At 37.1% G+C, this 71,216-nt stretch overlaps 5 protein-coding genes and 1 long non-coding RNA gene across 9 annotated transcripts; 4 read left to right on the top strand and 2 right to left on the bottom strand.

Moving 5' to 3' along the window:
- The first annotated feature begins 23,224 nt into the window (after window positions 1-23,224).
- On the top strand, window positions 23,225-26,528 carry LOC103950127 (metal-nicotianamine transporter YSL1). 3 transcript variants are annotated; one of them, XM_048566638.1, is made up of 7 exons: window positions 23,225-23,475; window positions 23,603-24,000; window positions 24,091-24,263; window positions 24,547-24,641; window positions 24,836-24,970; window positions 25,056-25,360; window positions 25,452-26,528. In XM_048566638.1, the coding sequence occupies exons 2-7, from the start codon at window positions 23,634-23,636 to the stop codon at window positions 26,369-26,371; spliced, it is 1,995 nt and encodes a 664-aa protein (XP_048422595.1). In that variant the 5' UTR covers window positions 23,225-23,475; window positions 23,603-23,633; the 3' UTR covers window positions 26,372-26,528. The 3 variants fall into 3 exon arrangements, with proteins under 3 accessions (XP_048422595.1, XP_048422596.1, XP_048422594.1); XM_048566639.1 differs by having other exon boundaries at window positions 23,622-24,000; XM_048566637.1 differs by having other exon boundaries at window positions 23,412-23,553; window positions 23,622-24,000.
- A 62-nt stretch (window positions 26,529-26,590) lies between these two features.
- Window positions 26,591-31,402, bottom strand: LOC103950128 (protein HLB1). Its single transcript, XM_009361284.3, has 14 exons — window positions 31,234-31,402; window positions 30,634-30,759; window positions 30,346-30,415; window positions 29,736-29,849; window positions 29,416-29,499; window positions 28,897-28,947; window positions 28,678-28,707; window positions 28,465-28,527; window positions 28,262-28,327; window positions 27,968-28,096; window positions 27,756-27,791; window positions 27,368-27,487; window positions 27,033-27,203; window positions 26,591-26,858 (listed from the first exon to the last, which is right to left on the bottom strand). The coding sequence occupies exons 1-14, from the start codon at window positions 31,311-31,313 to the stop codon at window positions 26,748-26,750; spliced, it is 1,251 nt and encodes a 416-aa protein (XP_009359559.2). The 5' UTR covers window positions 31,314-31,402; the 3' UTR covers window positions 26,591-26,747.
- A 1,301-nt stretch (window positions 31,403-32,703) lies between these two features.
- Window positions 32,704-36,925, bottom strand: LOC103950125 (rab GTPase-activating protein 22). 2 transcript variants are annotated; one of them, XM_009361273.3, is made up of 5 exons: window positions 36,461-36,925; window positions 35,366-35,501; window positions 35,197-35,246; window positions 34,408-34,461; window positions 32,704-34,227 (listed from the first exon to the last, which is right to left on the bottom strand). In XM_009361273.3, exons 1-5 carry the CDS (start codon window positions 36,688-36,690, stop codon window positions 32,973-32,975), a joined length of 1,725 nt encoding a protein of 574 aa, XP_009359548.2. In that variant the 5' UTR covers window positions 36,691-36,925; the 3' UTR covers window positions 32,704-32,972. The 2 variants fall into 2 exon arrangements, with proteins under 2 accessions (XP_009359548.2, XP_009359547.2); XM_009361272.3 differs by having other exon boundaries at window positions 36,149-36,604.
- Window positions 36,926-45,671: 8,746 nt separating this feature from the next.
- LOC103950123 lies at window positions 45,672-47,659 on the top strand. Its single transcript, XR_667634.3, has 3 exons — window positions 45,672-45,828; window positions 46,361-46,527; window positions 47,349-47,659. It is a non-coding gene; the product is annotated as an uncharacterized LOC103950123 (long non-coding RNA).
- A 1,285-nt stretch (window positions 47,660-48,944) lies between these two features.
- Window positions 48,945-49,748, top strand: LOC103950122. Its single transcript, XM_009361271.3, has one exon. The coding sequence runs from the start codon at window positions 49,193-49,195 to the stop codon at window positions 49,661-49,663; it is 471 nt and encodes a 156-aa protein (XP_009359546.2). The 5' UTR covers window positions 48,945-49,192; the 3' UTR covers window positions 49,664-49,748.
- A 355-nt stretch (window positions 49,749-50,103) lies between these two features.
- Window positions 50,104-54,370, top strand: LOC103950147 (embryogenesis-associated protein EMB8-like). The gene is made up of 8 exons (XM_018648167.2): window positions 50,104-50,730; window positions 50,865-50,993; window positions 51,273-51,404; window positions 52,029-52,171; window positions 52,263-52,360; window positions 52,451-52,545; window positions 53,214-53,267; window positions 54,050-54,370. Exons 1-8 carry the CDS (start codon window positions 50,338-50,340, stop codon window positions 54,260-54,262), a joined length of 1,257 nt encoding a protein of 418 aa, XP_018503683.2. The 5' UTR covers window positions 50,104-50,337; the 3' UTR covers window positions 54,263-54,370.
- The last annotated feature ends 16,846 nt before the right edge of the window (window positions 54,371-71,216 follow it).

Genomic DNA, 71,216 nt, shown 5'->3' on the forward strand with positions numbered 1-71,216 from the left:
GCAGCTAAAAGAGTAAGCAAATGCAAAGTCAAATGGACCCAACTAATTTGATAACAGGTCGACCCCGACTCTTGTTTAGGGGTCGCTTCCGCCACTTGTTCTGCGTCACTTTCATGAACATGCGAATCATGATCTGGCGTAGAGTGTAAAAAGGTGTTGTTCATGACAACTTCTGGACCGACAGGCACAACTCTGAATTTAAGACAATCTTTGACAATATTCCAACATTCCCACCAGGTGAATGATTTTTTTTTGTTTTTGTTTTTGGCATTATACCAAGCTTGTACTTGAAGTGTCTACACAATGTGGGAGAAGAAATAATTATAATCAAAGTAGCTAATGTAAATTTGGGTATAGTACAAACAAATAAATAATACATTGTTACCTGATCCGCGAAATTTTCCCCACTTCGAATATTACTACTAGCTTGCGCCAAGGCGTCTCTCCAATGAGTAAACGATTGGCTGAGTGTTCTCCAACGACTAGACATCGATTCTTGGTTCTTTTCCCACCAATTTTCTCAAGAAAAAGGTATGAATAAGACTCCACATTTCTCGCAACTGCATCTCATTACCCGTGATCGGATCATGAGTAACTTCAACCCAGCTAGAACACAACGTAACATCTTCAATAAGTGTCCAATTTGTACTTGCATCATTAGTCATTTTGTTAGAAACCAATTGGATTGAAACTTTGAGAGAAAGATTGGAATGTGGTTGAAAGTATTTGAGAAAATATGAAATTGTGGTGTAAGGTAGAAGATAATGAGAATGTATTTATAGGAAAGTAAAATCAAATTTTTTAAAAAAAATTAGGATTTTTTATTAATTTTTAATAGTTTTTATTAACTTAATTAATTTCTTCCCTTGGATTAAAAAAATTTGAAATTCAACCCTCCAAATTGTGCCAAGTGGCACAACGGTAACATATCTGATTTTTTTCCTTTTTTTCTTTTTCTTTAATTTTTAAAGGCGAATAACGTGGACCGTTGATCTGAAATCCAACAGCTGATATTGTGTCACGTCATCTAAACGTTTGGGGGAGGTTTGAAATTTTTTTTACCGTTGGAAATCCAACGATCTAGAAAAAGTATCCGTTGAAATCCAATGGATGACAAGGTGACACATGCCCTAGGAAACGGTAACATTTCAAACCTTTGGACTACGGGCCCCACCAACTGAAAGTTGTCGGTGACGCGCCCCCACACGTACTTGTGCGACACGCGCCTGACGTAATTTTTTTTGTAACGTGGTTGACATCAACCTTGCATCATCCGGCCTCAGGTGCTCGAGCCTACGATTCAAGCCTACCCTCTCACTTGGGCCGCCCCCTCAGCCCAATCGCTCACATGGGCTGAAGCTAAGAAGCTAGGGCAATTGGATAGAAAAAGGAGTCGGTCCATCGGACTATCACATACGATGAACTTGCTCTTAAATCGGGCCATGCCTATTTACCTATTTCGCTCCCAAATTTCAACGTGGGTGCATTTTAATAGTTATTTTTTAAGAGAACAACACATAGTTCCAAGATTTTAAGAAAGAATTTCAACTCTTTAACCAACTTGTAGACCAAAATGCCCCTATACTCTATGCTTTGGTTGACCATGTATTTTGGATCTTTATTCCATCTAGAATATATGAATCTTTTCACGTGCAAAAAAGATTAGATTACAACAAACATCGATAAAAAAAAATAGTTCACGACAATCATTTTAAACATTTTTTTTATTTCTACAATCAACCTGCAGTCATATTCAAGAGTGACATAAATAGGATTGTTGCCCTAGAAAAGCCGGGAGCTTTCGGCTTTGTCACACGTTTTCTGAAAAGCCGGGAGCTTTCGACAAAGTTGCACACGTTTTCTGAAAAGCCGGGAGCTTTCGGCTTTGTTACCCACGCTTGTCGGCAAAAGTGTGCAGCTGCTTTCTCGGCCTCCATGCGTCTTCTGAAAAGCCGGGAGCTTTTGACAAAGTTACATGCTTTATCTGAAAAGCCGGGATTGCATCTAAAGAGCTGGCGATCTTTACGCCGGAAAATCCGGCTTTGAAGAGTGGTGTCTCTTCATTTCTGAATTGGTGATTGTGTCGCCTCTCCTTTAATAGAGGTGATCGATCACCTCTATCATGCACACTTTGAAGATTGCCCAAAAATCGTCTCCGGCCCGTCGAGATTTTACTCCATCCAACCCTTCTCTTTTAACTTCTTGAAAAATGGCTAGCTCATCTAACCCATCGAACATTTGCTTAGATTTGAGTCTAAGCAGTGATCCGGTCGTGCCGCGTCAGGGTAAGGTATGGTGCCCGTCTTTCTTATCTTCTCATGGCCCTCTTACAGGTGAGGACTCTGTGATGACGGATGCAACAACAGCTACGATAGTAGCTCGGAACCTCCTCACTCCCAAAGATAGTCAGCTGCTTTCAGGACGGTCCGATGAGTTGGCCGTTCAAGAATCCTTGGCTCTCAGTGTTTAGTGCGCTGGCTCTGTGTCCATGGGCCAACGCCTACTTGCTCGCTCCCGTCAGGTTGAATCATTGATGGCGGAGGTGGAGAGTCTTAAGCAAGAGATCAAATAGCTTAAGTACGAGAATCGAAGTTTGCACGTGCTTGCCAACAATTATTCGACAGGCATGAAGAGGAAGCTTGATGAGCTGCAAGAATCTGAAGGTCGAATTCAAAATGACCGTCAAAGGCTTGCGGCTTTCTTCCAGAGGCACCTCTTTCCTGCATCATCTAGCGTTCCACCAAGGATTGGGGCCTTGAATGATCTATCTTCGGTACCTCCCGCTCCTATGCCTCTCGCTCTGATGCCTCTCGCTCCGATGCCTCCCGCTTCTAGAGTGTTGCCACATAGTGGGGCTTCACGTACACAACCTTTGTGAAGGCTCCATCTTTCTCTTTCTTTGTTTTTTTTTTTTTTTTTTTTTGGTAATCTCTCGGAAATCAATGAACAAGCTTTGTTTTATTCACTGTATTGGGTTGCCTCCCAAGTAGCGCTTTCTTTTACGTCTTGCAGCCGGACGAGACCTTCTTAAACTCAATTGGAACCCATGGCATGGAATAGATCGGGTACCTGCACCAAAGAATCAAGAATATCAATAGAGAAACATGAGTGATTATCATTAGGAAATTTCATAGTTTCAGAAATATTGAAATCAATCACTTCCCCATCGAATTCCATCGTTAAAGTGCCTTTAAACACATCTATCTTTGTTCAGGCCGTCTTCATGAATGGCCTCCCAAGAAGATCGGCAAGGGTGGAGCATGGGTGGTTTCCTCCATTTCAAGGTCATAGAAATCTGCCGGGAAGATCAAATTATTCACCTGTACTAAGACATCTTCCAATACGACCTTTGGATAGGCATTAGATCTATCGGCCAACTGAATAATCACACCATCATTTTTCAATTCACCAAGGTTCATTGAAGCATAAATAGAGTATGGCATGACATTAATAGAAGCACCTAGATCTAACATGCATTGTTCAAACTTAGTATTACCAATAACGCACGAAATTGTAAAACTACCCGGATCTTTGCATTTAGGGGGTAATTTCCTTTGTAACACAGCAGAGACATTTTCACTTACTTGAACCACCTCTTTGTTAGAGATCCTTGTCCTTGTTGTACAAAGTTCTTTTAAAATCTTAGCATACCTCGGGACTTGCTTAATCGCATCAAGGAGCGGGATATTGACTTGAACTTTTCGAAAGGTCTCTAGAATGTCCTTCTCGGCTTCTTCCTTCTTTGATTGCCTAAACCTGCCAGGAAAGGGCACGTTTAGTGGAATAGAACTAGAAAAAGTCGAATTGGGACTTACCTTGGTGGTTTGGGATGGTTTAGGAGGACTAGATGAATTCGGCAAGGTTTGGTCATCCTTGGCCGTGGGCTTTGCTCCCTGTGCTTCTTCTTGCAACAACTTGTCCTCCTCGTCTTGACTTGATTTTGGTGGTTGTGAGGTGGTTCCAACTTCCTTGCCACTTCTTAAGGTGATTGCATTGGCGGTTTCAAAGCCACCCTTTGGATTGACAATTGTTGAGCTTGGAAGCTTGCCTTGATCTCGGAATTGTCCCACAAACTCCGCAATCTGCCTTATTTGCTTCTCTAATTGGTCCACCCTTTGGTCTTGGTTTTGCATCGCCTTGTTTTGATTTTCTTGTCCTGAGACAAACTAGTAAGTAACTTAAGAATTGTAGCATTATCTAAAGACGTACCTTGATGGTTTTGGCTGGATTGTGGTTGGTTTTGGTCTTGGCTGTGGGTTCTGGTGTAAAACCCCGGGGGTTGTTGTCTAAAGCCTCCTTGTTGTTGAGGTTGTTGGGGCTCCCTCCACTTGAAGTTTGGATGGTCTCTCCAACCCGGATTGTATGTGTTGGAATATGGATCATTCCTTGGTTGATTATGGCTTGGAAATCCAATGGCATTTGCACTCTCCCATCCCCCATTCTCAATCAATTGTGGGCACCTGTCTGTAGGGTGTCCTTGCATGGAACATACGCCACAAGAAGCTACGGTTTTGACTTTTGGACCTTCCACCACCTGAGAAAGCAACGTAGTAAGGTTAGCCATTTGATTTTGAAGTTCGGTTATGGCACTTACCTCATTGACTTGGTGTTGCTGTGGGGGGTCTCTTTGTCCAACACCTTCGTATTGTTGTGCATTATGTGCTCGGTTGGCAATTAGAACTTTTGCAGCCCCCGGAGTTTTATCCACCAACGCACCTCCCGCCGAGGCATCAAGCATTTGGCGTTCCATGGGAAGGAGTCCTTTGTAGAAGTATTGAATGAGCAGCTCCTCCTTCATTTGATGCTGTGGACAAGAAGCAACAAGTGATTTAAAACGTTCATAATAAGAAGGAAACGATTCACCTTGATTTTGTTGGATGCCACTAATCCGTTTCCTCAAGAGAATGATTCTTGAAGTTGGGAAAAACTTCTCCAAGAAAGCTCTTTTCATACTATCCCAAGATGTAACCATTCCGGGTGCTAATTCGAAAAGCCAATCCTTCGCTTTTTCCAAAAGTGAGAATGGAAAAGCCTTCATCATCAGAATGTTCCCGTCGACATTTATGGGTGTCATGCTCGAACAAACAACCTCGAACTCCTTGAGATGCTTGTTGGGATCTTCCATGGAAAGCCCATGGTATTTCGGAATGTGGTGCAACAAGCTTGACTTCAACTCGAATTCATCGGTCTTGCCTTGGGCAGCCGCGGGGTACTGAATGCATTATGGTGCGGCATTGGCCAATCCCGAAGCGGAAAGCTCCTTGATTGTTCGGTTGTCTGCTGCCATGTCTTCTTCACCCACTGTTGTCTTGGGTTCTTCTTCAGATTCAAAAACGGACTCGGAGCTTTCACTTGATTCGCTAGGTTCTGAGTTTTTTCTCGTTCATCTCAATTCTCGCTCGAAATCGGCGTTAAAGCTCGAGATATGTTCACGAATCGGATGAGAACTCCGAGTCATAAACTAGTACCTAAAACAAGAAACAAAGCAAGATTAAGAATCTGGAATAAAATAAAAACAAAAGAAAATAAAACAATCCAAGAGATTAGCAAAGTTGCTAATCCCCGACAACGGCGCCAAAATTTGATGCGAGAATTATACGCACACAAATTAAACCCTCTTTTTATCAATTGTAGTAAGTATGTAAGTAGGGATCGTTCTGGACCGGGGATTAGGAGGGATTGTTAATCACTTGGATTTCACTCAAAAACGTAAAAACACAATATAAAACACTATTTGATGCGAAGAATGCAAAACTAAAAATAAGAAAGATTAAGACTAAGACTTAAACAAAATATGGGGGGGGATTGAGGTTTGGACGAGATTAAACTAAAATGGATAGATTGCAAAGAAAACAAATTGTAAATACGAATTTGACGGAAATGAATGGATGAGAAGCTAGCTAAGGGGTTCATCTCCACACATGTTATACTTGCATACAAAACGATTTCTAATTGCTTTTCAATAAACCATGAATTCTCAACACCCCGGGTTAATTAGGTCCGCTTAAATTAACCGTCAAGTTTTCCTTAAGTTAATGAATTGGATGATTGCATACGACAACCCAAAGCATTCCCCACAAGTTCCCTACATGAATTGCATAATAGAGATACAAGCAAGAATCATTAAGTTCTTTGAAAACTATAAGTGTTGACGAGGCATTCGTTACTATGATTGCATGAAACTTATGCCAAGAATTTATTTAACGCGATTGTTTATAAGCAACCTCCACTACTTGTGAATATAAGTTCATAACTAATAGGTGAAACTCACTTATATTCTAGCGTCATATTCATGCATGAAAATTAAGCGTGCACTCTCAATAAACATACATAAATAGGTTATCAATCAAATAGTTAAACAAATTGAATTCACAACTTATGAAACGCAATTAGAAGTAATCAAATCATATTGCAAGCATAAACATGTATTTCGAATCCCCCCTAGCCAAGGGGGGTTTAGTTCCTCATACGTACAAGACAAAGAGAATTGAAATTAAACATTGGAATCGAGGAAAAGCAACACCTAAAAATTCCAACAACTCAAACTTGAATTGTATGAACGTTTAGGCACTCTTCTCCTCCTCTTCGTTGTAGCATAAGGTCTAAGGATAGTGTTTTGGAGGGATGGAAGTGTGGAATGGAGTGGGGAGTTATGGAAATGGAAGTGGAGGAGAGAATGATGCAGAAAATGGATGGGGAGCTCACGGCAACAAGGTTGCTTGTTGTGTTGTGGTGTGTTGTGGATGGAGGTGAGGAATGAATGACAAATGAATGAGAATGCAAGGGTTTTTATAGGAGGAATGGAGGTGTATATGGTTGTTTGTTTAGGATGCAAGTGGCTAGTTAATGATGGAAAAACAGCTAGGAAAGCATGTGAAAGCTGGAATTGCATGTGAAGGCACGGCAAGGGTGTTTGTTGTTGATTTTCTGGCTACATGATGAAAGGTTAATGAATAATGCATGTAGGTGGCTGCAATGATGAAAAGTGAGAGCTGGAAAGAGCATGAAATGCACGGCACAAGGGAGAATGGTGCTGGAATTGCATGTGAATGCATGCTGGAATTGGGAATGAAAGGCACGGCATTGAGTTGGGAAATGAATGATTAAATGTGCATGGCTGGAATGATGAAGAATAAAGGGTGCATGTGGGTTGGAAATGGCTGGAACAAAGGGGGAATAATGATGAAGAAAAGCTGGAAATGTTAGGGAATGTGCACGGCACAAGGTGAATGGGTGATGGGTTGAATGTGCATGTGGGTGAATGTGTGGCAAGGCTTGTGGAATTGTGTGAGGTGTGTGTGAAAGCATGTGAGTGGCTGATTTGTGGTGCAATGATGAAAAGTTGCATGTGGGTTGGAAATCTAAGGGGAAGGCACGGCAAAGAATAATGTTTGGTGCTTGAAATGCATGTGAATGCATGTGAGTGCATGTGTTGGTGGTTTTGCATGGCTTTGATGGATTGTTTGATTGGGCTAGAGGTTTTCCATGGCTCAAAGGATTTGTTTGATTGGGCTAGGCCCTTTGTTTTATGTCCCAAAGAGCATACAAGGCTTCAATTTCGTCCATCCTCTTTGCTCCATGATTAAGCTATCCAATCCATGCCCAAAAATGCTCCAAATAGCCTCAAAATGCACTTTCTTGCTCCCTAAGCCCTTAGAACCTGAAAACACACAAAAGAAGCATAAAGGACTAAAATAACTAGAGAAACATAACGTAAATGCACGAGAACAAGCCATTTAAGTCGCATGAATATGCTCCTATCAACAGAAATAAAAATATACTTTGACTTGTGCACATTGAATCTAATTGTTCCTTATTAGTTTCAAACATTATTTTTGGAAGAAAAAAAAAATAGAAAAGATTGGTTGCATCTAGGTTGGGAATTGACAGGTAGTGGTAATAAAACTGCAAGCGGGTGTTTGTTTGACCTTCTTAAGTCGGACTGGACTAGACTAGACATATTGCTAGTGTAGTCTGATGTTTGGTATGCAGAAGGATTAAATTTAATGGGATTAGATCCGACTCGCAAGAATTAAACCCCTGGCTAGTAGTTCTTAGCGAAGCACCCCAGAAACCCTCGGACTCGTAAGACCTGCGAAAGAGTGTCGTCGGCGCCCTGCTCCCTCATCGTCATCCTCCTCATCCTTATCTCCGAGTCCTGCTCGCCCGCATCGGCTCCTCTTGTCTGGTAAACTTCGAATCCGAAACTAATTCTTCGATTTGTTTTGCAGATCGTGATATTACGGGCCTTTATTTGATTTACGTGTTTTGGGTTTGAGAAATTTTCAATAATAGGCCTCTGCACTTGAACGAATTAGGGTTTTGATTTTTAGGGTCAAATTGAGATTAGAATTTGGGGTTTTCACATTTTATGCCATTTTCAGTACCAAAATGATGATAATCATCACGAAATTGCTGTTGTAAGGGCGGATGCAAAGTTAAATTTGCAATTTAGGTTTAGTTTCAACCGATTTTGGTATCAGGTTGGACTAGAGTTTTTGGATTTTGGTATCGGGTTTGAGAAATTTTCAATAATCCCCACTTCCTTTGCTTCTATGCCTGTATTAGGATTTAGGCTTAGCAACGAGCTTGTAAAAGTCATGTACAATGTGCTTAGTTGTACATATTCAGCGTGTTGTAATTATCGTTGCCTGCTCTATGCACTATAGGGAGTTAGGATTGAGCCATTGATACGCTGTAACAAGAAGCCATCGTGCTAAATTGTAATTAGTCATAGTGACATAGCTACAAACCAGTTTCTGCTGAAGCCACTTTCCTTTAAAGAATCTTACTTTCTGTGTATAATATGTAACTGTGAGTTGTATTTGGGTTTAGGGGTTGTGAGTAGCAAATCAATGCTGCATTGCATGAGTTGGGACGGAAACAGCTGTTTGGACTAGTGTCTGTTTTTCTCTTTGGGAGACATATTCTGTGCTCCTTATGTACATTTTACTGGACGTAGTTTTGTACTTCTCTTCGTAGATTTCATGTTGTCGATTTCTCAACAATGTATCATTTAGTCAGGTTGTCTGAAATGGTTGTTTAGACAAGTTGTATTGTTTCTCAACAACGTATTTTAGAAATTTGGCGTATAGTCATGTTTAGTGTATGAGAAGTTGCATTGTCCTTGAAGAAGGCGTTCACTGGAGGCGATTTGATTTGTCTTCCTGCCGACACTACTTTTTTAATGAACCCTTGAAGGATTGTGCTTTGCTCGAATTACTATCATATAAATTATATTCTTTGCTGTATCTTGATTCTGTTAGTATACAGTAATTCTGCATGTACTTTGTAGTCCTGCTGCTGTTTGAGCTCTGTCATTGTAATTTTTGTTTTAAGCTTCGTAGTTGGCTTTTCAATTTGAAGTATTGAAACTCTAGGTGCGATTCACAGTTGATGGAATAATTTCACAAGCGGAAAGCCGCATTTTGTTTCAGATTTAGTCTTTTGAGCTATGGCTTTTATCTTGAAGCTCTGTTTGTCAGTACGCAATAGTTGGGACCTTTCATGTCGGTTTTTCTGTTGCATAATAGTTCTTAGCTGCAACTGTTAAGACTAGAGGAATACAATGATCTTTGCATATGCTAGACTTTCAAGTTTTTTTTTTTTTTGGCTTATGAACTAATCTTTGCATATGCTTACTTTTTGATATCAGGTTGGACTAGAGTTTCCAGTGTTTTTTGTTCCTCTCTCCGAGAAGTGTATTTCCAGTGTGCAATGATCTTTGCATCCGCTTACGTTTCCTGTTTCAGTATTCTAGCCATTTGGGAAGCTTGAAACTCTGGTGGAAAAGTTGCCTGTGGTAAGAGAGATTTACGCTCACTCCTACGACAAGATAGAGTGCAACTGCTACCCCAAATGCAGGCCAGGTGAAATGAAATGCAGCTAAAAGAGTAAGCAAATGCAAAGCCAAATGGACCCAACTAATTTGATAACAAGTCGACCCCGACTCTTGTTTAGGGGTCGCTTCCGCCACTTGTTCTGCGTCACTTTCATGAACATGCGAGTCATGATCTGGCGTAGAGTGTAAAAAGGTGTTGTTCATGACAACTTCTGGACTGACAGGCACAACTCTGAATTTAAGACAATCTTTGACAATATTCCAACATTCCCACCAGGTGAATGATTTTTTTTTGTTTTTGTTTTTGGCATTATACCAAGCTTGTACTTGAAGTGTCTACACAATGTGGGAGAAGAAATAATTATAATCAAAGTAGCTAATGTAAATTTGGGTATAGTACAAACAAATAAATAATACATTGTTACCTGATCCGCGAAATTTTCCCCACTTCGAATATTACTACTAGCTTGCGCCAAGGCGTCTCTCCAATGAGTAAACGATTGGCTGAGTGTTCTCCAACGACTAGACATCAATTCTTGGTTCTTTTCCCACCAATTTTCTCAAGAAAAAGGTATGAATAAGACTCCACATTTCTCGCAACTGCATCTCATTACCCGTGATCGGATCATGAGTAACTTCAACCCAGCTAGAACACAACGTAACATCTTCAATAAGTGTCCAATTTGTACTTGCATCATTAGTCATTTTGTTAGAAACCAATTGGATTGAAACTTTGAGAGAAAGATTGGAATGTGGTTGAAAGTATTTGAGAAAATATGAAATTGTGGTGTAAGGTAGAAGATAATGAGAATGTATTTATAGGAAAGTAAAATCAATTTTATTTTTTAATTTATTTTTAAAAATTAGGATTTTTTATTAATTTTTAATAGTTTTTATTAACTTAATTAATTTCTTCCCTTGGATTAAAAAAATTTGAAATTCAACCCTCCAAATTGTGCCAAGTGGCACAACGGTAACATATCTGATTTTTTTTCCTTTTTTTCTTTTTCTTTAATTTTTAAAGGCGAATAACGTGGACCGTTGATCTGAAATCCAACAGCTGATATTGTGTCACATCATCTAAACGTTTGGGGGAGGTTTGAAATTTTTTTTACCGTTGGAAATCCAACGATCTAGAAAAAGTATCCGTTGAAATCCAACGGATGACAAGGTGACACATGCCCTAGGAAACGGTAACATTTCAAACCTCTGGACTACGGGCCCCACCAACTGAAAGTTGTCGGTGACGCGCCCCCACACGTACTTGTGCGACACGCGCCTGACGTAATTTTTTTTGTAACGTGGTTGACATCAACCTTGCATCATCCGGCCTCAGGTGCTCGAGCCTACGATTCAAGCCTACCCTCTCACTTGGGCCCCCCCTCAGCCCAATCGCTCACATGGGCTGAAGCTAAGAAGCTAGGGCAATTGGATAGAAAAAGGAGTCGGTCCATCGGACTATCACATACGATGAACTTGCTCTTAAATCGGGCCATGCCTATTTACCTATTTCGCTCCCAAATTTCAACGTGGGTGCATTTTAATAGTTATTTTTTAAGAGAACAACACATAGTTCCAAGATTTTAAGAAAGAATTTCAACTCTTTAACCAACTTGTAGACCAAAATGCCCCTCTACTCCATGCTTTGTTTGACCATGTATTTTGGATCTTTATTCCATCTAGAATATATGAATCTTTTCACGTGCAAAAAAGATTAGATTACAACAAACATCGATTAAAAAAAATAGTTCACGACAATCATTTTAAACATTTTTTTTATTTCTACAATCAACCTGCAGTCCATATTCAAGAGTGACATGAATAGGATTGTTGCCCTAGAAATCATGTGTTACGTGTATTGATCAATACCCAAATTCTTTTTCTAAAATATAGCAAACATATATATACACATGTCCCAAAGGATCACATGGTTGGTTAGACCATCTTCAAAGAACATGTCAAATTTTAAACATAAAAGTTAAATTTGGTATGTATGTGACAATTTGACATCTTTTAAAATTTCGTTTTTCATTTAAATGACAAATTAAATTATTATTCTATTTCGTTATAAAATAAATTATTAAATTAATAAATGATATTTAATTATTGAATCGGCACATTTCATCATTGATTGAATAAAGAAAGAGGTAGGAATTTCACCAGTCAATATCAATATTAATTATAATAAATGATTAAACCAATAGAAAATTAATAAATAATTATTTAATAATTAATTAAAAATATTTGTAGCTGCAACTCCTTTGTTGCCATTTCATGTCATCGCTACATAAGAATTGTCATTTGGTTGGAGAACATAATGACCATTAGTGTTGTCTACTTTTTATCCTTATAGATGATCTGAATATTTTGACATCTTCTTTAGAGATGTTCTTCAGCTTGAACCTAGCTACAAATATCCTTCAAATTTGCCCACCCAAATTCGATTATTTGAAAAAATAAATAAATAAAGGATTAGAACACCTTCAAAAGAGATGTCAAAACTGTTACATAGACATATAACAGTAAAAATAGCAGCAAAAGCTAGAAGTTAGGGTTTATTGGACAATGCATTTAAATGACTGTAAGTGTTTTTGGGTTCCAAAAGCACTTGAAGTGCTTCAAGTGCATTTTTAGGATTTAATGCATTTTTGTTAAGGATTGATTTTTCAAAAACACTCTCTTAAAAAAAATTCAATTATTTTAAAAACACACCCCAAAAATCAAGTTGACGGACAAATAATGACTTGATCTAGTGACCAGAGTCTTATTCATCAACTCACTGCGTTTTAAATTCGATTCATCCACACTCCTCTTAGTCTAGCTCAAAATAAGAATATTGTGATCCAGCCGGCAAGTATATTAGTAGTAATGAATGGGAAGGGATCATCTCCGGACCCCTTCCATCAAGTCCACCAAGGCCATAAATCCGGACCTGTAAAATTTGATTCAACGGCTACAAACAAAGGTCTACTTTAAAAGTTATAATAATTTTAACCGTTGGATCAAATTTCAAAGATCTAGATTTGTGACCTTGATGGACTTGATAGAATGGATCCAGAGAGGATCCCTTCCCGTAATGAATAAGCCAATATCAAGTCGATTTTATCCAAGCTTGTTATGGTCAAAAAAGAAAGAACATATAAGCTCATAATTGAAGCTTAATTAATTGAGTAAATGAGATTATATGACTGATGGGGTCTGAAGTTTCAATCAGTTAATTTCAGACAAGGATTGTCTACCTTCCCATTTCTGGTGTCTTTCCGTGTCACGGTTAAACCACGTTAATATTTTATATGGCTATTCATTTTTATCTTATTATTTCTATAAAAAAATAATATAAAATATTAACGTGACTTAATCTTGATCACACAAAACAGGAAGGCATCGAAAATGAAAGGGCAAACAATTCTTGCCCGTTAATTTCATCTGTCTGTTGTAAAATCGACGATGTGTGTACAGTGGAATAAATAAAACAAGACACAAAATTTACGAGGTTCCTCTACAGTCAGTGTGACTGGAGTACGTCCTCGGGCAGCAGTGATGCTTTTATTATAAGTAGGAGTACAAAGATAACTCTATGTATTCTCTCCTCTCCTCTTCCTCTCTTTCTTTTTTTCTGCTCTCTATTTGAAGCATACGGAGTGCTCTATTTATAGAGCAACTCCAAGCACACATCTTAGACAATATAATCTTTTCCCAAGTCAAGATTGATTTTATGGGCATTGAAAATCCACCCAATCTCTGCAGTTTCTATGTGAGCATTCAATACCCACTAGACTTTTCAACACTCCCTCTTGGATGCCCACATATCAACATGAGTTGCCTCGTTAAGATCTTGATCTATTTTTGGATGCTCCCCCTTGATGAGTATCTCTCCCTGATTTCAAATTATTTAAGCTGATCATTTATCCTGCTGCTTTAGTCTTTTAGAGGTGATAGTTGCCGAATGATGTGTTTCACTTGTTGTTAACTTTCCACAGACTTGTTCTTGAACTGGGTTGGAAGGCCTTTCTGCTAGACTTCCTCCAAAGGTCTGAATTTACCTATTTTATCTGGAGCTGAATTTGATTCAAGGGTGGTGGACACTTGATCTTGAATCGGACTTGTAATTTCTTCAAAGGCCGTCTAGGCTTGATCTTGAATGAAATTGGATCATGAGGAGCTTCATGTGACAAGTGATCTTAGGCTTTGTCGAGGATGAACTGACATGTGTTTGTTGTGGTTGTCTCCACATGCTTCAATGTATCATTTTCACTTGCCTTGCTTGCTCCTCTTGCAGAAGTGGTATTTTCCTTATGCAGGTTTGGCATCTTCTCTTGTAGTATTTGTCCTCTAATACAGGAGTGGAATGCAAACCTTGTATTTGAATGGACCATCACTTCTTGGTGGCAGCGAAAGTTTGAGTGGAGGTTCCGACATATTGCTTTCTCTGTCCTTGTCTTGGCAGGTAAGAACAAGGACAAAGGAAAGGACAGGGAGATTGCATGATATGAGATACTCTTGCTCTCGTCCCTGATGATATGAGATACTCTTGCTCTGGTGTGACTTGTTTGTAGAGGTATTCTCAGAGAGGAAGAAAACTGAGTATTTCGAGATACTTTGTGAAAGATGCATTCTCGGAGATGAGGAAGAGTTAGATATTTTTCAGTTCTACCTTGCCGTGGAGGACAAAGGTTGACATATATATTGATTTTCCAATAGCAGGTAGTAAAGATGTGCCTTTACTCTTGTCAGCAACTGTGGTGTAATTAGAACAGTAAGATTCACGCGTTTTCAACTTTATCAGAAATCTTTGACAAAGTTGCACGTGATATCCAAGAGCTGAGATTGCGTCTGAGAAATGTTGACAGACGTCATGCAGGGAAATCCAGCTTTTGAGATTCGAAAATCGGTGTCTCTTCGATTTTTGAATAAGTGGTCCTGTTGTCCCTCCTTTTATAGAGATATCAATTTTGTTCAGTAACACTCAGAAAATTGTTGCCTGCAGAAATTTCCCTTTCTTGTACTTCTGAGATTTTATCTGACTTCCTTCATCATTTCTGAAAATGGCTTGCCCATCTAACATTTGTTTAGATTTGAGTCTCAGGATTGATACAGACGAGCAGCGTCAGGATAACATATGGCGCCCGTCCTTTTCAACTTCTAATGGTCCTCTTACGGTTGGGGACTCTGTGATGAAGAATAACATAACTGCTACAGTGGTAGCCAGGAATCTTCTCACTCCAAAGGACAACAGAATCCTTTCAAACCGGTCTGATGAGGCGGCCGTTCAAGACTCATTGGCTCTCAGTGTTCAATGTGCGGGCTCTGTATCCAATATGGGCCAGCGTCTACTTGCTCGAACTCACCAAGTTGAATCATTAATGGCTGAGGTGGCAAGTCTTAAACAAGAGATTAGAGGGCTCAAGCATGAGAATAGAGTGTTACACATACTTAAAAATAATTACTCTACGAGCATGAAAAGAAAGCTCGACCAGCTACTAGAATCCGAAGATCGGACTCAAAATGACAATCGGGGGTTCGAGTCTTTATTCCAAAGACATCCATTGTCTTAGCTGTCTTGAGTTCCACCAAGTATTGAGACTCCAAATAATCAACTTCTGGTGTCTTCCCCTTCTGGGGTACTTCCGAGTACTGAGGCTTCACATGAGTAACCTTTGTGAAGGTTCCTTTCTGTTTGTTTGTTTTAACTCATGTGTATGTAATTTCTCGGAGATATTAATATATAAGCTTTATTTCATTTAGTGTATTGTGTTAAATACAATAAAGCATATATTTCACTAAGATGTTGTACTTATGGACCAAATATCAATTTATCTTTACCCTCGCGAAGATAAATGATCATTCTTAGTGTCTAAATCATTTGAGTATTCAACTCATAATCTTCAATCCATACGATTCTTTAATGTCATAAACATCGTGGATAAGATTCGTGTTGGCATATTGTTCGATTCTGCAGTTCGAGACAATATTTCTCTCAACACTTTATAATCTTTCTTGACTCTTCAGGAGTTCCAATTTAATATCATCAACTCTTGCAAGAGATTTTAGTATGTTGCAACAATACCATAATGAAAGTACTCACTAAGGCAATTTATATCATACATTGGTATTGAGTACATATTTCATGCTTTACCTTTCCGGGGCTTTCTTCAAGTAATTTGAATCCTTCAAGGATTTTCTACATTTCATGACACATTTTCCTTTAGAATTTATACAGAGCAATTTGCTTCCATGTATATTTGAGGGATTTACTTATGGAGATATGATGTGGGCGACTCATAACCCTTCGTATATAATTCTCCATTCATATGAACTCCTTTACAACCTTGTGTCATATCATGTGAATGTATTTCATGGTATTACAAATGCCCATATGTAACCTTCTAGGTTCAACATCTTTTGGCTATTTGTATTGTATCCAAGTATATAGGTCTATTTTTCCACGTTCTTACAAAATTGAAATGGAATTGCCTTTCTCCATTTTGGCCCATAATTTTGTTGATGGAAAAAGAACGGGACTCAATATCACCACAGCTCATTGATGAATTTAGTAGCTACTTGTAAGAACCAAAATTACCATTGGTTATCATCAATTTGTGATCCCATATTCTCATGTACATGCGCATGCATAAAAGCTTTTCATTTCTTTTGGGATATCCATTGCCTCTTCAAGGGCATTACACTATCTCTTCCAGGATAGTTATAATTTAGAGAATGCGGATCATAATCTCCTCTTGAGCGTTATAGAGTTTGGATTTTAATCTCCACTTCCGGGAGTTGAGTCATTGGAACCTATATATCTATCATGCTTCATGCATGAGACATCAATATTCCCATGTCCGCGGAGTGACCTTTTCGGGACAAGTATCCTTGCAACAACTGTTATGCGTCTGGCATGTAACAGTTATGCAATAGTTCAGTAGTGCCATATTCTTCTTCTTTCGAAGGACTGAACCTTTTGAGTCTGAGGATCTGCCACGCTTCAGGCGTGTAACAGATAAATCATTTGCTGCCATATTATTTTGTCCAATAGGGACATTAATTCTTGTAGGCACACTTGCAGCAAGTATATGTGATTTTATCATTTTCGTTGCATCATTAAATGCATCTGGCATTTGATTTTCATATCGTTGCATCATTCAATTATTCTCACTTTGCTTGTATATTGATTGCTTCATGAATCAAAATACGACAAATTCTCTTCGTTCTTCTGGAACGGTTTTTTCTCATCATTCTTCTGGAATGATATTTGCTCATCGTTCTTCTGAAACAAAGTTATTTTCTCCCCCTAACGGCAGGAAAACTGTCTTATCAAAATGACAGTCCGCAAACCACGCGGTAAATGTATCCCCAGTCAAGGGTTTTAAATATTGAATGATAGATGATGTTTAACATCAATGCCTAATCCGCAATGATGCTTCATTTCAATATGTTGTGGCAGTGCAATAGGCACATAGATAACACAATCAAAAACTCGTAAATATATAATGTTTGGCTGGTTCCCAAACACGAGTTGTACTGAGAAGTATTGATGGTTGTCAACAGGTCTCAACCAAATCAATAATGCATCATGTAAAATGACATGTACCCATGTAAAAATGGGCAATTTTATTTTCGTGAGCAAAGCGCGGGTAATCTATTTCATCCGCTTAATAAATGCTTCTGCTAAACCATTTTTGAGTATGGACATAAGGAACTTTTGGTCCTTATTTAATAGTTTTATAGACCAAGACTCTTATGGCTTTTATTGCAATTAAGTTGAGGCACTGCGGCACTTCAAACTTAAGATACTTATCAAAGAACTTCATGTTCTGATCTTGAGGATCAAGGGACTTCATGCCCGATCTTTTTTATTTGATGGAACTTCAAGTCCAATCATTTTTATATGATGAGGATCAAGAAACTGCAGGTTCTGATCTGATCAAAGATCTTCGGGTCCACTATGTACTCATCGTAACAAAAAGAAGTACAATAAATATGCGGTAATTCCAGCCATAATGAATAAATTGCATTTAAGTAAATAAAGCTTGTGACAGGGGCTTTAATTCAGCACCATTCACATAAATCAAAACTTAAAGCAGTAGACGGTAAAACCGTCCATGATAAATAAATTACTTTAAAGTAAATAGAACTTGTGAAAGGGTTTTAAACCAACACCAATTCACATAAATAACAAGAAGTATCATACCTCATTTTATTTATTGTTTTTCTTTCTTTTGTCAGCACTTATTCAAACTTTACTTTTCTTATTTCTGTAGCATGGTGCCATGCACCAAAAGAAACCATTTATATCATTTTGACTAAATGGTGTCATGCACTATTCAAATCATTTTATATATATATATTTTTCTTATGTTGTAGTCAACATCCCTTTTTTTCTTCTTCACATGTGCCTTGTCATTCTATCAATCCCCATTTTCTATCATTCCTTCTCTGTCTCTGCCAGTCTCGAAACGCAGGGCCAGCTGGGTAGTTATGGAGGTTGCCCAAATTCAATTCAATCCAAAAAAGACTACTAGAGACTGGCGTTGTTCTTGCATGACCCAGGGAACATGTCATCGTTAAGCAAGAACTTCCCTACAGAGACATAGATGACAATGGGGTTGACGGAGGCACAAGAGAGGGAGGCCTGTGTGGATTCATTCTTGCCATCACCATCTCAAACAACCAAGTATTCATGGGAGTTCTCAAGATTCGTTGAAAACAACGTGATTTGGGTTTCCAAGTCTGATGAGATTCTTCTGGATCTCTGGAAACCAGTTGTCAAGTACGAGTTTTCTCATCTCGTGACGACTTCAGGTCGTAAATTTCAATTCTCACCGGAATTCGGTGGGGCGCTTCTGGCGCAGTGGGAGAGACGAAAAATGGATATACCTTTTATTCTGTGAGATTTTAGATGATAGAGGTGAGAGGTGGATAGTGCTTCATCGGATTTATGGCGTTGTGCTTTCCACTGACATAAGAGCTTCTCGTGCTGATAACGTGTTGTAAAATCGACGATGTGTGTACAGTGGAATAAATAAAACAAGACACAAAATTTACGAGGTTCCTCTACAGTCAGTGTGACTGGAGTACGTCCTCGGGCAGCAGTGATGCTTTTATTATAAGTAGGAGTACAAAGATAACTCTATGTATTCTCTCCTCTCCTCTTCCTCTCTTTCTTTTTTTCTGCTCTCTATTTGAAGCATACGGAGTGCTCTATTTATAGGGCAACTCCAAGTACACATCTTTGACAATATAATCTTTTCCCAAGTCAAGATTGATTTTATGGGCATTGAAAATCCACCCAATTTCTGCAGTTTCTATGTGGGCATTCAATACCCACTAGACTTTTCAACACTGTCATTATTTTTGTTTCGTTCTTTCATTTTCTGGTGTGCACGCCACTTGCCGGCACATGCAATATTCCAAAAGCATAGTTGTGGACAGTGTACATGAGCAGCTTACGGCCATTGCTTTTTACATAAGAGGACAAAACCCTAAATTGTTGACTTTAGTGTCTTCATCTAGAAGGTTACACATTGAGTTGACAAGTAGCTTCAGGATTTGACCTAGGGAAATGAATTATGTATACTCATTTTATTCTTCAAGACACTCTAATTTGGATTTATTGAACCGTAAATTTCCTAAAACAGATATAAGTATGTTGAATAAGAAAAGATGTATACAGACTCTTTCCTTTGATGTTTAATGTAAGGTAATTTCACTTTCTTTTGATGTTTAATGTGATGTAATCTTATGAGTAATATTCATGAGAACATTATATAACCTTGTGGACGAAGATCAAATTGGGTGATTCACATGTATCATTGATTCATTGTTTCTGTCTTGATTGTGGCTCTGGCATTTCAATTTTGACTGTTGATCTGTTTCTATGCATCAAGAAAACGTATACGTACTTTGTTACAAAACCTTATAATTTATTCATGAGAACACTCTACAACCTCGTGGACAAAGTAAAAAATGGGTGATTCACATATATGTTTGTGTTTCTATGCAATCAACGAAACTTATATATACTTTGCTAAGAAACCTGCATTTTGTTTGGCAATGCTTTTAGAATGACTGGCATCGTTTTCAAATAAGAAGCACTTTTGATAAATTTTGGAAGAATAATTTAGAAGTATTTTTGGATTACAAAAGTACTCAAAAAGCACACTTTCAAATACTTTGCTAGAAAGCACTTGGATTTTCTCTAATAATTTTGTTGTTCTTCTAGCAAAAGCGCATCCAACAAAACAATTCTGAGCATTTCCAAACAAATCCTCTGGGTAGTTGAAGGTTAACAAGCAATGGCTCCACATGTCTGCAGTCCATTGAAACTATGTGGAACAGGAACACTATGATTGATAGAGTTACGGTTTTCAAATATAATGGATAATCTTCTTGACTTTTATTAACCCATCATGCTCAAACAACATCACTGTTTATTTTTCTAAAACATCACTGTTTATTTTTCTTTTTTCTGCGGCAATCATTTTCTACTAAATGGAAGGGGACCCTCTCTGTATCTCTTCCACCAAGTTCATCAAGTTCATCCATCCGGACCATTAAAATTTGATCCAACGGCTACAAACAGGGAGTCCCATTAAAAGTTATAATAATTTTAGCCGTTGGATCAAATCATGTACGTTCATCGTACATCGTGAGACCAGTTTTCATCAGATACTATTCATATTTAATTTTAAATAAAAGTATTTAAAATAATTTTTGATCACACGATGTACGATGAACAGATTAGAATCCTCATTCCAATTTAACGGATTAGGTTCCTCACATCGTACATCGTCCTGTCAAAATTTATTTTAAATTATTTATTAAAAATTAAATATAAACAGTACCTAATGAAAACTGACCGCACGATGAACGAACACGATTAATTGATCCTCTAGATCCCCACAAAGATATTCCGTAAAGGATCATCATCCCAATTTAACCACTTCATTTCATTGGGAGGCATTCACCACTCCTACCCCCAACACTTTTGTCATAATTCATAAGGGCACACTTAGGAATGGGCAAATATCCACGAGTATGGGTATCCGCGGTTATCCGCCATTTAAATTTCACAGTTACGGTTATGAGTAACCGTTTAAACAAATAAACAGTTATTGACATAACCATTTACCCATGAAATTTAAATTGACGGTTATGAGGATTACTCGCGATTATAAATGGGTACCCGTTTGATTGTTTATTTTAATAAGTGTAAAATTTAAAGAAAAAACTAAAAACCTTGAAATTAATTGGGATACTAATCCAATTTACATTTTTTTGTAGGCCTTTTTTATGACAACGAGTCAATGAAACTTTGTGATTAGACGGACGGACGGACTAAAGCATTAGAGTACTCGAAAGTTTAGTGCTGTAAACTTTGTGGAAATGGGAATTTGGAAAGTTTCAACATCTTTGTTTTTTGATTAATTTTTGCTAGTTATACTTGTATGGATTAGAAAAGACAGATAGTTTCCAACATTTAAGCTCAAATCCTGTTGAACCGAAGCAATCATGATCGTAGGTAGTAGCCCCATTTAACATGTCCTAATCCTTACTCATACCTCTATTTCTACTCGGGTTTTGGATAGGTGATGCCCAAGGGGTTTTCACATTGTTGAGCATTGATGAATTTGAACAAACCCGTAATACCACAAGAAGCTTTGACAAACAATGTTCAAGTCTTTTCCAAACATTGCTTTTAATACATAAACTTAGTCCACAATGGCAGCTAATGAACATTTTGTTTCTATTTACCTATAAATGGGTAAAAATCATGTAAACGGGTGAAAAAAAATGGTAAATGGGTAAAAAACAGTAAACAGGTAAATGAGTAAGCGAGTATCCGGTTATGGTTATATGGGTATGCGGTTATGAATACGGTCAACTATTTATAAATGGTTATGGTTATGGGTATGAATATAATTGTTTATGTAATTACCCAAAGAGTAAATAGTTATGCGGATAAAAGCTTAAACGGTTATGAGTAATACCCGCGGTTACCCGCCCGCTACAGCCATTGCTCATCCCTAAGCACACCTTGTGAAAAAGGTGATTTGACCCACAAATCTACAACTTACAGATTCCCAATGGTCCAATTTAACCACTTCATTTCATTGGGAGGAAATCACCAGTCCTACCCCAACACTTTTATCCTAATTCATATGGGCACACCTTGTGAAAGAGAAGAAACAGAAATAAGGTCAATGATAAGGTCTGCTAGTAAGGCAAATGTCTGTGAAGTAGGATAGAGACTTACATTTCATCCTCGAGTTTTAGATAATAATATAATGTCATGCAGAAAGTTAATATATAAAATATTTTATTATTGGTCAGGATATGCGACAAAGTTATAAAATGTCCGTGTATGACAGTCTTTCCCGTCAACTAGCCAAATCATGTGTCCCATATTATGATCAATATTCTAATTCGTTTGCCTTGCTCTATATCAAGCACTTCCTTCCAGATTCTGCCCTCCTACCAATTCAGAAAAGTCTTTATTTATTTGGTTGGTACTTTTGCAAGTGGTTGAAATTATATAAAAACAAAGACCATAACATGAAATATTAGGAGTGGTTTTGTATAAGATCCCAAACGGAAAATGAGATTTCGAATCTCAAATCGAAAATTTTTAGGATAAGAATTCAAAGACCAATTCTGTATCAAAATTTCGGTATTCCTAATTTTTGGGATTCCTGAAATGTTTTCGGTATTTCATAATGGATTGGGATTGAATTCTGGGTTTTGGGTCTTTGAGTTTTTCGGTTGAAATTTGAGATTTTTGTTTTTATGTGGGCTAAAATTTGGATTTTTTACCTCATATTAATTTGAGTTTTTTAATTAAAATTTAGCCTGCATAAAAATAAAAAAAAATCAAATTTTAGGTTTTTTTATCTCATTTTAACCAAAATGTGGGCTAAAATTTGGGCTTTTGATATTTCGAAATGTTCCCCAATTTCATATTAATTGAAATTTAGGTTTTATTTCTCATATTAATTTGAAATTTCACACCAATTGAAATGCCAACTCATCTATACCAAAGTCAAATTGATGTTCCAAAGTACTTAATTTCATACTTCTATTTCTAATTAGTTTATTATCAGACTACTTAAATTCAACATTCAACATGCATGCAACCAAAATAAATAAATATATATATATATATTGGTTTGGTTTGAGATTCTCGAACTATTGAATATGTAATCTCAATTCCTGTACCAAAAGGTTCGGGATCAATTTGGTATTGATCCCAAAAATTTTGGTATTATCGGTTGACGAATTTGTCAATATGGGATTGGGATTTTTTTGGTTCGGGACTTTTTCGGGAAAATTTTATAGCCCTAGATATTTCTACCAAGTCTGAAATTTCTAGTGATAAGATATATTCATGTGGTTTTGGAATTTGTAGGCTTGTGAGCAGAGAAATGACGAGGATAGATCCGTCCAAGTACTAATTTCTGCACTTTGTGGGCTATATATCAAGGAAGCATCCTTTTTCTCTCTGTCTAGTTCACTGCAATAGGCAGCACCAAATATTTTCATCCACTTTTCAAGATTATGTAATTTCATAGCCAAGCTAGTCTAGTCTTGAGCTCGAGGATCGGAAAAAGAGAGGACTAAAATAAAACTACTCAAGGGTACGTTCATGCATGAGTGATCTCTTAAGAAGTTCTCGTGTTGCATCCTCTTCTTTCTATTCATTAAAAAAAAAAAAGGTAATTTCATGCATGGATTCCCTTTGAAACTCTCTTTTTGTTCCCATAGCCTGACAAACAAGCAACAGGACTTTGAAGCCATGAACATGGAGCTGGAAGCAAGGGAGAAGAAGGAGATAGAGAGGGATGACATGGAAGAAGAGACAATAGTTCAATCCGAGGGGCCGGTTGGGACAATTCTTCCATGGACACAGCAGCTAACATTCCGAGGAGTCGTTGCAAGCATAGTGATTGGAATGGCGTACAGTGTGATAGCTATGAAGCTAAACCTCACAACTGGGATTGTTCCTCATCTCAATGTCTCTGCTGCTCTCCTCGCGTTCGTGTTCATCCGAACGTGGACAAACCTGCTCAAGAAGGCAGGATTTAATTCGAAACCCTTCACTCGGCAGGAGAATACTATGATTCAGACTTGTGCAGTTGCTTGTTATAGTATTGCTGTGGGAGGTACTTTTAAGTTTCCTTGTATGTTATATTAATTTGTAAATTAATGTTTCTTAAACATTATATAACTTTATACATTGTTTTGTTAAACAGGTGGATTTGCGTCTTATTTGTTGGGATTAAACAGGAAGACATATCTGCTGTCAGGTGTGAACACAGAAGGAAACCCTGCAACTGCTGTTAAGGAGCCTGGGCTTGGTTGGATGACTGGCTTCCTTTTTCTTGTCTGTTTTGTTGGCCTTTTTGTCTTGATTCCTCTAAGAAAGGTACTGATTGTATGGTCTTTGTGTTTTTTTTTTGAATCTCGTTATTATACGAGCGATATTCTGAAGATTCAAACTCAGGAACCTTTGGGTTAGGTTAACTGATGTTAATCACTTGAGGATTTGAACTCAAGATCTCTGGCTCAGGATAAATAATGTTAATCACTTGAGCTGTAAGCTTCTTGCCGTCTTCAGTTACTTGTTTGACTGAAGACTTCGAGGAGATGAATATGTTTTCATTTTCCTTTTAAGTAGATTTTTATATGGATTTTTTGTTTATTCACAGATTATGATAGTTGACTTGAAGTTGACTTATCCAAGTGGTTTGGCAACTGCGGTTCTCATCAATGGCTTCCATACTCAGGGAGATAAAATGGCTAAGTAAACATCTGCCAACACTTCTCTTTATCTGTCCTTTGAAAGCCATATATGTTTTTTTTTTTTTAATAGAAACGATATTAAAACTCGGTGCATATGGGAGAGCAGATCCTTTCTAACCAATGTAGTTGCGCCACATCTGCTCTTAAAAAGCCCTATTAGAAGCAAAACTCAACCCAAGTTATGATCATTTGCAGGAAGCAAATACATGGCTTCATGAAGTATTTTTCTGTCAGCTTCCTGTGGGGATTCTTCAAGTGGTTTTACAGTGCTAGAGCAGAATGTGGATTCTCACAATTCCCCACGTTCGGATTGCAAGCTTGGAAAAATACGTACAAAAAATCGATCACTCATTTGTTTCTCCCTGCTTCTGCTTGCTGTTAGTGATCCTTCACAATTTGCTGCTATCTGCTGCAGGTTCTACTTCGATTTCAACATGACCTTCGTAGGAGCAGGCATGATATGTTCACATCTAGTAAACCTGTCCTTACTTTTCGGGTCTGTGATCTCTTTCGGTGTACTGTGGCCGCTCATAGGCCGGCGTAAAGGACATTGGTTCCCGGAGAGTTTAGACGAAAACGACATGAAGAGTTTGTACGGTTACAAGGTTTTTCTCGCAGTTGCCCTAATACTTGGTGACGGTCTTTACAATTTCGTCAAGATTCTGGTTTGCACCATTATTAATATTTATGTCAGATTGAAAAACAAGAATCTCCAATTGGGTAATAAAATCAGCCTCTGAATTTCCTTTTGTTTCATGCTGCTGTGTTGTTTTACTTAAAAGTTTTGCTAATCAGCTTCTTCTCCCTGCAGATGTCGAGGGCAAGGTGAAGCCGATCGAAAAAAAACAAAACGAAATCTTCCTCAGCGAAAACATCCCTACGTGGGTTGCAGTCACCGGATACGTTGTCTTTTCCATCATTGCCGTAATCACAATCCCGATGATGTTCCCGGAGCTCAAATGGTATTATGTTATAGTAGCCTACCTGCTTGCTCCATCTCTTGCGTTCTGCAATGCTTATGGAGCTGGTCTAACCGATCTAAACATGTCCTACAACTATGGAAAAGTTGCCCTCTTTGTGCTGGCAGCAATGACGGGAAAAGAGCATGGTGTGGTGGCGGGGCTTGCGGGCTGCGGGCTCATCAAATCGGTCGTCTCCGTGGCATGTATTCTGATGCAAGATCTCAAGACAGCCCATCTAACCTTCACCTCTCCCAGGGCAATGTTTGTGAGCCAAGCCCTTGGCACTGCACTAGGCTGTGTGACAGCTCCTCTCAGCTTCTTCCTATTCTACAAGGCGTTCGATGTGGGAAACCCGCACGGAGAATTCAAGGCTCCTTACGCCTTGATCTACAGAAACATGGCGATCCTAAGCGTGCAAGGATTCTCGGCGCTGCCTCAGCATTGCCTCCAGCTCTGCTACAGCTTTTTTGCTTTCGCGGTGCTAGTCAACATAGTCAGAGATTTTTCACCGAAGATCGGAAAATGGATGCCACTTCCGATGGTCATGGGCGTTCCATTTCTCGTCGGGGCATACTTTGCCATAGACATGTGCTTAGGGAGTCTGATTGTGTTTGTATGGCACAAGATTAACAGCAAGAAGGCTGTGCTGATGGTTCCGGCAGTTGCTTCCGGGTTGATTTGTGGGGAAGGGTTGTGGACTCTTCCTGCATCGGTTCTTGCTCTGGCCAAAGTAAAACCTCCAATGTGCATGAAATTTTTGGGTTCCTAGGTTGAAAAGGCTTTATAAATACATATATGTGTGGTTAGTGAGAAATGGGTAAAAAAACTAAAGGGCACATCATAGCAATTAATATTTAGTATAGGGAAGAATGGTAGCAAGTTGTATCCGATCTTACACAATAAAAATTTCATCTTGTCACCGAAAACCGAAGGAATCCGAGGTAAAACTTAAGAAGAGATGCAAAAACTGGTTCAACAGAGTGAAATCTGACTATGCAAAGGAAAATTGTATTGGTTGTGTCAAAAAATGCGTAATTTACAGAGTTTATTCAAACAAGTCATTCTCAATCGGAAAATTATACATCACTCGAAACAAAATCAAGGAACTGATCATACATTAAAAGAAAAATAAAAACTACATTAAATCAGCCTGTTACTATACCTGCCAGAACATCACTCTTACCCCGAGCATAGATGGTATAAACTAGACGGATTGCATCAAGCCATCCATCAAGGAATTCCCATGAATCAGCAACCTGGAGGTTGGACATTCGCATTAGAATCAGTTTTTCATATACATATGCAATGTTTTTAGTTCACTTTATATATATATACGGTCGAAAACATTCTATGATTTGTAGCCACCACAAAGAACAAAAGAACTTCTCTTCATATAAAGAATTTTATCTGTTACGAAGGGCATTCCTTACCAGATAGACGGGTCCATGAATTGTATCAATGCAAAGGCCTGCACCAGGTGGTAAAGTCAGATCACCACATGCTGAAACAGAAACGATATCTGGAACCTCAACTTTTATAGCTGCTTCTACTGATCTGCCTGAGATGCCTTGGGGTACATTCTTTGCCTCACTTTTGCTAACCTGCTGAAAGGAGGTAGATGAACAGAAAGAACACAAATAAGTAACAAATAGATAAAGAATACACTTGTGGCACAAGCAAGGAAAGTTACTACAACTAATTCAGTAATTGAATGAGCAGATGATTTTTCTTCGCTTAATATACACTAGAAAATGATAAAGATTACCTGTTGAAGCCCTTCATTATTCAAAATAAACTCCGATCGTTTCCAATCACTATGAGGTGCAATTGGTTTTCCCGCTGGTGGTGCAGTAAGATATCCAACTTTAAGATATGGTAAAGGAAGCTGTAAAGATTAGAAATCGTCATGTAAGCAAACCAAAAAAAAAATATCTCAACCAACTAGATTAAGCAGACATCAAGGTATGACCACTGAAAGATTTGGGAGATTTAAGTCTTGAAGATGATGGAATAATCAAGAACGCACATCATGTACGGTCCTGTCATAAGGACCACTTCACAATGGAGAACCGGTAGAGACCCAATCTCATAACTGACCAAAAGTATTTATACAGAAGCCTAAGGGGTTTATTGAAATTGGTATTAGTTCTTACCATCGATCGCACCAGCCGCAAGGCACTACTGTAAACCTGTAAATAATTAATCACACAAAAACTTAGCATACACAAATCAAAATGAATATCCTTCAACCTAGAAGGAAAAATAAAACCAAGTAAATTTTATGTCTCTCTCACTAAGTGTTGTCCTTTTCTCCAAATAAATATCAAATCAAATTGATAGAGAAAGAAAACAATGGGAACCTTACATTGTAATTTGGTTTCAAAGCATGTGCAGCTGCAATGTAGATAGCCGATTGACTATACAACTCATTAGGTGAAACTTCTTTGGGATGTCCAGATCCCCCAGTTCTTAGTGTGTCCTCAGCTAATCCATACTGCAAGTAAGAAAAAACCAAGTTTTGGTAATTCAAGTTTCAGGGGACTAGTAAATAAGAGAACCAGTGGTTTCTTGATCCACTATAGAGGAAACCGAGAATCCATTTAAATTATGAATGGAATCCCATATTATCCTAAATTATTAAGATAAGTAACAAACTAACCAATACAGTTCCAAGGTTGTAAATTGCTCTATGGAAATCAAACTGCAGCTGGATAGCTGCACGGAACTGCACCAGAAGAAAGTGACACAAGTCATGACAGTATAAATGAGAAACAAACACTTCAAAGATGAAAATAAGTTTCTGGTTTCCCATCCACATTCATTCAATCATTCTGATATCTCCAAAAATTTATTATTTGGTACCTTACTTATTGCAGATCTTACAATTGTTTGCTTTTCTCGTGCAGGAACAATTGCGCTGAGTTCCTAAATTGTATAATTGTTTTATAAAAAAAAATCAATTTGGAGTTGATGACATGTAACATATATATGCCGAGCAAGGAGAAAATTCAAAAAGATATTATTTCTTCTAAAATAAGTTAAATCAAAGTCAAATACTAATGCAATTTAAGATACCTGCAGAGCAAGCCCCCAGTTGTTAAGTGCCTGAAATATATGACATGGATTTAGTGCTAGGAAACAAAGGAGACAACGCAAATAAGTACATTTTTCCCTTCATCAAGTCAGAAGGTTTCATAATCTGTTTCTCTTTAAATAACTGTATATAACGTTGGTTTTTGTAAAATATCATAAGAAACAGGAATAAGCCTAATACAACAATTTCTTGAGTCATACCTGGGGACTGTTCCAGTTAAGCAACACTGCTTTTTCATAATTTTTTGTAGCCTGCAAATCAAATCAAGGGGTGGTAAAAATCACTTCATTTATTCGACTATGTTTTTCTTTAGGAATTAAAAATCAAATTGGTTATGATTTGACAAGAAATAAATAAAGGCTATCGCCACTTGATGCCAGCACCACCACATCTAAGGAGAAGTAAAATTGATTTACGAAGCAAACTCCTAATTTCCTAAAACCTCCAAAAGATCACCTAGTCCTAAGGCCTTTTTTTTAAAAAAAAAAGAATAAAACTAAAAAGCAGCAATCGCTCATGTTTCTATGCTATTATATTTTGAATATTAAAGTCATATCCAGCTTCCAAGTGTCAGAATACAGCTGCCAAGTGTAAGGCTGCCACAACAGCAGATGAAGGAGAAATTAACACGAGCAGCAACTTTTCTTAAGAGTTAAGACACAGAAAAAAGAAAGAAAATTCTATCTTGCAAGGCTGAAGCCCTCAAATTATGGTCTAACCTGCTTCCATAGTTCTTCAGCTTCCTTTGTACGACCACGCATTTTTGCCCGATCAGAGATAGCAATAGCCCAATTATAGAAAGCCTGGCAAGTAATAATCACACATTATTTTCACTCTCACACAAGTGAGATTTTTTTTTTTTTTTTTTTTTTTTTTTTTTGAGAAGAACACACAAGTGAGATAATTAATCAGAAATTATAGAAAGATCATCAACAAACATATAGACAGCTTGTGAAGTGCCCTATCATAGCACTTTCAAGATTACTAATTTCACTAGCTATTTGATGATATTATATTGGAAAAGGATATGTAAACATACATCATGAAGTGTTGGGCACAGACGGGTAGCCTCATCATACTTTCTGCAAGCCTCCTCAAGCAAAGCATCCTTAGAAGGATTAGTAGAATCTGGACTAACATTATCTGCACTTTCCTGCGTTCCAAATGAGGATCATTTAGATAGTAAATTGAATTGACACTGGTGCACCTAAGAGCAAGACAAAATGTCCTTAAAAAAAATATTCAAGTGACAGTTCACGTTATGTGTAAGCATTTATAAAGAAGCTGAAACATCAAAAGGTGCATAACTGGAGGAAAGAGCTAACATAATGAAGGTACTTATAGCTTTTTTCATACCACGCATCTGACCCAAGTGGAAAATATTGACTAATGTATAGACTATAGGGAGTTGGAAAACGTTGGCTAATGTAGAATGGGTTATTTAGTGTAGAAAACACATAGGGTTAGACAAAGTTTCAGTGCATTATTCTTTACTACCAGGTGCCTCGAAACCCATATAAACTAAAACCATTCTCACAGTTGCATTGCTAAGAAATAGTTAATATCAGAGAAAGCCATCTGGTTGAAATTTGATAAGCAGAAACGATAATTAAATGCAACCAAATATCAAACAGGACCATATCGCAAACCTGAAGAACCAGCGCCCAATTGTAAAGTGCGTCATAATCATCTGGATTTCTCTCTATTGTACTAGCATACCTACAAAATTTAAGTATAAATAAGAATTCCAGGAAAGCAACACCCTAAAGACATTATGAGGTTGCAAACTTCGCATGGTTCTGAAAAGAAATATAAGAAAAGAGAAGTATGACCATGCACGTTGCAAACAACTTAAACTTTGTATCAGTACTAAAATATAGGATTATACTATTACCTACGAGCTGACAAGTAAGAAGGAAAGACAAATAATACAATACCTCTTAGCAGCAAAAGTAAGAACCCGTTGGCGAGACCGACCGTCATCATCGGTACCAGTAACACTGTTGATCAACTCCATTGCAGCATTGTTCTGCTCTGAGTGTTGCTCCTGTGGGCTTTCTTCACTGATGCAATTCAAACCCAGAAATTGGCAAATACAGTATAAAGGTGATCAACTACAATGACCATCCATAATTAAAACTGATTATTTTCGTCAAAAGCAGAGACATGTAAATCGAGCTACCCAATTTAATGTTCCAATTTTCATTATTAACCCATTACAATGACCATACAAAACTTACATTTTTACCGCCCCTAACACAAATTCCATTCACTAATAATTTGATCCACAACTAAAACTGATTAATTTCGTCGAAATAGAGACATGCTAATCCACCATAACAATTCAAAGTTCAAATATCTATCCTCCTTCATGTGAATTCCAGTATTCGAAAACCCGAAAGTGGGAATTGCAGAAAAAGATCATGAATTGAACTAATTCTCCACATTGAACGAAATTCAAGCACAACAAACAGAATTTTGCACAATTACACGGCCAAAAGAATCAAAATTTAAAATTCAAATTAAGGAATGCAGACCTGTAACTGTAAGGGGAGCTGGAACCATTAACGACGTCGTTTGATTGGTCATTTTTCAAGCCACTAAGCAGGTCTCTCATCGTGAATGTACGGCTTCCTTCGTCTTTCTTCAGCTCCGGATGCGCATCTCCTGGGCTGTGTGATTGGATCGAGGCTTCGACCACTTCGTTCACCTTCGGATCCGCGGCATCGGCCACCACCGGTTCGTGTTCGGGTAGAGGTTCCGGACTAGCTTCGGCCTCCGGCACTGGTTCGGGTTTAGCTTCCGGTTCAGGCACCGGTTCCGGTTGCATTTCGGGCTCCGGCGCTGGTGCTGGTTCAGCTTCGAGTTCAGGCTCTGATTCGGATTCGGGTTTGGGATTTGTTGTCGGATCTGGTACGAGTCCGTTCTGGACGTGCAGTTGTTCGGTGGTGGTGGACATTGTGGGAGATCGGAGGAGGGCTCGGATTTGGAAGAATGATCCGACTGTAAAGTTACAGAGAGGTCGTAGAGAGAGAGAGAGATCCGTTGTTCAAAGTCAGACTTTGAGCAAAGTAAAAATTAAGCGGCCGTACGGATCCCGGAGGAGTTAAATTGAAGTAACCAACTCATAACACAGTAAAAATTTGTATTTTGGCAAGTTGCAACGTTTTCTTCGGATCACTCTTTCAAATCAGAAAAAAAAAAAAAAAATTCAACCATACATCTTAATGGCTAAATGGTATTTAAATCGAATAGATTATAAATTAGAGAGTGTTGTTCACACATCCTATTCTGTCTTCCACACATTTCTACTAATTTTTGTTCTGAAATCATCTTTAATTAATTCGGATTAAATTTTTTTTTTAATTATCTTCAATTCATTCATTCTAACAGTCTGAAATTGAGAAAGTAAGAAAAATAAAATTGTATGTGTGAATAGTACCACCGTTCGAGGGCTTCCTACGAATGGGAGGAGACTTACTGGAAACAAGAATGTCAAGGTGGCATGTCAAACCCATCACGTCACGTGTAACCATGTATGTCAACTTTCGCACATAGCATCTCCATTTCAGATAAGTCCTCCAGTAAGTTATGCCATACTAAAAGTTTCCTCCGAACAAGCCATAAACTCTGAGTTTGAAGCATCTAACGTATCTATGGATTTTTTTGACGACTGCAAGGCTATAGCATTGCAAAATTGGACTGAATTATGAGTGGTATAAGAGGGTAACACCCACAGCCTTGCATGAATCAGATACCAATGGTAAGATTTGAATTTGACGAAACATCTTACCTCAAAGAGAATCTGCCTTCTAACCGATTGTTTCTATTGTGTCTATATGTCAATGCGTGACGAGAAAGATGCAACGAAATATACAACCGGGGTCAGATTGTAACTCCATTACTCGCTACCATCTGATTGTCAACCACTGCCACCAAAACACAATTTACTCAAGAAGAAAGTTCGTTCATAAATCAAAGTAAGGTTGTTGATCTGAATTTACTAATTCTGAATTGCTGCCAGTCACTCTGAAGGGCAACAGAGTGCGAGCAATACATTTTATATATATAAATCCCATAATTTACTCCAATACAGAATTTGCCTATCAGATGCTTGTTTCAAGCAAGTGTGAAACTCATCCCGAAGATCCCTTGCTTTCAAAGGGATCCCCACCAGGTGCAACAACAAATATAAAAAAAATAACGAAAAGGAGAATCGGAGGGCGGGTGAGAGAGATATCAAAAGATCAAAGTCTAGCATTAGCTTTGGGTGTTTCTAAACCTTGTCATGAAGGGTCACCACCAAGTCATGGGCATCATCTAAAAGCTTCCACACATCCAGACGGCCCGTCATGCTGTTGCACTCCCTCATGATCTCTTCCATGCTGCTGTACTTCTCTATGATAGTCTTCCTTCTTTGTAGCACAGACGCCGCTATTGCATAGAGCAAGAGATCATCAGTAGGAGGGGCTCTCTGCCTAATCCTTCCCCAAGCAGACTTGGCAATACCTGCCCTGATTGCAGCCTGATCTGCCCACATTACCTCCCAGAGGCAAAGTGTATCCTCAAAGCTCAACTCTCTCCTGAAGAGAACCACCACCATTCTGTACACAAAAAAGCAATCCTCCGCTTGAAGCTTCTCCAGGTGTCTGTAAAGAGGAACATCTTTGCACTTGATAATCTTCGAAACAAGGCCAAGTTGCCTCCGGATTCCTGCCTCATCCAGTCGGAAATTATGCCGTGCCTTTTTCATAAAACCCACAAAGCACCAGAAGGCTTCATGGTCCTCTTCCAGCACTGAGATAATAGGAGAGAGTAGATCACTCATCCCTTGGCAGTACCCAATCTCAGGATCATACATGGCATAGGCTTCCAGGATTCCAACCAGGCGAGAGGCATGAAAAATCCTGCATGGCTCCAAGTGATCATAATCCTTCAACCCGACACTTTCAGCTAGTCTTTGTGCCTTCATCTCTGACACATCAGCCTGTGATGGTGAGTAAATAATCCATTCATCATTTGCGCGAACGGCATCAAGGCGGATGATCCTCTGCCATGTAGCAAAATCTTCTGCTGAGTGGACTTTGGGCTTGTTTTCAATATTGGAGAGAGAGGAGCTCTCCTTAGGCTTGTCATCAACATAGTTTTCCTCAGTAACATCAGTGGATAGTAATGGCCGAGTGATATCAGTTTCTTCAGAGGAATCAGAATAAGTTGATTCCGTATCGGCAGCATAAGGATCGTCACAGGTGACTCCACTTTTCTCACCATCTCCTTCAAGTGATTCAGAAGTCTGAACAGCTTGATTGCCTACAGGGTTATCTGAATCCTTGGGTAATTGGTCTCCTCCCTCAGTTGAAATGTACCTCCTGGCACTTGTAACATCCCCTTGGTCAGAAGAATCTAAAACTTGACTGAAATCCCCGCTGCTCTCAGTGCTACTGTTACCAGAAGTTTCCTTCAACTTCGAGCTCTTATCACTTTGTGTTAAAATTCTGCGACACTGTCTCCGCAAGTTTTCATATTCTTTTCTGCATTGCAAGTGATTAAGAAAGTGTGAACACCTTGAAGAAGAAGAAGAAGAAGAAGAAGAAGAAGAAGAAGAAGAACATGCACATATAAAGCAAATGAGAGAGATAGGGAACCGTGACAAGGAATATGCCATATGAAATTTACGTACTGGAAGAGGGCAAAGAACTGAAAGACAATACCTTTTCTGGTTTTTTACAGAGTCTCTTTCTTCCTTGGAACTGTTCACATCATAGCTGTTGAGAAAGAACAAATCAATGTTAAATCAGCCAGTACCAAAATACAAGGTAAATTTTTTTCAGCATCCAAAAAAGGGAAAAAAAGCATTTTATAAGTTCATTTTTCTTGTGAGACTACAAGGCAACTGAGATTAGGTTCCATATTTCATTATGCCATACTAGAATCAAAGGTCCAACCTTCGCCTCCAGAAAGCAAATTGGGCTGGATAAATAATGAAAAAGAAACTACATATACAAATACAAGTTCCTTATCATAATTTAACACCATGCACCCAGATGCAGGTTCTCATGTTAATCACGACTTAAACATCCATAAAAACAGAAAGTACCATGCATGAGGGTCCAGGCTTAAATAACTATTGGAACTTAAAACAAACACATTGAGGTTTTTCATCCCTCCTCATTGTACCAAATCTTAGGCGCTAGGAAAATCACAGAGGAAGTACATAAAGACCCAAGGAAAAATCAAACAATGCGTGAATGTATTCAAAGCACTCAGAAAACACAGTATAGAGACACTCCAGAAAAGACAAAGTACATCTGGGTAGATAAAAAATTCATCATAATTCATAGCTGAGACCTGCAAGGCTCCCTGGACCAAGCATTCCCCAGGACCAGGCAACCAAACAGTCATCACTGCAACAAGTTTGAAATCATACACTAACTAATTTACATATAACAGATACACAACTTGAAGCATTAAAGCAATCGCATAGAGAAGAAAATACTCACATTCCAAGAAGAAACGGCCACACTTCAGCTCGAATACTTGGATCAACACCCTGCATGAGAAAGTAAGTGATTAATATCCAACAGCTGTAAAACATACATTGATAAAAAAAAAGTCAACAACTAACACAATTAAAATAGAAGATAGGTCTGACAAAAGTCAATAACATACTCCACTGCGAACTTTCTTCAAAAATTTGAGACCACCATCAGTGAGTTTCCCATCTGGTGTAAATAAACTTTTCCATTGTTTTGGTAGAAGGGCGTGCTTTTTTCTCCTACGGGACCAAGGTGATTTAAGACTGCCCCTGAAGAAAGAGACAAATACAAGTGATCAGATTTCACCGCGGGAAGCATAAGTAAAACAAACATAACTAAAAATCAAAGTGGTATACAAAAGACAAACGAAGATATCAAGAAAGAACAATGTGCAAATCACCTAAAAAAAATAAGGTCAACTACGAAAGGACAAACAGACCTATTGCCACCGAAGTAGAGAGAATAATTTTGATGGACAGTGCAAGGTTTATGACTAAACACGAAACGCACAAAGAAGATTCTTCTTTCAATGAATCAGAGGCAACAGAAGAACTGGACCTCTAAATTTGTGACACAAAAAGCCTAATCGAACCCAATTTCATTTCCGACGTTCCACATCTAATGCATGGAAACAATATTCAGAATCCGAATCCTACAGGAGAGTAGTAAAGGAAGACTAGGGAATAAGTACTTGAACAGGACAGTTTCCGCAACATAAGAATCAACTGGATTACATATCAAATTTATAAAAGATGAGAAAAACCCCACCTTTGGTGCTTAAAAAAATGTGAAATGAAACAGAAAAATCCCAGCTTTTCTTCCTATTCATACAATTTCTAAGTAACCAAGTAGACTGAAAGGGACCAAATTTAAGGGATAGAAATATGGGGCAAGAACAGGAACAGTGAAAACTCACCGATCAGTGGAAACTGGTGAGGAAGACGAGGAAGCAACGACTAACAAAACCGATCGTAGATGAATCCACGATGACGACGACGGTGAAGATGTGGAATTTGACGACGGTGGAGGTGGATTAGAAGAAGTGTGAATCCGCCGTAGGGCTTTCATTAATGGTTGTTTCTGATGCGTAATCATCTTTGTGTGTTTTTTGTCTACCTATCAATCTGTCAAGCTATTGAAGAATCTAGGGTTTTGCACTCACAACGAATCTAGGGATTTCGATTTCGATTCAGTAAATTCTTTGGGAATTTTTGTTTGTTTGCTTTACCTACGAGAGTAGACGACTGTGGCGGCCAAGGCGATACCGGCCATGGCCGTGACGGCGACGGCTAAGCCGACATTGGAGGAAGCAGTCCAAGACCAGAAGCCGCTTCCGCCACCGACGCCGCCGCCAATGAGCGAACCGCTTCTCCCCCCACCACCGCCGCCGCCGCCGCCGGCGCTAGCCTCCGCGAACACGATCCATTTCCAACCATCAGCTCCACCGCCGAAGAGCATCAATGAAAAAATTCACCCTCGATTCCGATGAGCCCCTTCTCAAATTATACGTATCCCCCTCAGCAATTAGGGTTCTTCGCCTTCTGTCGCTCAGGCGCTGCAGGGCGGCTAAATCACCATAATCAAACAGAAAACCCTCGGCAGTCTTTCTCTCTAGCTTTCTCTCTCTAAACTGCCTTTGGTTTTCACAGTTTTTTAGAGATTGCGCTCTCTTTCCATGAATTGAAAGGCAGGATTATAGAAATTAGAAAGGCTTTTATATTAGCATTCCAAGTAATGTTAAATGCACTTCATATTAAAGTTTAATATTAAATAATTTATTTACGGCTTATTATAATAACATTCCATAATTATTTATTAAATAAACCTCACGTACTAAATAGATCCCACATTTGTTTTTTCAATGAAAATTTATCTTAATACACATCATATACTTACTTATAATATCCTCACACCTCACATTCTAAATTTACATCTTACATTTTCTACATGCACCCCATCTTTTCTATACACCCCACATTTCTTAAATCTTATAAAGTAATTAATTTGGACAAAAAATACCGACTGGAATTTTGACAAAAGATGCCACCTGGGATTTAGAGCATATGTGAGTTGTTTTCAATTCCACCATTAAAACTTATGTTGTATGTTTTTAATATTTTGTGGTAATTTTAGGTGTTTAATTCTTCATGTAATCTATGTGATCTCTAAAAGATGAATACGAACATAGAAGCTTGAATAACGCAGCAAAAGTTATATTGAATAATTATCAATGTCGTCAAAATCACTAAAACAATAAAAAAAAATACGAAGTCTTACCTCATGTGAAGCTTCCAAAACATCGATTTCGTGTTTCATTTGTCAAAAATAATTTTTCTCAATCAACATGTTTGTAGTTTCATTGGTTAGAGGGATTTTGATACTTGAATAAGATAAATAATACATTAAAAGTGATCTAAGCTGTATTTAGAAATTTTTTTTTTTTTTGTAAACCTAATAAGGTTAAAATTGTCATTACATAGTAGGGTAAATAAAGATTTTTTATATTAGCACCCCACAAAATGTTGAATACACCCTACATTAAAAATTAATATTAAATGATTTATTTACCCTACTATACAATGACAATTTTGACCTTATTATGTTTAAAAAAAATAAAAATTTTCTAATTACACCCTAGATCACTTTTAATGTATTATTTATTTTCTTCAAGTATCAAATAACTACAAACATGTTGATTGAAAAAAATTATTTTTAACGAATGAAACACGAAATCGATGTTTCCGAAGCTTCACATGAGGTAAGACTTCATATTTTTTATTGTTTTAGTGATTTTGACTACATCAATAATTATTTTATCTTGCTTTTGCTGCGTTATTCAAACTTCTATGTTCGTATTCATCTTGTAGAGATCACAACGATTACATGAAGAATTAAACACCTAAAATTATCACCAAATATTAAAAAGAGACGACATGGTTTTAATGGTGGAATTGAAAACAACCCACATATACTTTAAATCCCAAGCGGAATCTTTTGTCAAATTCCAGTCAGCATTTTTTGTCCAAATTAAACGCTTTATAAGATTTGAGAAATGTGGAGTGTATAGAAAAGATGGGATGCATGTAGAAAATATAAGAGCATCTCCAAAGGATATGTCAAAAGATAAATGTCAAATGTTAATTTGATGATTGATGTGGCAATGTCAGATTTTCTCTTTTTCCAACTGATATGTTTCTTTGTTATAAATAATATTTGTAAGACCCATTTTTTAAAAAAAATCAATTAAAATACATTTTTTAAGATCTATAATTGGTGCATTAATAAGATCCACATAATAAAATAATTAAAAAAAACTAACATCACATTTTCTCATATGTCAAATTTGACATATCAAAACTTATATGTTAATTCACATAAGATTGATATATCGGTTGGAGCTCACTCCTATATGCAAATTTGATTACATGAAATTCCATTTAGATTTGACATCTCCTTTAGAGATGGTCGAATAAGCCAATTAAAAATTATTATATTATTATGTCTATAAATCTCTCCCTCTAGTCTTTATTGGTAACTTGGTATGCGAATCTTTCTCTCTCTATCTCTCTACCCTCTCTGTTGATGATAGAGGGTGAGTGGGACAGGATAAAAGGTAGATCGGAGACTTGGAGGGTCGGAGTCTTGGAGCGAGGTCAACGGCTGGGAAATTAGGATTGGTCCGGCCCAATTTTACTCGGTTGGTTTGTGAGAAAAACAATAACGCAGGCCTGTGATGTGTCGGTAATTTCATTTTGTTCAGAACAAACAAATGATGTAGTGGTACAACTTAACTTCATAATGGGGTAGTAATAATGTAATTCAAAATTATTTTTGACAAAAATTGAACCTAAGAATCAAATTTACCTTATAAATAAAGAAGAATATCATTAAACCGTAGTACTTAATGGCAGTAGTAAGTACTATTAAAAACATTTTATATCTACAATGTTCCTAATTTGAATAGGGTAAATCTATAATTTGATAAAGATCTATTTTCTATCACTTTTGTGCACTAAATTTTGGTAAACGTTTACCATAATTATCTTATTAAAGCATTAATCTATAGATTTAGTTGCAATGTTGTGTTGGTTGTTCACCTGTATAGACTGATTGACCAGCTAATTATATTTCATACTGCTTAGTGCAATCTCTTTTGTTCGGAGGTACAATATTTACATGTATTTAATACAATTATCATCTCGACAGTCAAATGGTGATTGAATTAAACACATATATTCACATGAATTATAATTAAATATTAGAGAATAAGTATATTAAATACATGTAAATATTATAGTCAGACCCCCATTTTGATTATATTTTTTTTCCTCAAAATTTTGATCACATCCTATTGTGGTTGTTTCTTCTAGAGTATAGAATAACCCTATGAATTATAGCTTAGTTTTTGAATTTTAACTCTACTACCAAAATATTCTTTGTAAATAGATATTTTGGTCGTCTACATCAGTATCACTATGAAAGGCTGGACATTAACGTGCAAATAAGAGAAAGAACAAAGGACTTGGCTGCTCTTCCAATTCCCATATATTTTCATCTCTTTCTATTTGTGTGGTTACGGTTAAGTCACGTCAAAATTTTATATCATTATTATTTTTTGTCTTATTATCTCTATAAAAAAAAATCAACATAAAATATTCACATGACTTAACCGTGACCGCACAAAACAGGGGGGAATGAGAGTGTATGGGAACTGGGAGGGCAGAGAAGCCGGATCCAAGAACAAAAGAATACAAATGGCCGAACTCCCTCTCTTCTTAGTGTAAAAATATCAATGTACTAAAAAAAAGTACAAATGGACAACCAACTTGATAGTTGATAGAACTTTAATCTTTTAATTATGACCTTATTCCCTGGCTTTATCCTCTTCCCACAATCACTGTGATCTGCATAATTGAGATGTTTCATCATAACATGCCTCTTAAAAGTGATTTACTTCCATAAGCATATGCAAAAGTCAAAAAGACAAGTTGTGATTATTATTATAATTAAGTGGGATTATTGAAGATGGAATTAGCTCACATGGCACACAATTTACAAATACAAATTAGATGTGGGATTTTAATTATATATTGGTGCACATTTTGCAGAGACAATGAGGAGACAAAAGCACTCAAGTGTTGCCGGACCACATGCCTCGGCTTATTTCTTAAAGTGTCATCACATGAAGCATGGGATACTCACTATGGTGTTCCCTAATTTACTTGCTGAGTAAATTAGGAAACTCCATTGTAAAGGCGATGAATTTGGTGATTTTTTAAGTTCTTTCTTGAAGATCCGTGAGTCTTTTGGTTAGAGACGAATTAGGAATTTTATTGCAATTCAAATAAAGTCGGAAGGGATCCCACGTGTTTCAAAACAAATCGAGCAGAGGCAAAAGCAGAATCACACTGTTCAATGAACAATATTTCAAGCAAACATGAGTTTTAGTATATATATATAATTTTGGATATTATTAGACTTTGAAATGATATTAGTAGTTTTATATGGATAGAGATTTAAACTCGGAACATATTTTGATATGGGGAAAAAGTACTAATCTGACAAATGATGTTTATACATTTGCCTATGGACCTTGAATTAATCTCACGATCCGCTCACAGACTTTATTCAATTTGTATTTATAATTTCTCGTATAGCTTTGGTATTTGTTACTTGCTATGTATAGTAGCGAAATGTTAAAAGCGAATCAAATCATTTATTATTTGTAGTCTATTTTGAACGGGTATAGTGTATTTGTGAGCTTAAGACCAGCTGAACTAAATCATACAATCAATTACTTTAATATCGTGCTTGGACCTTCTCTAACCAAGGAGTGGAAGAAAAATAACCAAAGATTGGAGAAATTCTATAGTTTAGTTGCTGGATCGTGTAATTCCTACGCCCCAGACACAAACATAACCACCCCACCCCACCCCACCAACAGACTTTGAGACCCACACTCTACCAATGTTTTGACCTCACCCTCTCTCGCACATCCCCCACTCCACACCCCACACCCCCACCCTCCCCGCGCGCCCCCCCCGGCAGGCGGAGAAAGGGATCGTATCTGAATCCCTTCCATCTAATCTTTCTCATCAAACAATTCGATTTTTTAAATTTGATTCAACGGCTAAAGTTATAATAACTTTTAAAATGGGCCCGTGTTTTTAGCCGTTGGATCAAATTTCAAGGGTCCGGATTGTTTGATGAGAAGGAATAGATGGAAGGGATCCGGAGAAGATCCCTTTCCGACGCCGCCCCCACCCCCCACCCCAGGGCACTGAAGAATGCCTCCAAATTTTGTGTCCGAATCATCTCCGGGCACTGAAGAATGCCTCCAAATTTTGTGTCCAAATCATCTCCAAGGGATGTTTTAATATATATATATTTTTTTTTTTCCAATTTGTTTCAGCCCTCAAACGATACAGAAATAAACACCAAAATTGATAACCACCATACTAAATTCCAGGAAATCCCTTTTGGGCATTCGTTCAAGTTTGAAGTTTGGTTTCAAGTTTCTCGCTATCGCCTAATCCAAGTCGAATGGTTTGTGGCCATGCTAAGTTGTGGTCGAGTCCATACTGGACTGAGGATTCTACTAAATAACCAATTACACCCAACGCCTAATTTGAAAAATTAAATATTTTTAATATTTGCAATTCGGTTCGATTTCGTTTAGGCTAAACCAAATTGTTAGTTTAGCTTTAGGTTTGGTTCCAAACCGAAATCGTTTTAGTTTGCAAAAATCGAACTGTTTGATGCGATCCAAATTAAGCTATATTTCGGTTTCAGTTTTCGATCCCAAGTGCCCTCTTAAGAGATAGTCTTAGTTACAAGCACACGATATTAAACTCTTCTTATGACCTTGGTATTAGTCTTCGCTATTTTGTAATGACAATTGAGTACATGTATCCTTTACAACATGAATAAATATAATTTTGAGATCCTTATTATAATCTTGAAAAGAAAATCTTATAGTATTTTGAATGTTTCATTATTTTAAGATGCTCACTTATTTTTATATATATATATAGAGAGAGAGAGAGAGAGAGAGAGAGAGAGAGAGAGAGAGAGAGAGAGAGAGAGAGAGAGATGAGATTTGGTTTGTCAAAGCAAGTTTCAACGAGTCTCAAAATATTCTCTTTTATGCAACTTGGAGGGTTTCTGGTGATGCTGCGAGTGACCAAGGGTCCAGATCCCACTATGACCAAAATCGTGATCAACTAAGGGCCCCGCTTGTAGTTATGTGGTGGGACCCACTCTGAATCATCAAGTCTGGCAAGGGAGATTCTGAGACAACCACCCATTCCTTTTACTATCAATATCCATGGAGAAATTTTATTTAAATTCATTTAACTTTTTTTTATATTTAATTTAAATTTTAAATGTTAATTGTCTATTTTACCTTATTGCATAGTTACTATTAAGTACAAAATGAAATTAATAATAAAACTCAAATTTGTTAATAAACCCATACATTATAATTAAACACTAACATCACCCTTTGTTTATTCTACGTCCATTCCAGCTATAACCTTAATAGTTCTGATAGATAAAAACAAGTTTTTTTTATTGATGGATAGTGATTTTAAAGTTTTGAATCCTCCAACTAAAGTATGACTGGATTTATAGATATTTTGTTTGTTTGATTCTTCTTTGGATTAAATTTTATACTTATTATATTATATTGTATTTGTTTTTCTCTGCCATCTGTCTGCCCCCAAAACACCATTACAAGAACTTTTAATTAGTAATGCAAAGACATATAACTTGATTGTTGCTGTAAATAACGATTGCCCAACCTCATAAACCTTGACCACTCACTAGCAGGTGGCATGTCTCCATCCAAATCCAATGCTTCAAGGTCAAATATTTTTTTCTGGCAAAGTGATGGACTGAACTGGAGCTTGCATCGCATTCTCTGGCAAATTCAAATCTGTGGAAGGATCTCTTGGATCCCAAGTCTATGGATGGGTTTGGTAGCAGAAAAAAAAAAAACCATGGAAATGCTAGTCATATGCAATTATACAGGGGCAAAGGAAGCTTTACATTTTGAATTGGGTTGTGATCGTAGTTTAGGTAATAAATTTGACTTTAAAAAGATATTAATTCTTTAATTAAAAAAATTATGGATGAAGAGAGTAAGCTAGATGTAAAAAGAGATTAGATGAGTTCAAATAAAAATTTTCATATCCATGAGTCTTGTTGAATTAGATTTAGATAGTAGTTCCAACTTCCGATGAGAAACCATTTGATTCATGTTTAGCCGAGTAGCATGGACTTGCAATTAAATTGCGTAAAAAATTACTTGTAATTAAAAGTGTTCTAGTATGCGCACAATCTTCTGGTGTATGTAGTCTCATTGAGCACGTCATAAACTTTTCGAAATAGTAGTGTTTTAGTATGTACACAACCGTTTGGTGTACGTGGTTGCATTAAGCACATAATAAGCCATCTGATTAGTAGAGTGTTATAGTATGTGCGCCGTGTATGTGGCTGCACCAAACAGGTCATAAATTATTCGGATTAATAAGGCACATCACTCACTATAGTTGCGTAGGATTATATATTTGAACATAAAGCATTCCATTGTTCTTGGCAAGGTTCTAAAAGATATTAGACGCTAGTTGAGCGGGCGGCTGGAGCCTAACGTCTAGACGGCTAGGCAAGTAAGTAAATTTATTATATATTATATAAATAAATGTCTGGCTGTACTTTATTATATATTGTATAAATAAGTGTCTGGTTGTACTTAAAATACATAGTTTCATTGCGATACATAAACTACAAAAATATAATGGCATATAAATTATAAAGTATTAGAACATAATGAAAATATGAGGAACAAACATATAATGTGTGTTCATGTAATTATTCAACAAGTCTCTTATAAGTTATTAAAAAAATAAAATGCAAAATGAAAGTTATAAGTTTCTTGTCTAAGCGAGAGATGCGATCTAGTCGGGTGCCTAGGCGGATGCTTGAGTAGGTTTAAGCGCCTGTTCTTAATTTTCAAACACCTAGAGATTAATCGGATCGGTGACCATCCGATTAGCGTCCAAACGAGAATTTTTAGAATAGTGTTTCTTAGTCATTAAAGTGTTTACGAAATGAATAACAAGTGATAATAATTTTTTTTCTTTCTTCATACAAAATGAGTCAAACTATGAGATCGATCATTCTGAATTCGTCCATTGACGAATATAAATATAGTTGAATTTATATCTAATAAGAAGATAATTTGTGAGTGATTACATGTATTAAGAGTTTATTTTAAAACACAAGTAGCTGATGATTAACGAGCCAAAAAATATTGCTTGAAAATATTATTTCTTGTGATTAATCATGATGGTAGGGAAAGTGTAGCTTTAAAAAGGGAAAAAGAGAGATCTTGGGAGACAAGAAAGAACCAAAGTTTGGTGCGGTCAGTGTGGTGGGAATTTGGATAATATTGATAGCCCCAAAACTAAAGCCATTGATTCCGAACCCTTATCATCACGACCCCATTTCTTTGGAAAGATTTTACGTGTTAGGTTTCCTAGTGCAAATCTTCCTTGACTTTTTTTAGAAACTCTAGATTCTTCCTTGTCTTCATTTCTCATTGTATGGATTCAATTTTTATTACGCGAAATGAGAAACACATTCTTTTTAGTTTAATTTGATAGTTATTTTTGTTTATTTAATTTGATAGTTTGAATTTCTGAAAAACTAAAAAGAGTGTATAGAAATCACATCTTTGATTAACGAGAGTTGGTTGAGTAGGTAATGATCATTCTCTTTGCTAGACCAATGTCTAAGTTCAAGATGACAATCTCTCTTGGTAGGATCTTAAAAACCAAGAAAAGAGCTAACATCCCCTCCGTAATTCCTCAAAGTGGTTTGTGGTATGTCCAGGCTTTGGGGATGGGGTGACCTCCCCTCCCCCTAAACTTTTCTCAATCAAAAAAAAAAAAAAAGAAAGTGAAATTACATCCCTCTATATAGACGAGCTGTGGACCCAGACGTCGATAATTTTGAGTTCCTTCCCGCTCAACAAGTTATGACTTGAATGGTACATGTGTTGGATGCTATGAGCTTTGGTAGAGCAAGAAACACCCTCAAAATACCCAAACTATTTATAAACGTGCGACAAAAACATAAAAATGCTCATATATTACAAGGGAACTTGTTATTTGCTTTCAATCGAAGCTTCTAGCTTCTTCAATATGTCCTTCATAGTAGTTTTTCAAAATGCACTTGATTTATTGTGCTCTCTGTCAAAATCGCTCACAAGCACAAGTGCTTTCTCCATAAGCATTTTCAAGTGGGAACCATAGTTGCCAAGAATAAATTGAGAGGATTGAAAACAACAACGACTTATTGGGCCTTAAAAATGAGTCCATGCAAATATCAAGACAGGCCAAAATCCATATTTTAACTTGATCCGCAACCTTCGTTGCTCACGCTCTCTCTCTCTCTCTCTCTCTCTCTCTCTCACAAAATCCCTCTGCACCTTCGCCGCCACCACATTTTCGCACCGCCGTCTCCGTTTCCCGCGAAGCCACCCGCCCAGGAGCAGCCCCAAGTTTCCCACTTCACCACCCGAACTTCTCTTGGGTAATCTACTGCCACTATCATATTTAATTTCTGTTTTTATATTCACAATTGATTTTCTGAATCCAATTTTACATTGTAGTGCTGATTTGTGGCGTTTTTGTGACTTGATTCAGATTAAGATTGTTTAAGATAATAATAATATTATTAATTACTCAGCGGCCATGGCTACTGACCCAGTTGAGATGGGGCTTTTGCTTCCGTGTTTGAATAGTTGGGAAGCTAATTTAAGTTTCAAAATTTTGAATTATTGATTTGAATATTTGATGTTGCTTGAATTGAACTAATGTTGCGATGAACTCTGGACTTTGATTTTAATTAATCCTCACTTGGGTTTTATTTCCTGAGCTTTTTCGACAATAAATATGACGGATTTTTCAACATAGTTGTATCGTTTTGTAAAATAGTGTTCTTGGCACACGAAAAGATAGTGATAATCGCAATATTCCGCGAATAGATATCCTTCCTTTTGGCTAAGTTAGCTAAAACTTTGGTTTTATGTTTTGAACTGCGTTTACTATCGTCGCGGAACTAGGTTTTGCAAGGAGCAGAAAGAAGTATGGCTTTGACAAACTTCATACTGACAGTCGCTGGTGTAGGCGCAGTGATTCTTATGCTGAGGGGTGATGTGCGACAATCAGCTACCATCTTCAAGCGCAATGTCAAACATATCCGCACCTGGCTCGAGGAAGAATCCCCCAAGTAATCCTCTTCTCCTTCTTTTTCGTTTTGTTTTTCTGTAAAATATGTTCACCAAGAAATTGTTTAAATGTTTGCAAGTAGGGGCTCAATTTTGTCAAAATTTTAATCTGGCAGTTCATTTGAATTCTATATGTTTCTTGAAAATGCTTCTTTACCGTGCTAGTGTCACTCTTAACATGGATTAGAGTTAACGTTCCGCAGATTGCTACATGCTTTATATTCAGATTGGGTGAAGATTTCTGATGTTATCATGAACTGTTTTCGTTGTTTTGTCTTGATGTTGGAAAAGAGGAAGGTTTCGTAAGTTAGCAAGTAATGGTGTGAAATTGGTCTCCTGTGTGAGAGATGTTAGTTTGATGGGGGTTTGAAGGGTTTAATTTTCAAATCCTTAGATGTACTGTATTACCTAAACGAGTAGGCATGCCTTTTCTCTTTTATCTTAGCTTTTCAGTTTTACCCTAGTCTCGATTCTTTGGTTGGAGTAGGGCATTAGTTTCTATATTTTGGAATCAGCCCTCAAATCGAAGGGCAGCTCGTAAGAGACTTTCATTATTGTATTACTTGGTTCTATTCTTCGTGTTCATAGTTTTTAAGATAAACCAAGATTGATTTGTTATCAAACAGTGGTGCGGTGTACAAAATTTTGTCCAGCCAAACCTGGACAGTGGACTTTGATCATTGTGTAAAATAAGTGTGATCTCGAGGAATCAATGAATTGTGACATGTCGTTTTATGTTTATTTCGAAACAATTTACTCTGCTTTCATATAGTTTTTGTTAGTGGTCTTGCATCTTAATACAACTTAATGGATTTTCTCATAGAATCACCAAGGAACTGGAATCAAAGGTTCCACCGAAGGATATTCCAAAGGACAAGGAAAAACACTAGTGTTGATACGAGCTTCTTGTGTTGTTCGCAACAGTTTACTACTCGTTTATTTCTCTCTTCTAAGGAAAAGTTCATTATATGATGGCATTTCTTTAGGAATAAGTCTTGACCCTGGATTTTCTGTTCATAAAATGTCTTATCTTGTTTATCGTAGTTGATTTTTGGTCTTTAGATACGCATATATGTAACTATTAACCGCGGAGAAAGCTATCACCTGTTAATCGGATGTTTCTTGTTTGTATTAGTGTAATTTTGTAGATAGTAATGCTCGTAGTTGCTGTAGTTGTCAGTTGACCAAGATATGCTCGTAGTTGCTGTAGTTGTCAGTTGACCAAGATATTGTGGTACATACGGAATATCCACTGCGTAAGATCATCAAACCTTGTCAAGTTTTGTGTTGTTTTACTCCGATCTTTTACCTAATTTTCAGCTGTGAACGTTATACGCATGGCAGAATTGAACCTATTTTTGCATTTCTGTTAAAATTCATTCAAACAAATTGACACCTAAAAGTTTCTCAACTTCTAGTCATCAGCAGATATTACCAGAGTGAGATGACATGCATTATATACTTGTCTGAAAATGCAAGCATGGGTTTGAAAACATAAGTCTAGTAAGAAAACATTACAACGTAACATTCTTTGATATTATAGTGATTGGAAAGATCTTATAATGGATTTGTTAAGATCAGTCGGACACACGCTCGTGTTGTTCTTGATCATGGATGTTTTAATGGCCAGGATCAACCCACGATGTTCCTGGTCACAACGTGCAAGTTCCTACTGACCCTAGCCCTCAAAAACATTTTCAAGGTGGATGGGAGCCGTGGGTTTTAGGTTTTGGTTTTGGTATCATATTAGACCAACTTTTAATCTAACATAGCTTAGTATAATCATCTAACACGCCAAACCATGTGAAACCGTTGCAAAGCCTTTTCCTTCCCCTTTTAGAAACCCTAAGTTAATGGTAACTGGTAAGCACACCAAATGTACATGAACAAAGCTAACTTTTCTTTAGCCAAGTCGTAAGCAATTAAATGTTATGTGATACATAAAATTGGCACGTTAGCTAACACTCTCTCAAATACAAATAAACAATTATTATATACGGATATAGAATTTTGCTTGTAATAAAGAATGTGTTAGCAAGCGTAGATTTTGAGATATTTTTTAGTGTGCTGGGAATACGAACTGGTATACCAATGTAATATATAATTGGTAGAAATTTTATTCCTCGGGTTTATTTGCACTCATGGTTATTTGGCCTCCCCAATGTGCATGGACATGCTCGCATTGTTTCAATAAAAATATCTAATTTCGATTACCACTTGAGGGCTTTACTCACTTTGCAGAACATATAATTGAAAAAGAATTGAAAGAGTTTCCAACATTCTGGCAATTTAAAGTTTCCAACAAAGTGTATTATACTTGATACGCTAAATCGTATTCCCAACATACTGAAAAATTTCTCCTACCCTCAAAATAACATCACCCATCTATTATTAGTCTATTATTATCACCATAAACACAAAGTAGGTGAGAGCATCCCACCGACAATGGCACAATAAACCCAATGTCCATTTGGTGAACAACCCACCTGATCCCTTTCCAAACCCTAATTCTGCTCAACCTCCATCCAACAACTTTTAAGCCCATTTCTTAATTACTCTCCCCATTTATTAATTCAACCCAACCAACAAAAAGCTCCAAGCCTTCAAAGCCTCCATCCAAAAACTCCGAAAAATATCAAAGATTTTGCTCACGATAATCCTCAAGAAATGGCTAGTGGCAAGCAACTTGTTGTTGAAGACAAGCAGCGTGCCGGGGCCGAGATCGTTTACGGCCCCGAAGATTGCTACCGGCAGTCCATAGACATGCTACAAGAGCTAGGGTTTCCCAAAGGTGTCCTCCCCCTGCAGGACCTCGTGGAGTGCGGGAGGGTCAGAGAAACTGGGTTCGTGTGGATGAAGCAGAAGCAACCCTACGAGCACTTCTTTGAGGGGTCCAACACACGTGTCAGCTACGCAACTGAGGTGACTGGGTACGTGGAGAAGTGCAGGATGAAGAAGATGACTGGGATCAAGAGCAAGCAGGTTTTTCTGTGGGTCACCATATCTGAGATGAGCGTTGAGGATCCGGCGGGGAAGAAGATCGTTTTCAAGACTCCGATGGGGATCGGGAAGTCTTTTCCGGTCACGGCGTTCATGACGGAGGAGGAGAAGCAGAAGTATTTGGAGAAGGTTGAATGAGGTTAAGGAAATTAATTGACGGTTTTGAGGTGAATTTGTGGGGGTTAATTATATGGTTAAATAAAAATTTATCTTTTTTATTATATTTTTCAAAGCCGTCATGTGTGAAAATATTAAGCCACTTACAAAGTTACACTCGTACATGAAAGTTGTTTTTACCTCCAAAATGTCATTTATTCAGGATTAATATGACGACGGAGGAAGAGATAACAGTGATACTTATGTCATTGAAGTCACTCCTCTGATGTGTAAAGTTACCAAAACATTGTACTAACAATTAAACTTCATAAGACCATCATTTCTAATTTCCAAATTAGCTATAATTTTGTACGTATTTCACAATAACAGTACATGGAAGTTGTTTTTACCTCCAAATGTCATTTATTCGGTGTTAATGTGATAACGGAGGAAGAGATAACAATGATACTCGTGTCATTGAAATCACTCCTTTGATGTGTAGAGGATTATATAAAGTTAACAAAAAATTGTACCAAAAATTATACTTCATAAGACCATCATTTCCAATTTCCAAATTAAATGTACGATTATATTTATTTTAATATAATCATCATCTGTTCGTGGGAAAAATAACTAAAGGAGAAGGAAATATTTTTTTTCAGTCTTTCCAAAAACCACTCCTCAAGCGATCCACTAAATACAAAACCAAACAACCAATGGCCAGAGCCTACCTGGGCAACTCACCACCTCTCTCCTACTTACGCCACGTGTCCCACCTCCACAGCTACACTCGCCTCCCCGCCTGCTTCCCCCTCCACGTCACCTCATCCGCCGCCCCCATGGCCCATCCGTCCCTCGAAATCCTCGGCGGCGGCTGCGACCTCTTCCTCCCCGCTCTCACCACCCTGACCCGACCCTACGACGCGTATCCGGTAATCGGGTCGAACCGTCACGTCGAGACCATATTCGCTTCGTTCTACAGGTCCACTCCCGACGTCAGGCTCCGTCGCGAATGCCTCCGTACTGCAGACGACGGTGCCGTTGCCCTCGACTGGGTATCCGGCGACGACCGCCTTTTGCCCCCCGACTCCCCGCTCCTCATTCTCCTGGTTCGTTCGTTCTCACATTTCTCTTCCTTTATTTCCGGTTTGTTTCCCGGGAAATTACATAAAAAAGGAAAAAAGGGGAAAACTTTTGAGTTAGAAATTGAGTTTTGGATTTTGGGTAATGGGTGTTTTTGCAGCCTGGTTTAACTGGAGGGAGTGATGACTCGTATGTGAAGCACATGCTGGTTCGCGCCAAAAGTAAAGGGTGGCGGGTGGTGGTGTTCAACAGCCGCGGTTGCGGCGGCAGTCCTGTAACAACTCCTCAGGTATTCTCACTTGGCCCAATCAGTTCTCTAGTCTTTCAATTGAACCCAATTCATGATTCTCTGTGTTTGATTTTTGATCCCAATCAACATTTTTTGCTGCATCGTTTACAATTGGCAAGATTGATACTTGTTGTAGTGGGATTGTTGTTTTCGAGTTCAGGTCGTTTTTTTTTTTTTGTTCTTAATCGTTGATGGGAGTTTTATGCTGAAGATTTGAACTTTTTGATGTGGTTTTTAAGCCAGCTTTGTGATTAGTTATCTTATGGCGCTGATATGCAGTTCTATTCGGCTTCATTTTTAGGAGATATGTGTGAAGTAGTGGCTCATGTTGGTACTCGGTATCCGAAAGCTAATCTCTATGCTGTTGGTTGGTCTCTTGGCGCTAACATTCTCGTTCGCTACTTGGGTCAGGTAGAGTGTAACTTCTCTCATTTCCTCGCACATTCTGTCTATATAGTTTGTGACTGATGAATCGCTTTCAGGATTTCGTTTTGTTCGTTTGGATCATTGATTTTCACTAAAAACTTTTGGTGTCTGTTGCTCTTGCTGACTTATGTTGTGTATGTCTGATTGGTCTAATGTGCTGGTAATTTTGATATATAGTGGTAGCTTTTAGAAGGCAGTACTCTAGCTAGTTGTAGAAAGCTGTTGTTTCTGCTCAACGGAATTCATCAATGCCTTTAAGACCAACAAATGATGTGTTGAGCTGAAATATAATAGGAACTTAAATATATATCTGGCAGAAAAAGAAACAAACGTTTACAGTTTATCTGGATTCAGCAGGCCCATTAAACTATAGAATGGTGTACAAGTTGGATTTGGATGGTCATGCAATCTGCACTTGGCATGTAAATATAGAGCTAATGTTAGTCATATATGTCCATATAGTAGTGTTCTATGGCCTTGAATTTTCAATGAAGTTACATCTTATCTTCACTTATAAATAGTCCGACCTACCATTTGCACTGGGATTTTCTTTAACCCATTTTGCTCCACTTTCATTTCATTTATATTCCAATGATGTGGTACCTGCAGGAATCTAATGCATGCCGTCTTTCTGGTGCTGTCTCGTTGTGTAATCCTTTCAATTTGGTCATTGCAGACGAGGACTTCCATAAGGGCTTTAATAATGTTTATGACAAAGCTCTTGCAAATTCACTCTGCAAAATTTTCAAGAAGTAAATATCATGCATTATTAATTTTATGTTCTCAACAGTTATTTCAGCTTGAGATCGATAAATAACCCAATTTTACGGCTCTACATTGTAGGCATGCTCTACTCTTTGAAGACATGGATGGTGAGTATAATATTCCGTTGGCTGCCAAAGCAAAGTCCGTCAGGGAGTTTGATGATGGACTAACTCGTGGTACGTATATTGTGTACATGAAACCATTTGATTTCAGATGGGATAACACGACATTCATCTGATGAGAACACCTTCAATGAAAACTTGCAGTTTCATTTGGCTTCAAGTCAGTAGATGACTACTACTCCAATTCCAGTAGTTCAAATTCCATAAAGGATGTCTGCACACCATTGCTTTGCATTCAGGTACTTTTCTCTCGAACATTTCATATGGTTAATAGAAATTTTATGAATCTTGCAGCCGATGTTGAAGTGTGTAGATTCTAAAAGCTTCGTTTTTATTCTGGTTAAATTTATAATGGACTTGTTATAAAAAATATGAGACACATCGAGCCTGGGCATATCTGTTCGGCGGTGTATTCTTATACCCAGTTTGGTAGGAATGATAAAAAAGGGAGAGCGAAGGAAAGATGCAAGATGTTAGTGACGGGAGGGAGATTGTCAATCCTTGAAGTTGCTTATTTGAGTGGAAAGGAAAAACAGAGGGATAAGGAACCCCATGCCCAGTATCATCTCTCCCTCTAACAATGAATAGATTGGTCGAGGGATTGATGAGCATAATAAGCACAAGTTATGAGATTACTGTTTTTTTTTTTTTATATCTTCAATCCACTTTATGGATGGATAGTGGTAATCCATAGCTTTATATTATATTTCACACTGCTTATCCATTTCGAAACAAGAAGAGGACAGAACTACTTCTTTCCTTCGTCATGACTTACCATATCCATCCTTTAGAGTTATATCCTTTCTATCGAACATAGTGTTCTTATTTTGATTGCATGAGTGGAATAATTAAAAGTGTATTCAACTAACTCAAATGAGCTTACACTTATTGTTCTTATGGGTTTCAGGCGGAAAATGATCCAATTGCTTCAAACCGGGGAATTCCTCGTGAGGATATCAAGGTTTGTAGTGTCTCGAGACCAAGATACTATTTTCTAAATTACGTTCAACATTAACTTTGGATGAAGGCCTTAATAGTGCAATGAAAACTGAGGAAATATTTGTTAGGAATGCTCTAGAAAAGTCAGATAGAGAGACCTGGAAATGACTAGATGCAATACATATGAGAGAACTTCCGAATGACTCCTTGAAAGGTGTCATTTAAGATTCTGCTTTTAAGTTGCCTATTTAGTGTTTTAGTAGTGGCTTTGTAGTGCTCGAGTAGTTTATTGGCAGTGTTCTTGTATTGCATTTTTAGCAATCTAGTGTAGAGTTCCTTGGTATTTTGAAAGTCCCTCATCCAAACATAGGGATTAGTGGTTTATTTGTTAATTCTCCAATAGTTCTTGTATTTTGTTATTTTCAATATAATTCAGCATGTGTAATGCCTTATACACCAAGATAAACCACAAATTTTGAAATACTAACTAACGTGATAGGGTTTAGGGGAGAAGACTGTGCGGACGGATTGTTCTAGACTGAACATACCCTTAAAAATGAATTGACTAGGGAGTCTCTCTTCCTTGTAAAAATTCAAGGGACACCATATGCTTGGGATTTTTAGAAAATCTAAAGAAAGAGGTTATCTTCCTTAGATCAGTTGCATCAAATGGATTGGTTTACTGTTGAGCTACCCTCGTGTTCCCTCTGCTTGTAAAGAATATTTCTTTGGACATATCTCTTGTGATCTCCTTCTATGTTCTATCGGCATTTTAATATAGTACATCCCTTACTGTTTTCACAGGACAATCCAAACTGCATGTTGATAGTCACACCCAAAGGTGGCCATCTAGGGTGGGTTGCAGGCGCTGAAGCTCCATTTGGAGCTCCTTGGACTGATCCAGTCGTCATGGATTTCCTTGAGCATCTGCAGAGAGGAAAACTTGAAGCCTTTTCAACTAGTAATTTGGAAGGCGTGCACCGGAGTTCAGAGGGCTTGCACATCTTGGAAGTATAGTTGGGAAAAACCTAATTCTTGCTATATACAAATTGTATTTTTTTCTCAGACTGTACTCATAAGAATGTGATGGAATATGATCATTTCAATACAAATAAGCTAAAATCACATGATTCTTTGTACTTTTATGCTGTTGTACACTGCAGCTTAGCATGCAATTATGCCTCGGACCTTTTCTTTTAATTATGATGCACACTTAATGTAATCCATTATTCATATGGAGAAAACTTCATCAGTGTTGAGTTATATTCTTCATGAAAGCGAAACGTGTACGTTGCTTTCGGCGCCTATGATGTTCGGAAGAAAGTTCATCAGTATTAAGTTCTGGTATTCATTTCACACGTGTTTCTTTCGTAGCAGGAAGAAAATTCATCCCTTTTGCTGGTTTTCTAATATCTACAACACAGTAGCTCCACTTTAACTCTTTACCGTCTTTCTTATCCAACCGTTGGGGATCTCTTTGGTTTCGTCCTCCCAATATGCCAAGAATCATTAGGTGCTTTTCGTTTAAGTGCTTTTTTTTTTTTGTGTGCGCTTCTGCTATTGGAACTTGTGATGACTTAGACTCCATTTGCTTATTTATCTATCGGTGCTCCTGTCATGGAAATTGATAGTGTCTAGTGAGGGAGCCCTTGCGTCATTGCTTTTGCTTCTGTAAATATAGTAATTTAATTGATTTGGTATAGTATCTATAATTATCTAAACTAACGCATAATCTGATCATTTCCTTTCTGATTCAGACATGAGAATTTTCCACAACTCAATTGCAATTCTTCTTCCAAATTTTCAGAGAATATTATTGTTTGGGTGATTGACCAACCTAAGCAAAGCTAATAATAATTTTCCCCTTGAAGGGTAGGATGAGGACAATTTGAGAATGGATCGAATTTTGGACAACTTAAATGTGAGTATGAACTTGGACATTTTTTAGAACTCAAGGTTTCAAACTTTCATACGCCAAAAGAATGCTAATTTCAACATTTTATCTTTCATTTTGTGGCTAAATAAATTTGAATAAGACAATTCACTACTGACAATATGGTCATAATTTCAAAAGTAGAATAAATATTCAAAACTAGGAATCGGACTACCAAGAAAGAAAAATGAGAAAAACAAATGAGAGTTATAAGTTCGAAAAATACTTGTGAATGTTAGAATGTATTCAACAAATCCGCACATGAATAACACACAAAATATAAAACACAAATAACAAAGTAATATTAATATCGTATTAAGAATGTGCATATTCAACACACAATATAATATTAAAACTCAAAATTTTATTGTCTTGATAAAGAATTTAGTATGTGGTACTGAGTAGAACAAAAAAATAAAAAGATTAAGATTGAAATGAAAATCAGATAGTTACCTTAGCATTAAAAATATTGTGTATTGAGCCACGTAGAAACTATGTTACAAAACCAGTAGGACCAGAGAGGTCACATGATCCTTCTGATCCATTCTATTAATTACTAAACAATGTGTATTGGATTATGCGGGGGACAATTGGGTGGGTTGGGGGTTGGCATCCGATAAAATTGTACTAGAATATTAGGGTTTGAATTATTATGTGTATTCTTCTCTTAAGGAGGCACCATGTATACATACTATATAGTTTACTAGGCTTAAACTCTTAAGCCCATTCATTCGTGATTGCCTTTGATGATTCATCTATTCCGGAGCAGTTTGATGATTAGCCTATCCGCCCTACTCGAAACTTTTGTAAAACTCATTGTTGAAAATTACAATAATAATTTGGCATTATGAGCGGAATTATTAAACTAGTCAAATATATATAAACTATATAGTTGAATAGAGTTATAAGAAATTCCGTAACAACAAGAAAATTTCAATCATTAAAAAAATTACAATATTAATTATAATAAAGAAATATCTGACTCACGCGAACAGATCCATCAAGTCATGTTTTACCTAACAAACGTCCTGGTTCCTTATGCCATCCAAAATTCAAAAAGGAAAGCCTCCAAGATCGAAGCAACACGACGTTGCCACATCTTTTAGTTTTTGTCCTTGTGGTTAATTTTCTTCCACTTTTTCTGAAGTTTCAATGGCCATGTTGTGTTGTGTTGCCACACCTTTTAGTTTTTGTCCTTGTGGTTAATTTTCTTCCACTTTTTCTGAAGTTTCAATGGCCATGTTTCGGATAAGATTCTAATTAACTAGTAATTGCTAATGATATAGATAATTTGGATTAAGATAATTGGGGATTAAAATACATGGATCATGATCATTGATGATTAGGTCCCATTCCTTGACCCATCTCATTTGTTTCTACTGGAACATCTATTGCATGTTCATCACTTAGCACGTGTTAAATTTCACTTCGTGAAGGAGGCTTTTTTGCCTCAATTTATTTATTTTTGGATGGATATTCTGTGGAGAGCTTCAGCTGGGGTTGTGGATCCAAATTTGAGACTGAGAAATGTGTCCAAGTTCCAATATTCATTTAATTTTGTTCATAGCTTGACTTGTCCATGCATATATGTGAATGAATTGTCATGTTTTTCCCTTCTACTTGTTTGTTTGTGAACTCGATGGCTTTTAGTAATAATTTCTCCCATCAGGTCATTGTTGTACACCAATTTAAGTAAGAAATTGTACTCAAAGACTGAACATCTAACAACCAACTGCTTTTGCAACAAACTTCAAGTTTAGGATTTTCTACGTTTACGATATCGATCATTCTACACAGATCGAGGGTATATGCTAAGATCCAATTGTTTTGTTGTTCTTGTTTTGAATTCCATATCATTTGCTGATTATTATTTTTATATGGTTAGGGTTTGGATAAGAACCCAAATCATAATGTCACAAGTGCGTGGCAATGCTATTTGATTGCTACCTAATATCAGAAGTGCTGTGTGGATTTTTCTTATGAACACATAGATGACTAGAATATGAATAATCATGATTATATGGTAATGATTCCAATAAGGTTGATACTTTATCATGACAAAGCTTGAATTTGATATATTTTGCTATCTACTAGCTAGTCATGTGATACCTTATCTTCTTACTAATGTATATGTACAAAATCATTACTGCAAGTTTATTGTTTTTGGATTTTTATAATAAAAACATCGATTCCTTTTGTCTGTGTTAATTCTAAACTACGAATACTATTTAGTTAATATGCATCTAGAGAATCTCAATGTATATGTATATGATATTATAATATACCATATTATATATATTATATGTGTGTATATATACGTACATACATACATAGGAGTTAGGATTGAAGGCACACGATTTTAAACATATTTTTGTGAGGTCCACTCCGTATATTTCAAAGAACCGTTGATCTTTTATGTCTTACCTCAAAAGTCATGTATACTAAAAATCTTCTAAATGGGAAACCAAATGACCTTTCTTTTTAAAACTGTATCCGTCCATTTGTTGGATCGTTAAAATGCATTACAAAGTGGACTCCACAAATAAGTGTTAGAATGTGTGTCAAAAACGTGTCTCTAGATCCTAACCTTACATGTAGTGACTAGTAAAGTAATATGGTGGTGGGATAGAAAATAACAGAATTGAACACAGGTAGATAACGTTCCAAGTCAACTGGGAAACAAGTTGTCTGAACAATTAAACAAGGATAAAGATTGTGCTTTCTGTCATGGGTTCGGCATTATCTCATTGGGACCATGCCTGCTTATAATGCTTGGAAGAAAAATGATGGTCCGTACTAGTTGCACATAAAGTCTTGGAACTCTTGGAAAATAAGATGTGCTTGAACTTTATATTATATGCTTACAATCGCAAGAAATACGATTGTATGAAGTGCATGTAACCCTAGTGAAAGACCAGTCGCATTGAAAGAAAAAAGAAAAAGAAAGCGAAATTAAAAAAAATCCAAATTACGAGCCAAGTTCCATGCATTTAGAGTCCTTTTCAGGATCACAACTTTTTTACTTGGACACTATAATCAATTACTTGGACAATTCCAGAATCGCTTGTCAATCTTGCATTTGAATCTTCTTGATAATTTTTTCTTGTTTTTTTTTTTGTTTCGCTGCATCTCAAGAATATGAGTATGTGTTTTAGAAAGTTTAGACATGATCAATGACTTTTATCAGTAGTTCATGAAATGTCCATGGAAAGAAGATAAACATAACGAGCGTGACTGGCACTACTACTATTAATCCTGCTTAATTTGATGACTACGTGCTAAAGAAAAATTTAACAAATTGGATCCATGATCTAATTATTTTCCTGCATTAACATACATAATTTATTTTCTTTGCCATTTCCATTACAGATGTACGTACCCTTGTTTTTATCATTTTCTGTATGGCAAATAATTAGTATTTTTCATGTCCTATGTACACATTTTAATGAAGAAAGTTGATCTTCTCGTCCCAATTAAACCGTGATCTTTGGACTTTAGACTCGACCCTTGGCCTCGGAACCCTACACTAGTAGAAAAAACACTTTGCGTGACGTAGGTACCTTCGTCGTGCAAAGTAAAAAATCGTTGCCTAAGGGTTTGCGCAACGCAACCTTCGTCGCGCAAAAAACGTCGTGCCAAGGCAGTGACAGTAGAGTTTGTGCGACGAAGATATAACCTGCGTCGCGCAAAGATGCTTTGCGCGACGTATGGCCTACGTCGAGCAAAGAGTCTTTGCGCGACACAGGACCTACGTCGTGCAAAGTGGCCTTGCACGAAGCATGACCTATGTCGAGCAAAGTGGCCTTGCGCGACGCATGACATACATCGAGCAAAGGATCTTTGCGCAACTCAGGGCCTACGTCATGCAAAGTTGCCTTGCGTGACGCGACCTACGTCGCGCAAACCCTTTTTTTTTAATTTTTTTATTTTATGTTTTATTCAAAACTAATTTTTTTTTCTAAATTTTTTTGATAAATATATTACAATTAAATTGTAAAGAATAATTGATTAACCAAGCAAAAGTATTTAATTATAAAATATATAAAAATGTACATACAAGATGTCCAAACAAAAAATAAAAAACTACAAGTGAACTAGGTATAAAACATCAAGCTACTGAGTATCGGGAGGGTGAGGTGGCTCTGAGGTCGAAGGTGGATCAAGATAAGGTACTGGTAGCGAGACTTCTAGGCCGGCCGTTTGTATGGCTCGTACAAGGTCTCTCACCGTCTCAGCATAGGTCCTCACCTCCTCGTTCTGGGCCCTCAGCTGCGCTTTCATCTGATCGCCTTGGGCCCTCATCTGCTCCCTCATCTGATCGCTCTGGGCCCTCATCTACTCGCCCTGGGCCCTCATCTGCTCCCTCATCTGCTCTTCCTGCAACGCAAGCTTACCCCTTAAGGTTGTCACTTCCTCCATAAATGCATCAACCTCTGCTGTGTTCGATCTGGAAGAAGAGGCACCCGTCTCACGAACCTGTGATTTCCCCATACCCCGAACAACTTGGCCATGGCGACAACCAAGGTTCTAATCCAGGACTTCAGTCATGATCTGAAAGCCTACATCCTCTGGTACCATGACGTCCTCGATCGAAGTCTTTGGGGGAAGCTGCGATGCTGCTTCTTGGAGAACAGCAGTGCTCTTTTCCACCATACTATCTTGTAATAATGAAGAAAAAACATATAATGTTTAATAAAAAAATATAAATAATATTTGAACAATTCATACATATAAGAATAATAATAATAATTACATATACTTACATAAAACTGCTCAGCGGTTTCATTACCAGGGCGAACGTAAACGTCCTTGAACATGCCGATCTCTGGGAACTTAGAACCCTCCTGAAGAAAAAAAAAAACATTAAGAAAATTTTATTAATCAATAATAATAAATAAATTGTATAAAATTTCAAAGTTAATATAGTTTTACCTGACGTCGTTCTTCAAGCCTATACGAAAAGGGCTTCGAACCAGAATGGTGGAGAAGTATCTTTGACTCCCGAGCTTTCTGGCCAGCAACAGATTTCTTCTGTTAAACACACAATATACATGTTAGTGCGACTATTGAAATAAATTAATAAAAAAAGCTTTAAAAAATAACTAAAACAACAATAAATTATTATTAAAATATTATGTACATACCACAAAATTTGGGTCCGTAAAATGCTTGCAGAGCCACTCCCAATCCTCTGGTCGATCCTTCAACTCGCTTGGAACATGTAAGCAAGCAATCTCCAGATTATCCCATTTCTTAAAATAATTGTGAAAATTGTTCTTCCAATGTTTGTACCGGATTGATAAGGTCTTCTCTAAGTAGGCCATGGCCTCGAGGGATATGTCATCAAGATCATAAATGAACTACGAATATGAAAAATAATAAAATAATAGTAAGAAATTTGATAATATTAAAGATAATATATTTTGGTTTTTAATATTTGTAAACAAAATTAAAAAAAATGATAAAGGCTATATATTAATATACTAACCGACAACTCGTGTCGCACTAGTTCCTTTGTGTCCTCGGGAATTTCTGCCCAAGACTCCCACTGAAAAAGACAATTGTCTTGAATAACAACACCACAGCTACTAGCGATGAAGCTATGCTGCTGTGAGGTAGCCGCTCCACGATGTCGCTGGTCATACACAATCTTGATCTTGGAGGCGGTTTGACGTATGTTTTGTTTCTGCTTCAACATTCGACTAGGCCCCCTGGTGTTTTTTTTAGCTGGCCAAAAATACTTAAATGGTGAAAACCTTAAGCTTAAATTTGTACAAAAAATTCGACACAACCTCCCCTAATAGTATAGCATTTCCCAAAATCTTAAAATAATAAAATAACAGTAATTCACAACTTGCAACACATTTTTACAATCCAACATATTTTCACCATCATAAAAATAATAATTTTAAAATGAAAAAAAAAATGCAACGTAGTGAGAATTAGAAAAAAGGTACCTGGCTAGGAGGCCTCACCCTCGACTCTGGATGCCGAGGAAGTGTGATCAGAAGGCTCTAGCTCGCGGCGGCGTCGGTGAGGCCGCCGTGCACTGAGCGGCTGAACCGACACTAATGACGTCGATGAGACAGGCACCTGAGACGCCGTACAAGTAGCCTCAGCAAGGGGTGTAGGCTCTTGAATCAATGGAGCACTCATGGGTGGAGCAGTAGATGTTGATAATGCAGGAGGCGCATTGGTCACACTTCGACGACGAGTGATCAACTGCGACATCTATACACTTTTTGAACCATAAAAATATAACATTAGAAACTAATCCTTTCTTGCATTTGAAACTAATCACCACTTGGACTAATAAAAGTGAATACATTCTTGTAGCATGCAGTAAAGACACAGGAAAACCAAATGTACAGAAACACATGTTGGACTTCATCACTTTGAAGTTCAAGTATGAGAGCTATATCAAGTCATCTAAATGGCGTTTAATCCAGAACTTATGAATGAAATTATTCAACTCTCTTCATACTTAATCATGTCCTCCTTACACCTCCCCACTAGATACAGAATGGAAAAACATGTGTTCACTCCCCTCCCCCCCAAAAAAAAACCCAAAAGGAAAAAAAAAAAAAAAAAAAAAAAACCCATCCTGATTCCACTAAACTTTTTCAAACAATTTATTCTCAATAATGTTCAAATTAATATAAATTACCTTATTTTCCCAAAATAAAAGTAGAAACCACCATTACTTTCAATCTCAATGGCGTTTAATCAACTAAACTAACCTTATTTCCCCAAATGAAGGTAGAAAGCACCATTAGTTTCGATGAACACAATATACAACTATGCACATCAATGATTTCAGTTTAAATGTACAAACGGTTATGAAGAGAAAACACACATGATAGTTCGACATTTTAAAAGTTTCAAGCTTTTACTTCTACGCAACATGGGTTAACCAACTTATAGAACACATAACACCGTCAACAAGCCCCAATCTTGTCACAACTACATAAATACAGAACAACTAGATATATATATATATATATATATATATATATATATATATCATTACAAAACATTGGAGAAAATTTTGAACATGAGGCTTATTATGATATGGCTACGTTATTAGCCATATTTCCTTATAAATGTTATTGACTTTATATAACTGACCAAAACTTAATAAATTAGGTCACCCTGTGCATGTAGGTGGATACTCCATTTATATAGGAAAAGCCAGGGTGTCACATGGCTGGTCTTAGTTGGATTTTAGAACATTGTTAGAAACTTTTCAGCCCTGAACCAAAAGTTTATACATTTTAGTTCTGAAAATTTTCCAAATAAATCATTAAAGGAATCAAAATTCTGTATGAGGTGACTGCCTCTAATTTTTCCAAATAATTAGTCTTTTTTTTCTGAAATTATGAAGATAAAAAGCAAGAAAGTAAGCAAAACCTTGATCGAAAACAGTGAGAGTTCTATACCACAGACACAGAACACTTAATAAGGTAAAAACCATCAAGGAAAAATACCAGTGAAGTTGTTGCTGCTTATGCAGTCAAGGTATCGTCTGAAAAAGAAAAAGAAAACGGATGGCAAGCAATTCCAAAACCAAAGGGACACTCGTCAAAACCAAGCTATCTGTCAACATCATCTTGATCTTTGGTTCTATGAAAGTGAAACAGAATATGATAAAACTATAAACATGTACCTAATGAAGATCCATGTACTTGTCACTGAAGGCATTTTAAGTTCATCAGCCGCCGGCTTGTTAAAAAGGTCCTTAATTAACACGGCATATGCATCCTTAATTAAAATCAGATTAATAAAAGCCAATTTCATGTTCATACACAAAACACACATACATTAACAAAATACTCAGAAATCAACTTGCAATTTGAGCCTAAACCCTAAATAACAAAAACCCATCGAAAATCAGAAACCCTTACCTTGATTTTGGGACTTGATTCGCGTCGGCTTCGAGATTTGCGTGAAGGTCTGTCGTTTGGGTTCAAGATTTGTTAAGAGGAAAGACAGGTTTGGGTTCAAGATTGTGAAGAGGAAAGATTTGGGGTTCAAGATTTGTGAAGAGGAGAGAAGAAGATCTGGGGTCTACGGGAAAAGAAAGGGGATGGGATTCTGGGTTCAAGATTTGTGAAGAGGAAAGAGGGAGATAAAGAGGGACGATTCAAGATTTCTGGGTTATGTTTGAATAGAAGGAGGAGGGTTCAGCTGGGTTAGGTTTGAATAGAAGGAGGAGGGTTCGAATAGAAGAAGGAGAGGGAGATAAAGAAGGGCTGTCATTTGGGTTCGAATTGAGGGAGATAAAGAGGGCAAAGTGGAAAATTTTGGAAAAATTGAAAAAAAGCGCCTATTTTTCACTATTATACCGCCAAAATTATCACACCTTGCGCGACGTAGGTGTTTAATTCGACGTCGCGCAAAGTTGTTTTGCACGACGATCACACTAAGGTGTCACGCAAAGTATTTAATTGGAAAAAAAAAGTATTATAAAAATTACCGAAAATGTGACTTTCCTCCTTTCAAATTCAAATTTTTTTAAACATAAACCCCACAATAATATATTTTTCTAACAAAAACCCACAATAATTTTTTTTTTTCATATATATCAGTCAATTTCTTAAGTATTATAAGTACGAAATAAATAAATAAATTAAAATCTACTTAGTAAATATATATACGGTTGAACTTCATAAGAAAAGCATCGTATGAAACTAGTTTCAAAGATCCAACCGTCAAACTTGTTTCTATATGCTTCGAGATCGCATCAGCCAAAAATCGCAAAAAACAAACATGCAGAGATCAAGTAATGGGACAAAACTTTTCGACGATTATAAACGAAAAAGCACGATTTAACGGTTATTTTAACTCCAATTTTGATGATTTTTTTACAGCTACGCTCTTTGATCTTATATGAATACAATAAACAAATTTGATCGTCAATTTAAAATGTTTACACAAGTGGATACCACAAAATCTTATGTTATACTTGATGAAAGTATAAATAAACTCCAAATGTTAGTGAATCTAATGTTTTGATGTGATACGCATTGTACGAAACTAGTTTTAACGATCCAATCGTCAAAGTTGTTTGTATATGCTTCGAGATTGTGTACACCAAAAATCGCAAAAAACAAACATTCAGATATCAAGTAACGGGACAAACCTTTTCAATGGCAATAATCGAAAAAATCACGATTTAACAGTTATTGTAACTCCGATTTTGATGTTTTTTTACAGCTCCACTCTTTAACCCTATATGAACACAATGAATTAATTCGATTGTCAATTTAAAACATTTACACAAGTGGATACCAAAGACGTCGATTCTATACTTGTTGTGATATTGTGTGTTTGGGATGTTAATTAGACCATCTCCAATCAAAGGGAATTTGGTCAATATTAACCTTGAAATTGAACAAAATAATCTCCAGCCAAAGAGCATTTACAAATGGGTGTATTTGGGGCTCGAATTAGCCTCTAGAAGGCCTAAAAAGTGCCACCCCCAAGCAGTTAGGCATTTCTTTTTGAGCTTGTTAGTTATTGACATGGTGAAAAGGTACTTGGGCATACTAAAAAGTACGTAATAAAAATATAGAGAGAGTAAGATTTAGCCAATAAGATTGAAGACGGAAAATTTAAAGATTTTGTGTTATATACTTTATGTTGAATATATTTTGTGTTTGAAAATTTAAAAAATTAGTTTGTTATTATTCCTTAAAAAATTATATTTTTGAGGCCTATGTAGCCCTCCATAGTTGGAGATTGCCTTAATTAGTAGTATATCCGATTCAAGTTTTCATTATTAGTAATACTATTTGGTGCTTGGAGTGGAATGTCAGGAGGTTTGTGAAGGCTAGTCAAACAAAGGCATGGAAAAAGAACCTCTTGAAGGAGGAAATAGAGGAGAGGCTAAGAGATTTGAGATGATGCTACTTGAAAGAGTAACATTTCGATGACGTGAAAAAGTTTCAATTGGTCATCTACAAGAGTTGAGCCTAACACATCTTATAATTTACCAATCTTTGAAAGTAGATTTCATATACCAGAACATATTCAACATAAAGTATATAACACAAAATCTTCAAAAACAAAATAAAGTATTTATTTTGTACTCAAAAGGAAAAAAAGAAAAAGAAAAAAAAAAAAAACTAATCAAATGAAATAAAAAAAGTCGTTGACTTTGCGCGACGCATGAGGACTTACGTCGCACAAAGTCAACGAAAAAAGCGGTAAATCCTTTTTTGTTTGGCTCCAAAAGTTTGGCGACGAATGACGGCGTCGCACAAAATTGCTTTGCGCAACGTATGTTCACCTATGTCGCACAAAGGCGTTTTGCACAACGCTTCCTTCATCGCGCAAAGTCCGTTTGTGTGACGTTTTGTGTTATACGTCGCGCAAACGGACTTTGCGCTACAAAATTTTCTCCGTCGCGCAAGATGCTGTCGCGCAAACATGTTTTTCTATTAGTGCTAATCCTTGATCTGTGAAATGGTCTAAGGAGACTCTCTCAAAAGTGAGACTCTCTATAGGCTTTCTATTATCTCATATTTTTGGCATAATGTTTTATAATGTTGGTATGAGAATTGACGTTGAACTATGATCTGGCAGAGAGCCCATGGAGAGTCTTACTTTGAGAGAGTCTTCTTAGAGCTTTTCCAAAAGGAGATGTCAAATATAATATGTCAAAATTTTATTTGATCGGTGATGCAGCCAATTTATTTTATTTTATTTTTTGAACAATCGATATTATTTAGACTAGGGGCTGGGGAGGGAGTGGATTAGCCTTACAATAAGCTTGCAATAATGTGGTTCAACTTCGCCTTTGGCGAGAATTGAACCTAAGACCACTCACTTATAAGTGAAGAGAAATACCACTAGATCGTAGTACTAAATGGCGGCTGATGTGACCAATTGAATACAAATGTTAAATCTTATTCTTTTTCAATATTAAGTATTTATTTTATTATTTATATTGGGCCTCATAATTGCATTAACTTTTAAAAATAATTAAAATTGATTTTAGTTTTTATTCTATTGGTTGTCAATGAGACACATGCATTAAAAAAAATAAATTAAATATATTTGATTCTTTCTTTGTTTGTTGTAAAAAAAAAAAAAAAAACAAAGTTAGAAAGTAAGAGCATCTTCAAAGGAAATGTCAAAATGTCCAAATCAACAACAACAGTAATAAAATATAGGATCATTGCTTTCCAACCTAGAAGTTAAATCTGATGTGGCATGACATGGAATGACATCTCCCCCCCTTGCTGCCAAATTTGATTTGGGGTCACATGGCGGCAGAGTTGCCATGTTAGAGCATCTAATGCGGTAGAATTAACCAATCTCATCGCCTAGGGCAGCGTGAAAACACTAGATCCCAAAGTCCGGGTCATCAAATCCGATCCCCAATGAGGTTGACTGTCAAATTTGGTGGTACGATGCGACATAACTACATAACATGTCGAGGAAAGCATCGGAGAAGCCTTAGCTGGGCACCAAGTGGTATGAATTCAACAAACCTCGCTACCCAAGGCGGCACAAAGGTCAGATCCTTTGCCTTGGTTGACACGGTTGTCAAAATTAGTCTTTAAGAAGTGTGCCATCTGATTTGGTCATACAGAGCAGCCACTATGTCTAGCCAAATGGGAAGATGTGACCCACCAACGCTTACTGAAAGCCATTCATAAATTAGTGGGGAGAAGAAAAAAGACTGGGGAAGAAAGGTCTGCTGAAAAAAGAAGAAGAAAAAACTGAAAAAATGAAACTTGAAAACAATAGAAGATGAGTCATAAGAGGTGGGTAGGGTGGCGAGAGGGGAAAGAGAAGTAGAGGTAGATGGGTGAAGGGTGGGAGGAGGACAAGTGGGGTAAAGGAAGGGCAGAGGAAGAATCAATGAATAAGAGATGTGGGAGGGAGAGAAGGGAGGAAGAAACAGAGAAATGGCGGGGTCGTAGAGAGACAAAGGGGAGGCAAGGATGTCAGCCACCAACCCCAAAGTAAAGTAAGGGGCCGATGGCTGAGATTTGATATCTAGGGTTTAGATGGAGAGAGGATCAGAGAGAGACAAGGTCTTGCAACAAGAATACGTTGACTAAGGGTTTAGGCTAATGACAGCTTCCTAATTAAATTGGGGTGAATAACTCAAAAAAGGATTTTGTCAATAAATTGTTATAAAACACATTTTTCTTTATACAACGATATTCAACTATTGAAGACGGATTTCTTCATCATCTAGTACAAATATTTAAAGAAAGACAACAACAGGTTCAGATACCACTGAGTATTTGATCTTTCCTACAAGCAAAAAAGAAATGAGGACCACGTAGAATTTGGTTAGAAATTATAATCTCCTTTCACTACTAAGCATAATTGCTTAGGCGACGAAGGGACATTTGTCGCACGAAGGTAAACACGGTCGTCGAAAACATTGGGCGGCGAAGAGGATGTCGTGCAAAGCTCATGACGTTAGACACTGTGCGACGGAGGAAAGTGCTTTGTTGCACGAAATGAATGTTGCACGACGGATTTGGTGGTCGTTGCGTGAAACGAAGAGCGACGGACATAAGGCCGTCGCAGTAATATTTTAAAATTAATTTTTTAAAATCATTTTCATTTATTTTTTCCTTTTAAATGTTGATACTATTGTTTTATGTATGAATTAATTTAATGAAATTAAAAATAGAAAATGTAAAGAAGAATATTGAATTAAAAAAATATTGAAAATGTACATACAATGGAAAGAAATATTTTAAAACTTGAAAACAATTTAAAAAGAAAAAGATAAAATATGTAGTCGTCCACGTCACAATCGCCTGCTGGTTGTGTTGCTGTTGCGTTGGGGGGTTGAGAGGTTGTAGTTGCTGCGACGGGGGGCTGGGAGGTCGTTGCTGGAGGTGTTTCAATGTTGGGGAACCGAATGCCAGAGATTTGAAGGGCGAGACGAATTTGGTTCATCAAACTACTTTGGGCCACCAGCTAAGACTGCTGGGCGGCAATCTGCTCATTTAGGTCTACCACTTCATATGTCATCGATTCGACCTCTTCTATTCTCTGCCTGGAGGATGAGGCAGACAGGTCCCAAAGACGGATTTTCCTAAGCCCCCGGTGAACATTCACATGCCTACAACTGAGGGTCTGATCGAATGTGTCCGTCATGATTTGAAAATCGAGGTCTCTAGGGGAAGTTGGGAAGCCACTTCCTCCAGAATCGTATGGCCTTTCTCCACCATGATGGACTAGAAAAATGAAATTAATTAATTAATTTTAATATACATGTAATTAATATTAATACTAATTGAATATTAAAAAATTGAAATAATTTACATAAAGCTGCTTCGTCAGCTTATCCCTGGGCTGAACGTACACCTTCTTGAACATGTCAATCTCAAGAAACTTTGACCCCTTGAGTAAAAAAAAATATTAACGCATAGATTACCAATTGTGTAATAGAGAGTAAAAAGAATGAAAACTTAAAATAAATATACGGTTACCTTACGTCGCTCCTCTAACCTATAAGTGAAGCTTCGTGAGCCGGAGCGGTGAAAAAGTTTCTTCTTCGACCCATTGATTGAGTTTGCCTTCACTTTTTTTTTTTTTTTTTTGTTGAATTAATAAAACGTATTAGTTTAGATATTTATAACAAATTAATGAAAAAATTAAAATATTATTTAAAAATATAAAATTTTGATTAAATATTATTGAAATATATATTATACTTACAAGGTATTTCTCGTCTTGAAAATGGCTGCAGAGCCATTCCTATTCATTCCGGCGGTCCACCAACTCTATAGGGCACCTAACTGCTAGAGCAACCTCTGGACCGTCATATATCTCATAATGCTTGTGGATGTTGCTATTCCATTGAGTGAACCTACTGGTGCAAAGGTCATTGATGTATTGGTTTTGATTGGCATCGAGGTTCATGAGCTTATAGTGATGTTGCAAAACTCAACAAATAAATAGTAGTTAAAATTTATAATATTTGTATACTTTAATAAAAATTTAGTATTTGAGGTTGAAAATACTTACCGATAATTCATGAAGAACGACTTCCTTGACTTCAGGTGGGATAGCTTTCCATGACTCCCACAGAAGGGGGCAATGATTCCTAATAACCAAGCCAATGTCGCTAGGCAACGCACTGTGTTGCTTCTTTGTTGTAGCCGCACGATGTCGTGGATCCCATGTAATGGTAATCTTCTCGGTCGTGGTGCGAGTGGTCTGTGATGTCTTCAGAAGTCTACATAGGCCCTTGGTTTTTTGTGAACTACCAAATAAACAAAGTAAACATTAGACGAATTCTACTACCGAAAATTCAGCAGAACCACCCCTAAAACTATAGCATATCCTAAAAACTGCAGACAATATAACAACAAAAACAACACATCCACCCAACAATTCAAACAGTTTATACCAATTGGAGACTTTAAAACAAAATTTACAACTCGTATCAAGCGTTTTCACTTCTAATTGCATCAATGGTAGTGAATTTGTGAAGAAACTACACATATATTCGATTGCACATGTAATTAAGTAAGTTGAGAACAATATTGATGTGAGTATTCTTGTCTCTTTGAAAATTTAACACACCATATTACTAAAATTTTCACTAATGAGAAAATAAAAGAATAAGAAAGATAACTTTTTAAGAGTGTAGCCAAATAATTTATCAACCAACTTTTTCTAAAGAAGATTGGGGATCTTCTTTTGTCATCCACCAACAAATTTCAGTATCCTTATTGACAGTATTTTGTAACTAATGACTTTTTATGAACCTACCTAAAAAATCAAATAATTTAAAAGTTTGTTTTTCACAACAACAAAAAAAACTTTCAAAATTTCGATTATACTATAAGAAAGATGCATTACCTGTCTGGGACCCCTCTTTATGGACAAAGGAAGCCTCACCAGACTGCTCAGCCTCCTTAAAACTCTGGGGCCGTCGATGAGTCCGCCGTGTGCTTAGTACAAGATGCATCACTGAAGAAGTCGATGATGCAAGAGCCGTAGACACCGTTGGACCAAAAGGTGTGACCAGAGGGACATCTGTCATGCCCATATTAGGTGGGGAAGTGGTAGCAGCACTAACTACTGGAGAATGTGTCTGACTGACCCTACTAGCTGCTCGGCGGTTTGAAATTAAGTTCGACATCTACAAAAACAATAAATAAAAAAGTTACATTCTACTACTTTGAGTTATTAACAACAAGGAAGCTAGAGAGAACAGATTATGGATAAGAAAAGTGGTAGAAATCCTGAATACCAGAGATTTACCATCAGATAGAAAATGAGAGACTGACATCTATAAGAAGTTGATAATGATTAGCATTAACTAATTAATCTGGTTTGAATATACTAAAAAACATCATAACCTTGAAGCAAAATAAGATATATCTTTAAATTCATTAATACCATTAAAGAAGGAATCAAATTATCAAATTACCCATACATGCACAAACCATATATTCATGCATAATAGGAACATCTATAGTATCCCACATGCCTAAATATTAAATGTGCAAACCTATATGTATAACCTATGTACATGCCTTATGCAAAACTTACCACGGGCACAAGCATCAGTATGACAAAACATGAAAAAGAAAAGTTAAAGGGACAAAACATGCAGATGCAGGGAAACACTACATTCAACCTCAGAAAAGGTTCGCCATGTCGGTTAATTGAACTGATGAGCTCTTCCAAAACAAGGAAGCATGCAGTCAATAAACCCTGTATTGAAAACAGTTTGCAAGACAATGCAAAACTCTGCCCCCCAACGATGTAGGGAAGCCTGTCAAACTTTATAAATTAAACAATCAAAATCATTAACAAGAGAAAGGTTTGAACTTGACTTTATATCATGCACATATATATAAACTCCATATATTTTTACATATTAGACCTACTTCTATATAAAGCAACTAGATTTACCATTAACAAGAGATGGCTAACGGAGCTTTGGTTCATGTCGATTCACACTGACATTTAAATGTTGATATTTCTAACAAGTGATCGCTTAAAAGTACTAGGTTTATTTTTGGTTTGTTCTCCATGTTGTTC

The sequence above is a fragment of a genome, unplaced genomic scaffold (genome assembly GCF_019419815.1).
Source record: "Pyrus x bretschneideri cultivar Hongxiangsu unplaced genomic scaffold, Pyrus_bretschneideri_v1 Contig42, whole genome shotgun sequence".
NCBI classification, from domain to species: domain Eukaryota; kingdom Viridiplantae; phylum Streptophyta; class Magnoliopsida; order Rosales; family Rosaceae; genus Pyrus; species Pyrus x bretschneideri.

What these genes read in the sequence shown, in the direction of transcription:
- LOC103950127 (XM_048566637.1), top strand. Translation starts at nt 23,488, where the DNA reads ATGAGTGATCTCTTAAGAAGTTCTCGTGTTGCATCCTCTTCTTTCTAT. An exon ending in CAGGGAGATAAAATGGCTAA is followed by an intron (nt 24,642 to 24,835) that starts GTAAACATCTGC and finishes GATCATTTGCAG; the next exon opens with GAAGCAAATACATGGCTTCA. An exon ending in AAACAAGAATCTCCAATTGG is followed by an intron (nt 25,361 to 25,451) that starts GTAATAAAATCA and finishes TTCTCCCTGCAG; the next exon opens with ATGTCGAGGGCAAGGTGAAG.
- LOC103950128 (XM_009361284.3), bottom strand. Translation starts at nt 31,313, where the DNA reads ATGAGAGACCTGCTTAGTGGCTTGAAAAATGACCAATCAAACGACGTC. An exon ending in ATTGGGCGCTGGTTCTTCAG is followed by an intron (nt 29,850 to 30,345) that starts GTTTGCGATATG and finishes TTTGGAACGCAG; the next exon opens with GAAAGTGCAGATAATGTTAG. An exon ending in ACAACCTTGGAACTGTATTG is followed by an intron (nt 28,097 to 28,261) that starts GTTAGTTTGTTA and finishes TCTTACTTGCAG; the next exon opens with TATGGATTAGCTGAGGACAC.
- LOC103950125 (XM_009361273.3), bottom strand. Translation starts at nt 36,690, where the DNA reads ATGCTCTTCGGCGGTGGAGCTGATGGTTGGAAATGGATCGTGTTCGCG. An exon ending in TGAAGAAAGTTCGCAGTGGA is followed by an intron (nt 35,247 to 35,365) that starts GTATGTTATTGA and finishes TTTCTCATGCAG; the next exon opens with GGTGTTGATCCAAGTATTCG. An exon ending in TCTGTAAAAAACCAGAAAAG is followed by an intron (nt 34,228 to 34,407) that starts GTATTGTCTTTC and finishes CTTGCAATGCAG; the next exon opens with AAAAGAATATGAAAACTTGC.
- LOC103950122 (XM_009361271.3), top strand. Translation starts at nt 49,193, where the DNA reads ATGGCTAGTGGCAAGCAACTTGTTGTTGAAGACAAGCAGCGTGCCGGG.
- LOC103950147 (XM_018648167.2), top strand. Translation starts at nt 50,338, where the DNA reads ATGGCCAGAGCCTACCTGGGCAACTCACCACCTCTCTCCTACTTACGC. An exon ending in CCCCGCTCCTCATTCTCCTG is followed by an intron (nt 50,731 to 50,864) that starts GTTCGTTCGTTC and finishes GTGTTTTTGCAG; the next exon opens with CCTGGTTTAACTGGAGGGAG. An exon ending in TTCCTCGTGAGGATATCAAG is followed by an intron (nt 53,268 to 54,049) that starts GTTTGTAGTGTC and finishes CTGTTTTCACAG; the next exon opens with GACAATCCAAACTGCATGTT.